The 72,089-nt window shown below is 37.2% G+C and overlaps 1 long non-coding RNA gene across 1 annotated transcript; it reads left to right on the forward strand.

Annotated features, from left to right (window-relative positions):
- The first annotated feature begins 38,136 nt into the window (after positions 1 to 38,136).
- On the forward strand, positions 38,137 to 39,951 carry LOC137017106 (uncharacterized). The gene is made up of 4 exons (XR_010894557.1): positions 38,137 to 38,239; positions 38,398 to 38,503; positions 38,816 to 38,928; positions 39,517 to 39,951. It is a non-coding gene; the product is annotated as an uncharacterized lncRNA (long non-coding RNA).
- Positions 39,952 to 72,089: the final 32,138 nt, after the last annotated feature.

A 72,089-nucleotide genomic window follows, 5' to 3' on the forward strand; every position in this document is an offset into this window, starting at 1 on the left:
TAAAACAAGGTGTCACACTAAAACCAAACCCTGTTGAGAGAAGAGGATCGAGAAAAGCTAGTAACTAATTGCTATAATCACACTCTTCCTCAATCCTGTATAATTTCGTTTAAGCCTTACACACACACACACACACTTTACTGAGCCTGTGAAACACCTCTGCAACACTATGTAGACACGGTAAACAAGTTAACTTATAATTAAAACTTAAAAATAGATCAAAACTCTAAATTAAGCCTTTGCCTAAATAAATGAGAGCACTGTCTACTGCATCTCCTCTATATATGTTTAAGGGATAGCAAACCTGTGTGATTTTCTTTATTCTGTAAAACACAAAAGAAAACTTTTTTCTTTTCTTTTTTTTCCCCAGTCGGATCCAATGCTGTTTTGGATCTCACGATTTTAATTGTATGGGCAAAAACAGTTGAAACTTGACTTGGGTGTGAGTAAATAATGACAGATTTTATTATGGCTGAACTATCCATTTAAGGTTAAACTATTTTGTCCTAAGGGAGCCCTGATCTATAAAACATACCTATTGTTGAATTATGGGAAAAGAATTTTTCAGTCAATCAGACATTGATCTGAATTGATCTGTCTCTTTCCTTCGGTACCCATCCCTCCTTTTGTCATTAAGAGACAGATGTCTGTCTTTAGTGGGCCAGCTGTGTGTTTGCGCTCACTCTCTCCACTCATTGTGGAACCTTAAACCTCCTTAATCGCTCACCCGAGACCTCGTTTCCTGGGGGAGAAAAGTAGAGAAAAGAAGTTATTGATTTTTCTTTTTTTACTCTTTACTGAGGAAGCAGCAATAGGGAGGGGAGGGGTCTAGTTGCTAAGAAGTTGTCATGTCATGTTATTTGAACAACCATAAAGAAAAATGGAGTAAAAAACTTGCACACACATATGTAGTCCTTTTTTATGTCTAAAATGGAAATAACACAATACTCTCATGAGAACTTAGTTACAACCCTTGGTTATTGTGATCTCAAATTTGTTACAGAAATTATTAAAATGCAGCTGTGATTAAAATTCAACTGGGGACCTCTTTCTTCATTTCTTTATTTATTTATTGTAATTTCGCAAACCAGTGCACCGAAAAACAACTAAATGATGTTTCTTTTTTTCTTTTTCAATCAAATTAAAATACTCATTCCAACATAAGAGGAAAGAGATGATTCGCTGGCTTGTCTCCCTGGTGACTGGAGTATAATTTGTCATGATAAATTCAGCCAACATCAGTAAAGGCACAAATTACCAGCAAACATCATCAAGCTGATTTTCCAGTCCTCTCATTCTGTCTTATCTCTCCTCTGCCGAGTTATGGAATTAGAAGCAGAAAGTTGTGTTTGCAGAGTTCAGTGAGCGAGTTGTGGGATTTTACCTAGAGCAGAGGTGGCAGGTCACCTATAAACCCACCCAGATTTCAGCGTCTCCTTTTTGCTCATGTTCTCTCCTCTTCTCTTTTCTCTTTTGTCCGCCCTCTTTTCCCTAATAATTTCAGAGGTGAGATATGCTATTAGCACTGAAATCATGAACAATATCCCTCCAAAAAGACATCATAATTATAACGGCTGGATTCATTTTGATTGTGGCAATTGAGTTGATTATGCGATTGTGGAGATTACAGGAAATTACTGTATGTCTCTGCACCTCCTTGTGATGTGTAATTAGGAGATTTTTACCTTTTAATTTTTACAGCACTGATTTCTTTGTGTTAACAGTGACCACTCTAATTATCCTTTAGATGACTTTCAAATGCTGGACCTGTGATAGGGACAGCTGGTGAAGATGCAATAGGACTTTTAAACACTCTACAACTCACTTTCCACAACTCACTTTATATATATATATATATATATATATATATATATATATATATATATATATATATATATATATATATATATATATATATATATATATATATATAATATATATATAACTTTAAATGGAGTTAAGACTTCCTGTAGGTCATTAAAAAAAGTTCATTAAAGTACTCAGTCTGTGATTGCAGCATTCCCCCCTTGCTATGCCAAGCCTTTCCTCAATGCAGAGTTTATAATTAGAGTATAGCATTTCCAACTTGGGGTTATTTCCGAGCCAGCCGCTGGTCTCTAGACATTGTGTCTGTTTGGAGAATGTCAGTGTGGATAAAGATATGTGCACATCAAAACACTGTGTTGTAGCCTATGGAAAGTAGAGCGGGATTATCACCAACTGCTCTGCTGCCTCTGGACTTTCAGAAAGACACACTTCTTCTCTAGCTAATTCTGCCCTGGTACCAGCTGCCACTGCTAAAGCACCTCCTTAGGAAGGCCTTTCCCTCAGTGTGCAAGTGTGTGTGTGTGTGTGTGTTGATGGCAGTTGCTTTATGTAAATAATACTAATAATAAAGTTTTGATTTCATGTTGACTTCTGTTTGCATCCTGCTCACCTATGCACTCAGAACTTTTTACAGCACAGCACTCAGTCCAGTCTAGTTTGGTGATCCTGAAGAGAGATCACAGATTGTCTCTCGTCCCTACTGGAGACACAGTGCTCATCTGAGCCCCTGCTGGCACAGATAGCTGTGGTTATAGTCTCTAATTACTCTCCGGAGAGAGCCATTGTTATAAAGGGAGATGAGAGCTGATATCCCCAGGCTCCCTGCTAGATCTCTCCAAGAGTACATTTAAATAAAGATCACGCTCCAAATTCAAATATATCACATGCGCATTTTGTATTGCTGAACGCTGAGCATGGCACATTACAGAATGTTCTTCTTATGTACACCCACAGCTCCATTATAGTTTCAAGTTCACCATCAACACAAAGAAGAAATATGTTTCTATTAAACTGGATATCATTTAGCATTTTTTTATTATTAATCAAGTCATTAATATTAATAAAGTTACAAATTTTATTAATGATACTGTGGGTGGAAAAATCACTGAAAGAGTAGAGCACATTCTCCTACAAGCGAGGTCCACACAAATTTGTAATAGTGCTGTCAAATTGATTAATCGCGATTAATCACATCTAACATAAGTCTGTGTTTACATATATATATATATATATATATATATAAATTATTTATATATATTGTATACACTCAGACATATAAAATATACATAAATGTAATAATATATGTACACACATATATGTAAACACAAAAGTTTGTTAGATGCAATTAATCGCAATTAATCAATTTGACAGCACTAATTTGTAACCAAAAAAGTGAAGCTGCCTTAAAATTGCATTGTTAAGCTAGAAGTTATTTTAGCATAACTTAAAGCTACAGTCCAAATGTTTTGCCTCTTTGTCGCCATCTCTGTTTGAAACCTGCAATTGACCTTTCGCCGGGAGTTTGATTGACAAGCAATCTAACCAATCAGAACGCCGCATCCGCCATTTTGTCCGACAAAGCAGCCAGTAGTTAAAAGATTAACCTCGGTGGAGTTAAACTTGAAAAATGGTGAGTATTGACGTCTTTCCGCGTTTGAAACAACATTCATTCTCATGTTCATTGACTAATAGGAAGAGATGATCGGTTTTTACGAGCGGTTGAGCTGAGGATCTACAGCAATCTGTCACGACCATGGTCACGACACATTAAAGAGCAACAAAACGTTTTTTATTGTTTGAATTACTTTAATAACTACACGGTTTGAAAGCTTGGACTTTGTTTAATATCATAAGTAACCTGCTATGTCTTGTCTGTCGATGTGTGGTCAGTATCCTCTTTGTTCCGCGATGTATTTTTCACTGCGTGTGAAGTGACAGCGCCACGGCTTGTCGGACAAAGCAACAGTAACTAAGGGGGGCGGGGCTCGGCGAAAGGCTAATTGCAGTTATTTGTGGAATTATCAACTTTATGTGGGTTGTGCATCGGCACGGCTCCTCAGCGTGGATTAATCTAATGTTTTGAGGTGTATGTATGGGCTGTGAGTCACCGCACCAGTGTGGATATTCACTGTACTTCAGAATTACAGATACTACGTCATGGAAGAATGTCCAAAATAATAAGTTTCACCGGAAAATGTCATCTGAACAAATAACATGTCTGCCACTTTTGTTCTGACTAAATTTTTTTTTTTTTTTTTTTACAAAAAAATCTGACAGTGGTGATTAAATCTTTTGCTTTGTACTACTGGTGATTCACCAATGATAATGGTCTTTTTTTTTTTTTTACCTTTCTTGATTACAATCCGCCATCAAAATGACGTTTAATTATTCCAGCTACTGTAAAAAGAGGCTATGCATGATCCGCCACCTGCCACTCCTTTATGTATATAGATGTGATGTAATGACACAAAGGCAAACTCGTATTTCCCAAGGCAACTTACCAGTACCATTCAAAACAACAACAACAACAACAACAACAACAACAACAAAACATTATTAGAAGCTTGCGTAGTGAATCTGGTTAAGGTAAGCAGAACATGTATTTGTCAGGGTTCTGTCACTTCGGTCTAGTTTATTTCTTGGTTTTGTGACAGAGCTCTGACACTCCCGTTCTTGTCGTGTTTTTGTGTGAGCGTACAGTCTCGAGTGTTCTCGGGGCTGTGCGCTCTCTTGTCTGCGTGCCTTGTTTCATGTTGGGAGCGTGGCGTTCGGATCCCGGCACTCGTGTCTAGTTTGGTTTCGGGTCGGGATTCGGACACTCGCGCTCCCAGTCCTGTCTTTATTGTGAGCGCACGGTTTGTATGTACTTTCACTTGCCGTGCGCTCTTGTCTCATGTTTTGTGTAGCACGCGGTGATTTCCACCTGCCGCGTGCTTTCATGTTGTGTTTTTGTCTTGTGTTGTGTTAGCACGCAGTCTGTTTCACGGGCTGCGTGCTTCCATTGTGTCTTGTTTTGTGTGAACACGTGGCTTATGAGTTTTCATAGTCACGTGTTCATGTCTCGTCTTGTGTAAGCACATGGCTTGTGATTTGTCTTCATTGGCCATGTGCTTGTGTCTTTGTTTTGTTTGTGAGCACATGGCTTGTCATGTGTTTCTTTGTGCCATGTGCTCTCATGTCTATTGTCTTGACCCCGCCCACCTTGTTACCTCATTATTGGTTGATTTGCCCCACCTGTCCTCCCTCATTACCTGCCTTGTTTGCTCTCCTATTTATTCTCCTTGTGTTTGCAGTCCTGTGCTGGTTTGTTGTCATTTAATGTCATATTATTCCGTGTGTGTCAAGTTCTAGTTCAAGTCAGTCGAGTCAAGTTTTAGTTATAGTCTGTTTTCCCCCTCGGGGTTGTTTTTGTTGTGTTTTTGTTTTTGTTTTTATTTTTATTATTAATAAAGCCCTTCCTTGCCCTGCATCATTGAGTCCTCGCTCCTTCTACCACCCACCCAACCTGACAGTATTTGCACAATAATTGATTTTGGATCATTTTTAACCAAAACATGTTACAGACTGCAGCTTTTAAACAGTACTTTAGAAAATGTAGTTAGCTACACTATAAGTGAGTAGCTAATGACATTAAGACAACATATTTTTTAATTCACAAGTTCGCCTGCCTATTTAGTCTGAATGGTAAATGGTAAAACAAACTTGGCTTGCTGTCCTCAAAGGAGGCTTGAACCTGTGGCTCAGCTCGAGCTCCGAGTTAAACCCCCCATAACAGTACTGCATAGAGGGAGAATAAGAGAAATAGAGGAGGAGATGGGGAGGAGGAGGGATGCTAGAAGAATTGTTGCTGGGATGACGCAGTGACTGCTGCTTATATATGATGATTGACAGGACTGAATGTTTAGGCTCCTCCCGAACCTACGTTTGGAACTACATTAAATATATTGATCTGTCACAGTCAGCCACACCCTCAGCACCAGATAACTACACACACCGCCAATCACCTGACTATACGGATCAGCACAACCCGCATTTAATCATCATCATCAAAGCCACTATTTCAACCTACTCACAACAGTCAACAGCGTCTGGTCTTGTCATTCTACACTTAACACTTACCTGACTACCTACCTGTGGCTACTTACCAGATAATTCTGTCTCAGACTGTCAAAGTCTTCAGACCTTCTTCAGCCTGCAGCCTCAGAGCATGCTCCAGCCATTCTGTTGACCAGTCTTCACTTCACTCAGCCTGCAACAGATAAGCACTGTCACCACACTGCCAGTATCACCGTATTGATCTGCTATTCAGTTACTTACCTTGTATTCAGTAAACTCTGTTTGGATAGTGTTTGCATTCTTCTGTTCCATGACACTATCCAATGATGTAATATATAATTTAATCAGAGCTGTAAGTTCAAAAAATAGTCCCAATTAGGATTCCAACTTCAGTCTTGAACTGATAAATTTACCTTAATTAATTAAAAAAAAAGACTCTCTAATTTATAGAGCCAAGTTGAATCTAAATATTCCACTATAAAAAAAATGTGTTTTGACTCAAATCTGCGAATCTCCTTACAAGAAGTGTCCACATGAAATGATTCACTGGAAAGAACTGGACTTTGTATGAGAGAGAGAGATTTTCTAGTGGTACATATGAGAAAAAGAACTGCTATGAACTGATTTGCTAGAAAAACATCTGACTTTCCAGCCATACATATGAGAAAAAGAATCATTTAGGATGAACTGATTTGCTAGAATGAATCAGACTAGTGATCAGACTTTCCAGCACTACATGAGAAAGACAAAGCAACATTTAGGATGAACGGATTCACTAGAATGTCTCTCTCTCATATGAAGCTACAGTACATACTGGGGAAAATATCGTATTAGAGGAAAAATCTATATCTTTTCAAGTACCCTCTGGGATACACATACAGGTGTAGCTCAAATGTAAATTCATTCCAGTATCTGACCAGTATAAGAACTACATCTCAAAGTTCAGCAGTCAATAAAACAGATGAATATTATCTAGACCCAACACATGTCTAACAGAGTTGATGCAGGTAAATCTGGTTAGATGCGTGTCTGTATTGAGAGGCTAGTTTTGCAAAGTGATGATCTTCCACCTTGAATGTGCCGCAGGCTTGATGCTGATTATATGAGACTGGCATCAGTACCCGTCTTCAACTGTTTTTGAAGTCTGGTTCTCTTTAAATCAATAAGATCAGCTTGGGGCAAGGACTCACTCACCCTGTCTTAGATCATCCTAAACACAGCTGACCAACTGCAAATGCCGCCATCACTGGGTCTGCTAGGAGGGGATTGTTGGGTATATGAGGGAAAAGTGATAGGAATGATTTCACACCTTGCACATCACCGATGGGTGTTGCTCCATGAAGTGTTAGTTCTTTGATCTTTCTGAAGGACAAATGAAAATAGAAGAGGCAATAATGGTAATAATAATGACAGATCTTTACTGAACATGGCACTATATTTGCAGTGAAAAATGGGTGAAAAGCAAATCTAAATATTGTTTTAGAAGTCCCTGTAAAGAAGTTCAGAAAACACAGATAAATCACAATAACATGCCCTAATGAGAATGCTTGGGCTGGTTTCACAGCTAAAACATCAGGGAGTTTTGTTCCAGAATGGGAGTAAAGAACACACTAATTTTCAAATGCAGTAAGTCCAGAGAGACATCATAAGCTCACTCAGTGCATAAAAAAAGAAAGTGCTCAATTGCAGGGTCAAATTAAGATGCAGAAGATTTCAAACAAACATAATTTTTTTATTGTCCATTTCATACAAGTCCATTTATTTATCTGTTTTAACCTTAACAGCAACTCATGGCCAGCAGCTAAAGAGGCCCAAGAATAGACACAAAGGATCACCATTCTGCTTAATGAGGTAAAAAAGTGCCATTTATTATCACAAAGTGTGGTGTGAACAAATGGAGCAAGATGTTTGTGTCCCAAATGTGATTATGCACCCCATGGTCTAATGGTTTATTTTTCTTCCCGTACGTGCCTCTGGAGCTCTCTCAGTATTAGACTCTGCCCTGCTTTCAAGCCCCAGCACAGATGTTACAGTCTAATTAAACAGAAGCTCACTGTTACTGCATTCACTGTGAGCAACCAGGCAGAGGGTGAGCTAGAGAGAGAGAGAAAGATTTGGATGGTTTTTGACCCTGGGTGGGGGTTATGAAATATTCATCTGACCAGAGCCTTTTAAGATTCTTTAAAGTATGAAGTGCTACGTTTTAAGTATCAATTTAAGGTCTGTCAGATTTGCTTTCCTCAGCCATTTGATGAATGTCTGTCAAGATAGAGAGAAAGGGAACAGAAAGAAAAGAAGAGAGATAACAAAATACAGTGGAAGCAGACATTGCCCTTGTTAGAGATAAAGAACAATAAATAACAAAACAAAACTAAACAAAACCAACCACAAAAAAAAAAAAAAAAAAAAAAAAAAAAAAAAAACACATAACATATCAAGACTTAACAACTAAGCAAAACGAAAAAAAAAACAAAAAACAAAAAACAATAAAAGCAAAATACAATACAATATAACAAATAAGCAAAACAAAAATAAACCATAATATATAACAAAACATAACTAAGCAAAATAAAACAAAAACAACACTCATGGGCAGTCTGTCACCGGCTGTCTTGCCTTCACTGGACTCCATTTCCCATCATCCCTCCTGTCACTCACCTGCTCACACTTGGCAATCACCCACACCTGGTCCTCATCTCCTCATCACCACAGCAGCATAAATCCACCCACTTCACCCTAGCACTCTGTCTGGTCTTGTTTTTTGAATGAATGAATGAATGAATGAATGAATGAATGAATGAATGAATGAATGAATGAATGAATGAATGAATGAATGAATGAATGAATGAATGAATGAATGAATGAATGAATGAATGAATGAATGAATGAACGAACAAACGAACTGTCAGTTACTTACCTTTTTCCAGCGTCTTCTCATCCTGGACTCCATCATACTCAAACATACTCACTGAAGTGTGTGCTCGACTGCTCAGCTCCACAATTTCCTCCATCAATCTACAAAACAAAGAACTGTCAGTATTCTCCTTCCATTTTACCATCCTGCTCATTCTTTATTACTTACCATCCTTGCTACAATCAATAAAGCCTCATATTAATTTCCACGTTGTTGTGAGTCTGTGTTCCGTGACAGAAGACCAGAACTACTAAAAAAATTAGATGAGCAGCCAAGAAAAAGATGTGTGGGACTTTGTGGGACAGATCACGGCAATGCGATCTAGCCTCGATCTGTTTTCCTACACCGCAAAATTCTGCCTCCTCTTCCAGACCAGCATCTTGGAAGATGAGATCATAAAGGCGTTGTATAAGACTGGGGCCAACTCTGTCTATCCCTGAGAATTCCCCAATCTTGCTGGGTTGAACTGGAGAGAGGACCTGTCCACGTTTGAGCCCTCGGTCAAGATGGCCGCCGCCACGCCTGAGCCCTATGGACCTATGGCTGGTAGACTTTTGGTCTGAACCGGCTCCCTTCCTCGTCCATAGTCCAGAGGCGGCTCCCTTCCTCGTCCATAGTCCAGAGGCGGCTCCCTTCCTCGTCCATAGTCCAGAGGCGGCTCCCTTCCTCGTCCATAGTCCAGAGGCGGCTCCCTTCCTCGTCCATAGTCCAGAGGCGGCTCCCTTCCTCGTCCATAGTCCAGAGGCGGCTCCCTTCCTCGTCCATAGTCCAGAAGTGGCTCCCTTCCTCGTTGAGAGCCTAGGATGCCTAGGATGGCTCCACTCTATATACCCATGGCATATACCTCCTGATCCACCATGGTGCCCTTATCCGCCTGTCACAGTCACCGTCTGTCTTGCCTTCACTGGACTCCATTTCCCATCATCCCTCCTGTCACTCACCTGCTCACACTTGGCAATCACCCACACCTGGTCCTCATCATCTCATCACCACAGCAGCATAAATGCACACACTTCACCCTAGCACTTTGTCTGGTCTCATTTTTACATGGACTCACTTACCTGTCAGCACTTGCCTTTCTCCAGCGTCTCCCTTATCCTTTGTGTCTCCAGTGTCTTCTCATCCCGGAATCCATCCTACTCCAACATACTCAACGAAGTGTGTGCTTGACTGCTCAGCTCCACAATCTCCTCCATCAATCTTCAAAACAAAGAACTGTCAGTATTCTCCTTTCATTTTACCATGCTGCTCATTCTTTATTACTTACCTGCTTGTTCACCATCCTTACTACAAATAAAGCCTCATATTAATTTCCACGTTGTTGTGAGTCTGTGTTTTGTGACAGTCAGTATTGTGTACGTTACTCTAAAAAAAGTAATTACTAGCTATTAATTACATCTTCAACAGTTTACTAATTAATGTCTCTGAAAAATTGCATTACTTATTTCTAATTACTTTCTAAATCCCATATAAACCATGACCAGTTGAACAATACAAGAATAGACATGTAACTGCTCTTTTAATGTTCAAATAAATAATATAAAAAGTTATTCTTGAACTGAACAAAGTATTTAAAGTGAGGTTACATTAAAAACACATTTTAACATTAAATGTTGATGTTAAACCCAATGAGAGCTGGTTGAACAATCACAATGTCACGAAAGTGGATTATTGAGAAAGAAGATTTTTTATTTTTTTTTTTCCCGGCTGCAAAACCAAACACACACCAGGAGAACCAGCTGACGATGTTGATCGTCCTCCATATTTGTTTTTCTTCTGAAGTCACATTTGATCACGCGAGTTCTGTAAGATCTCGTGTCTGAAATAGTGGTGCAGGAATGAAGTCAGAACCTGGAAGTCTAAAGCAGGTTCCTTTGAGATTTTCCTGGGTTTTTTCAATTTGAGTAAAATAAAGCCTGTGGTAAACGTAACTTGATGGTACTTTGACGTTTTGTTCTGCAACATACACTGCACACACTCACACCCCAAGCTCTTATCTAGTAAAATATTAAAAAATGAACATAACTGTTTCAAAACTCACATTTTCGCTATAGTCAAAGTATCGTCAAGTTTTGTTTATCACAGTGCTAGTTTTCTCAAACGCTTTGCCAACACGTTCTAATAATGCGTTAAGTTAATTAAGCAGAAGTTCCAAGCTAAAACATACTACAAATAACCTGCCCCCCCCATCCCCCAACTATTTGCATGTATATATCCTTATATGTGAGTTTGTGTGTGCGTGTGTGACTGTGGCCTTTACGGAGGGCTATTTTTTTCCCAACTTTCCTTTGAGAAGCATGACAGCAGACCTTTAAAGACAGAGGGAGAGAGAGAAAGGGATATGGAGAACTTGAAATTGGAGTGGAGAGAAATAGGCAGAGGTTTAAAAAAGAAGAATGAAATGAGGTGAGAGAAGGAAAGGTGGAGGATATCATAAAGGCAGAATTAATGGAGAGGTGAGGGATAGAGAACAAGGGATGATAAAGGACAGAGGGGAGGCGAGCGCTTTTGTTCACGGCACAGGACTCAGGCTTGCCAGCTGCTGCGTATGGCTCCGTAAGAAACCTGATATCCCTTTCTCCTCCTCTCTCCTCTTGCTATTAAAATAAGGGATAAATTAACCACACACCAACCCAGGAGGGAAGAGGAATGTGAGGGGGAGGACCGAACTTCAGGAAAGAACTTGAAAGTGTTTACATGAGTCTGTGCAAAAGCCATGTGTATATGTACTAATAGGTTCTAGGTTCAGTACAATAGGCTCAGTAGACAGCATGATTACAGCGAGGCAATTATAATAGAAGTAAATTAATGAGAATTTAAAAGCAGAAATGTGAAGCTTTTACTTTCATAAAAGCACTTACACTAAGTTTGGGGTCAGTTGAAAGAAGCTTCTTATGCTCACCAAGGCTGCATTTATTTGTTCAAAAATGCATTAAAAACAGTAAAATAGTAAAATATTGGTAAAATTAAACTCTTTTAATATATTTTTAAAGTTACTGTAATGACAAAGCTGAATTTTCAGCATCATTACTCCAGTGTCACATGATCCTTCAGAAATCATTCTAATATGCTGATTTTCTACTGAAGTAACATTTCTTATTATTATCAATGTTCAGTTTTGGTGCTTAATTTTTTGGAAACTTTTTTTTTTTTTTTTTTTTTTTTTAAGATTTCTTGATTAATAGAAAGTTCAAAAGAACAGCATCTGTTTAAAAAAATAACTTTTGTAACATTATAAATGCCTTTACTTTTACTTTTGGTTAATTTAATGCATCCTTGCTAAATATTATTAATAGTAATAATAATAATAATAATAATAACAAAATCTTGCTTCCTCAAACATTTGAACGGTAATGTACATTAAATCTTCTGTTAAAACTGTGTATTATGTTACACTGTCATGAAAAGAAAGTTGTAAAATTGGATATAACAGAAAAGGTAAGTGATTTTTTTTTTTCACGTTAACATGCATTGTTTACATCTTGTGGCTTTACTATTGAAAGTGTCATTTAATGGTAATTTAATGGGCGGGCCCCATTCACTTTCATTTTAAGTGTAACCCAGATTTTTGGGACAAGTGGATATTATTTTTTGTGGTAATCAACATGCTGTTGATCAAGCTGAACTTGTATCGAATCTACCACAACTCACATAAAGTGCTCAACATACAAGGAGAAATGAATGTAAAAACAAAAAAAGCACCAATGTAGTGCAAGAAAGTAGGCCAGGTCAAGAGTGTGCGTTAGAGTGGACAAAAACTGTGTATGTGTGAGTGCGCTTTGTAGATATGAGTTGGGTTTTGTGGTCAGAGTGGGTGGTGAGAAGCCATATGGTAGCGTGCTCAGCCTGAGAAGAGAGCCCCAAAGGTGGGGGAGAGAATTGGTCCATCGCTCTGGTCATCTGGAGCTTTATCCCTCGGAGAGCACAAGCCCTAAAATGGCCTTTCCTCTTGTCTGTTCTTCTCCTTTCATCTCTCTTCTTCAATATTCTCCTTTCCTTCGGATCTTCCTGATCCTTATTACTTTCATATTCCTGGTAGGGGTGTGAGCCTAAAAGAAAGAAAGCAAGTTCTTTATCTGTCATGCCACACTCTTGGGTGAAAAGGTTACTGGGCGGGAGGTTAAGTGTGCTGTGGGGACCGCAAGTGTATGTGAGATGGGGGTCCTTTATGGCACGCAGGATGGGTCATTTTTCCAGTCTGGAAAACAAACACTTGAGACGAGAGGATGAAATCTCTGGTAGGGGGGAAGGACAACAGCTGTGACCCAAATATTATTCTCTTGATTGCTACAAGCATTCATTCAAACTCCATAATATCTAGCATTTAAAGGGATAGTTCAGACAAAAATATAAATTCTGTTATAATTTACTCATGCTCATGCTGTTCTTAATGTAAGAAAAAAAGAAGAAAAAAAAAAAAAGTTTTATGTACATACAATGATAAGTCAATGATCTTCCATAGAAGAAAGATATCATTTTAGTATTACTATTCAATAATAGTATTTATTAATATTTTATATATAAAAAAATAATATATATATATATATATATATATATATATATATATATATATATATATATATATTTCTATATATATATTAAAAGCCAGCACGCTACTGTTGTAATATACACCATTATTTGCCAAATATGCCATAAGGAGCCATACTGGATTATGACTGATCCAACATTGATCCAGTTGATCCAATAAGTCTCCTTGATTTTGCATTGTAATGATGGTCATTGTGACGAAAACATTTGGCATTTTCAGTAAAAACATATGCATATCTTGCAAATAGTGGTGAATAGAAAGAAAAATTCAGAAAAAGAAAATATTCCAATTTTTTTTTGAAACCCTAGTCCAAACTAAAACCCTCAGCTGTTGCACATTAATATCTTGTTTTAGCAGTCACATTCAGCCAGAGCCTCTCCATTTATGGCTTAATTTAAACATTCAGAGACAGCGTATTTACATTTCTCCCATTCTTTCGCGTCTAGAGCTATGGTTGTGTCCTAACAGTCTCTGAGTTGAGTGACCAGCGGGCGAGCACTTTACAGTGCTGCAGCAGTCATGGCTGAGTGCGACAGAATGAATAATAAATTATAAACTTTCCTCCACAGTAATAACAGTCCTACCATCCAATGGATTGACACAGAAACTCTGGAGAAATCTATTCGAGGAAATCCTGGAGAACTTCACCTCAGCACAATGCATTACCCGCTCAGATCTTTCCATCAGTTATGAATTAATCTCTGTACTGTCTACTTCTCTTTCATTTCATTTCTCCCTGTTGTGTGTCAGTCCCTGTGACTGGCTGGTTAAACTTGAAATCCTTCCTCTCACTCACTGTCGGTCTTCCTCTTTCTCTCAGCTTCAAGAGTTCAGGGTCAGATCCACTGTTTGCAGTGACTTTCACACAAGCAGAACTGGGGCTGGCTCTCAGAGGGGCCGGGCTGAAAGGCAGCCTTTGTCTGGGAGAGGAGAAGTGTTCACATCTGGCAGCGCGCTGGCCTGGCTTAGTTGATGGAGGGTGGCAGGGGGGCTGCTCGGATCGCTGTCTGGCTTTGCAGAAGCCCACAACTCTGGCTTTAATAGAAGGAGTGAATGAACCCCCCCCACCCCCTCCCTCCCTTTAAAACCCTGGAGGTTGTGCGGATTTGGCAATACTTCTGAGCAGCGATGGGTTAATTGTTCACTCCGCTGTCTTGTGGCGGCTTTTTTCTTGACGTGCCCCTGGATTCCTGTGATCAGAGAGAGTGGAAATGCTTTTCATCGCTGTTCAATGGCTTTTTTTCTATTTTGGAATAGTCGACTTGTGCCAGATCAGAGGGTTAGAGCAAGTTCATAATCATTAAAGACCACATGCATGCCCAAGAATATCCGCACACAGAGCATGGTTATTAAGGCCCTTTTCTACAACAGCGTTGAAAAATTTTCTTCCCTTTATCTCCCCAAACACTTCATACCCTCATGGGACGCAACAGCACAGTTGCCTGTCTCACACATTCTCTGACCTTTAAAATGTCCTTCAGGCTCTGTAAATACTCTTTTCTTTTGTATCCTTCATTCATAACACACTGAAAACTTACTTTCCCTACAGACCCATTTTTTAGTTTTAGAACCCAGACTTTGATTTAGATCTAAGAGCTAGACCTAATTCCAAATGCTAGCTTGTCATTCTATATTGCTGTTTCTCAAAATTTTTCTTCTCACGTGCCCCCAAAGCCCCATCAGTATGCTCAAGTACCACTTTATCTGCACCAAAGCATAAATGTTTTCATTCAACTTGTTGTTGCAGAAATCTAAATCTACCCAGCATCTTTATAGTCTCTATATGCACATATATTACACTATGAGAGTCATCCACACAAACACAACAACCCACATTGTTTTGTTTTCTTTCCAGAACTGAAAGAATAAGAAATGAAGGTTATTTTTGATTATTTTAATTTATTGAATATTTTATATAATATTGATAAATACATATGAATATCAATAACTATTACTATTATTTATACATTATGTTAATATTACTAAATAATAACATTACCATTTATATTGACATTATTATAGAAATGTAGAATATTTACATATGTTAAAATTTAAAGGTGCCCTAGAACCTAGATGTAATATAAGTCTAAGGTGTCCCTTGAATGTGTCTGTGAAGTTTCAACTCAAAATACCCCATAGATTTTTTTAAATTCTTTTTTTTTAACTGCTTATTTTGGGGCATAATTAGAAATGAACCGATTCAGGGTGTGTGGCCCTTTAAATCCCCTGCTCCACAAGAGCTTGCGCTTGCCTTAAACAACATAAAAAAAGTTCAAACAGCTAATATAACCCTCAAAATGGATCTTTACAAAGTGTCCGTCATGCAGCATGTATAATCGCATAAGTATAATGTTTATTTTGATGATTACATTTGATTCCAAATGAGTTTGAGGCTGTGCTCCGTAGCTAACGGCTAATGCTACACTGTTGGAGAGATTTATAAAGAATGAAGTTGTGTTTATGCATTATACAGACTGCAAGTGTTTAATAATGAAAATAGCAACGGATCTTGTCTCCGTGAATACAGTAAGAAACGATGGTAACTTTAACCACATTTAACAGTACATTAGCAACATGCTAACGAAACATTTAGAAAGACAATTTACAAATATCACAAAAAATATCATGATATCATGGATCATGTCAGTTATTATTGCTCCAACTGCCATTTTTCGCTGTTGTTCTTGCTTGCTTACCTAATCTGATGATTCAGCTCTGTACAGATCCAGACGTCCTGCCCTTGTCTAATGCCTTTCATAATGTTGGGAACATGGGCTGGCATATGCAAATATTGGGGGCGTACACCCCGACTGTTACGTAACAGTCGGTGTTATGTTGAGATTCGCCTGTTCTTTGGAGGTCTTTTAAACAAACGAGATTTATATAAGAAGGAGGAAACAATGGAGTTTGAGACTCACTGTATGTCATTTCCATGTACTGAACTCTTGTTATTTAACTATGCCAAGATAAATTCAATTTTTGAATCTAGGGCACCTTTAAGTATACATTTCATGGTGATAACAACCTGTATCTAGGTCAAATTCTTTTAAAATCAATCATTAGCAGATCGGCAATTCAAATGGCTCTTTTTTTTGCAAGGGAATTTCAGAGAAGGTTCTTGTAGAGTTCAAACTGACAAGCTTCAAGTAAATGTGACAGCAGGAAAATATTCCACTGGCAGCACTTTGTGGTTATAGCATCCCCCACTAATGTCTCAAATGTGCAATTATATCTTTCAGGAAAATCATTGAAGTATGCAAGACTTAGACCCCCTTACATTAGAGGTTAATGGCCCATGCAAGAAGGCGAGGGTAGGTGTGCATGGGAGTATGTATTTTAATTGGAATATAAAGTGACAGTTGCAGCAGAAACGTAAAGCCACCTTACACTGCTCTGGAGTGACTGAAGGTGCATCTCTCCTTTTAAAAGCAAAATAGAGTAAATAAAGAGTGACAGAGAGCCTGAAGCCTGAGACCCTCTCATTAATTGGTGCATGAAATCAGAAACCTCTCTCATGAAAGGGAAAGTGTCAGTTCATAACATAACAAGAGACAGGTGGACAGGTCTGTCAGTGAAGCATTGTATATGCTTTTTCCTTTCCATTTGATTTATTTTTTAACTTTCCATTTAGTATTTCATGTTCCTTTCCTTGTCTGTTTTTAATTTTCCTCACCTCTCCCTTTTCCCATTTCCTCTTCCATTTTCACTTTCCTTTCCTTTTGCAGTTTAATTTGCTTTTCCAATTTCCTCTCAGTTTTCACATTTTCACTTCTGTTTCCTTATTCTGTTCTCTTAATTTTTACATTATCACTTCCTTTCCCCCTTTCCTTTCTATTTTCATACTTCCTCTTCCTTTTCCCAATTCGACTGGTGTGTACAAGTCCACAGGGAAGTTCATATTTACGAGTTGGGAAGTTGTGTTAATGTAATGTTTTGTTGGAGCAAGATGGCGGTGTACAATATAGCAAGGCTTATTTGTTGCCTTAAAATTTTAAATTAAATTAATTAAAAATTTGAATTAATACAACAAAGCCGATTGGTTTAATAAACAGAAACTCAAAATATTATGTTATCTGAACCACATTAATGTTTGAAGTTGATTTGACAAAGGAAAAAAAAAAAGTTAAATAAATATTTTTTTTACAATTTTTTTTACAGTGTACTTCTAGAAAATGAGGAACAAAGAATGTGCATCAGGTGTGTTTTATTTTATGAAGCCTCTGTAAACTTTATCATTTATTATTATATTGTTATATTACAATGCTATTATATTCTGAGCAGGAAAGTAAAAAAAAAGACTGCTAAATACCTAAAAGTGGCATTACTGACACACCCCAAAATCATTTTGTTTCTTTTTTTTAAAGGTACATTTACACAACAACGATAACAACGGAAAAGTTTTTCCTTTGCTTTTTTTTTTTTTTTTTGGTGTACAGACGGCAATATTGTAAAAACAATCCTCGTTCACACGGATGTGCAAAAACAATTAAAAACGCTGTATTATGCATACCAATCCAGTAGTTGGCAATGTCGCTTTATAAAGAAACACTACGCACCTTTAAGATTGAACGCGCAATGCGCGTGCACCGTTTTCACGTTTTTGTAGTTTACACAGACAATAATGGTATAGTTTTCAAAAACTTGCACTTGGAATCCCATTTTCAAAAGTTTGCAATTTAGGTCTCAAAAACACCGTTATCATGCAAATAAACGGCAAAACATATAACACTGTTTTCCGTTATTAGCTGAAAATAGTGTATTATAAACAGCCCCCAAGTTCACGTTCTATGGGTAAGTTTACATGACAACAATGTGCTAAAAACGGAAGAGTTTGTTCTTTGTACAGATGACAGCATTATAAAAACTATCCCTGTTCACACGGATCTGCAAAAATGACTTAAAATGTTGTATTACGCATGTCAGACAAGTAGTTGGCGATGTCACTTGATAAAGAAAGACTACGCACCTGCACATACGAATTCTTTCAAAGAGCACTCGCGCCAAACGTGCACTGCACTTTGATATTCTTCTTGTTATTTCCCTATAGCGATTAATAAATCTCACACATTCACAGAAAACATGTTGAAATTTAATGTGGACAGACTAAACATGTAATATGCATGTGCATGACATCACCGCTTTGAGATGACAACGGTATCGTTTTCAAAAACTTGCACTTTGAAACACGTTTTCAAAAGTTTGTGTTTTCAGGCCACCAAAACGCTGTTGCCGTGTAAATTAATGGCCAAAATGCATACGTTTTTAGATGAAAACGGTCTCGTGTAAACAGCCCCTTATTTTGTTTCTAATTGAGTTACACACCTGTTCCTGTTCTGTTGATGATCATCCCCTGTGTATTTAAGCCATTAGTTTTACCCAGTTGGTGGATAACTAAAAAACAAAACAAAAAACAATACCTTTGCTGGTCTGTATGCATGTAGCTTTCTGGGTCAGATTCATACAGAGCAAAATCTATTCAGAGCTGCACAACATTTGCTTAATCCTGGAAACTCACATTGTAGCTTGTTGTAGTTCACCCGTAATCTTCCTCTGTTCCCTACTTCCTTCTTCTTTGCCCTCACAATAGGGAATACAACATGTTTGTAATGCTAATTTGTTGAAAATAAATATGCAAGAAAAATTCACAAAAGTGAAAAGATCTGCTAAAGCAGAGGGGAACAAATGAGCTTTAGAGATATTTGTGGAACAGTCCAACTTTAGTCACAGCGTGAGTGTAGAATAGGAAAAACACCAGCGGCACCACACACAAAGCTAAGCTGCCCGTGTGGTCAACTTCATAGCAACAAGACCACAGCCAAGGTCAGAAACAAGCCATTATGGAATATTCATTGACTAGACAGTTATTATGTTGCCATATACAATGCCAGGGCTAAATCTGAAGGGACTGTGAATACATTAATTACATATATGATGAATTATTGAATCTTTGTACGTTTGCCTGACGCATCCCTGTAGGGCTGGATGCATGAGCTTGAGCGAAATCCAATAAAAACTGAAAAGCATCCCACAGGCTCTGGTCTTCTCCCTCAGCTAATGGCTTCAAGGCAGAGCTGTTCGTCTCTGACCCTCTGAAGGAACCACAGAGCAGATGACAAATGTGCTTCAACTCGAAAAGGCGGCAAAACCAACGAGTCTGAAATCTAATAAGTAAGCCAGATCTGAGGAGTGATGGAGTAGGTAGAGGCATGCTGCTATCATTCAGGGAAAGAAAGTGTGGGAAGAGGAAGGGGAGAGCTATAGAGAGAGAGAGAGAAGGAAAGAGAGGGCAGGTTAAAGGAGCTTCCAAAAACTTGGCCCCATTAATGTTTAACAAAACGCAGTAATGAGGATAGAGCAGACCTCAAAGGCACACAGAGACATGAAGATGAAATATTTACTGAAGCCAGTGCAGTGTTTTCACTGCACTTTGAGTGATTGTCGGCCATGTTTTATTCATGTGCCATTGTTTATGTGGCTGTGACTGAGACTTCAGCAGAGAGGAAGATCACCACTCACAAACCGACAGCTAATTATCCTCACATCTCTCTCCCTCTCTCTCGAACACTCTCTCTCACTGGTGCACGCTGAGAGTGAGAGCAGTGTGCACATAAGTGGCAAGTGAGCTGCTTGTTGTGATTTGGAGATTTTTTTATTATTATTTTGATCTATTTATTTATTTGCATTAATTCATTGTAGTTTCTCTTCCTGCACTAAAGCATTACTCAGACATTATCTGCTTTATAAAATAAAATAAAATAAAATAAAAGTACTGATTTGGAAGGGATTAGGATGTTAGTATTACTGTTGTTAGCATTACTGAAGATCATAGGCTCTGGAGCTATGTGAGTCCAAATCTGCTAAGGGGTAATTAAATGTAACAAATCATGTAAAAAACATTTGATTAAACTTTGATTATTTGCTTTAATCTTTTAAACAACTGAGAAGATAGTAAATCACCTGTCAAGTTTATAATATATATTACATCGGCATACGAGAGTCAAATTGGACGACTAGGGACTCATATCAAGATCACTCATTTAACAGTTCATGTACTACCAAAATTATGAAAAACTGATCAGTCAAGAATATAATAAATTATTGAAAATATTCAAATCAGGAATATTCAGAATCAGAATGCATAGCTCATGCATAAAACATGTCTGTCAAACCAATTCATTGAACGATGTTCACTAACCCAGCAAAGTTTTTCAAATGGATCGGCATTTATTCTCTTTAGCATGCAATGTGTTTCCCTCAGTTCCTTGATTATCCTGGTTTAATTTAGGTGAGTGAAGAACAAATTTATATTATGTATGTTATCATCTCTGACAGACAGCATGTTGAAGCCCCTCAGACTGCTATTTTCTCCCTCTTCTCGGAAAGCGATGACGCATTCAAAACAAGCGCTAGTGTGAATTTTCAAAGAAATATGTGTACTCTCTGGACCTCTGTTTGTCGTAATTACTATACTGTGCATTGTGCACATTATTTTCTGACAGACATAGATGTGGATTTGATAAAGATGGATCATAAAATAATTATTTATTTCTTAGCTGGCAAGTATTCAGTGAATTAATTGATCATTGTGGATCATTGATTATTTTGTGGTATGAAATTTATTTCGTGGCTTAAATAAATTACATGTTGTGTAACCATGTTATGACCCATGGTAACAAAGGAGTGGCAAAGGAACACATGAGAATAAATGAAAACAAACTAAAAGTCCATAAAAACTATGACAAACCATGACTGTGACAGACATAAACAAGACTTACAGTATAAATATATTTAAAGTATAGGTCAGCATGATTTTTTTTTAATGATTTTGAAAGACGTATCTTATGCTCACCAAAACCAAGACTGCATTTTGTGCAATATTATTAAATGACAAAAAGTGTCCTATTTTAATATATCTTAAAATGTAATTTAGTCATTTAAAGCTGTATTTTCAGCATCATTTCTCCAGTCTTCAGTGTCAATAATCCATCAGAAATCATTCTAACATATTGATTGGCAGCTCAAGAAACATTTCTTATTATCATCAATGTAGAAAACGGTGTGCTGTTTAATATTTTTGTGGAAACCGTTATACATTTTCCCAGGATTCTTTAAATGACTTGAAAGAACATCCTTTATTTAGGTCTTTACTGTCACTTTTGCCCTAATGTGTCCTTGCTAAGTATAAGTATTAAAGGGATAGTTCACCCAAAAATGAAAATCCTGTCATCATTTACTCACCCTCAAGTAGTTCCAAACCTGTACAAATTAATTTGTTCTGCTGAAAACAAAGGAAGATATTTGGAAGAATGTCAGTAACCAGTAACAGATATTGCCCCCCATTAGGATTTATTTTTCCTACTATGGTAGTAAATGGGGGGCGAGATCTGTTTGGTTACTGATTTTATTCCACATACCTTTCTTTGTGTTCAGCAGAACAAATTAATTTATACAGGTTTGGAACTACTTGAGGGTGAGTAAATGATGACAAAATTTTCATTTTTGGGTGAACTATCCCTTTAATTGCTTTATATAATAATAATAATAAAAAATCTTACTGACCCCAAACTTACACATACAATTAAATGTATCATTTACTCATCCTATTGTTGTTTCAAAACTGTATGACTTTATTTCTGTGGAGTACAAAAGATAATATTTTAGGAAATGTGTTTTGTCCATCCATCCATTCTGGTTTGAAGACTGTGTATGCTTCTGTGAACATTTTATCATCCAAAGTTTATAAGTTCCGAACAGAACTCCAAGCCAAGTAAGTGCATTAAAGTAATGCATTTGTGTTCCATCTCTTGGCAACATCTGCTGCCATATTTTAGGCTACAGAGAAACATCATTACTAGAAGATGCTTGGGTGCTCAGCATTCATGCAGCCTCCAGAAAGACAAGCAAAACGAGGAGAGGAAATGAAAATGTTGCAAATTTGAATCCAAGTCTCCTTGATCCTCGCTAACCAGATCGACCTCACTGAAAATCGATTGGAGTACCACTAATAGGCTCTCAGAGATGCCCTGATATATCCTAATACGTTAACATTTACACACGCTGGCGCTCTTGTGCGCACATACACCTGTCGGTACTCTTTTTGCCTCTCCGAGCTGTCTAATGTGCCTTTAATTGATTGAATAAATCTGACTGGATAATAAATCATAAACTTAAAGAAAGCCCTGCGTCTCTGACATCCGTTAGTGCACTAGAATATTGCTCCAACACTGTTAGCATTGATTTGACCTGTTTTAAATTGGCGGTAAAGCTCATCATGACATAGCTTTAATAACCCTGCACTCATATTCGCATCAGGCGACTGCTCCTCTCTAAAATGATTGCCTCTCAAATCAAATCAAGACAGAGATTTGTTCATACCTTTCCGGAATGTTTCGAGACAGGGGAGTCTCTCCCCTTACGCTCAGCTTTCATCATTAATCATTTGAAGATGCCTGTGCATATAATTATGTGTTTGATGATGCCGGTTGGTGTAGACAGAGCTTCGTAACCAGTGCTGTTCCACATGAGGGTCACGCAGTATCAGATCAGTGGTTTTTTAGCATGTTTAATCAAAAGGCCAGACAAGCTGCTTTTCCTAATGCAGTGTGAAGACTTCAGCACACATATATACACAGAAGGTAAGTGTGTAGGATGGGTGAGATGAGCTGAAGATAATGAGAGCAGATTCCATAGATGTGGAACATTAGAGGCAGAACATCAGAAATCTGCTGCTCACATGAACATCAAAGAAGAGTAATTGAAAATTACATGACTCCCTCTCTCCCTTTGCATTCTTCTTGAGCGTGAAGAAAGAAGATACTATACATGTATCTGTGTCTGTCGGGCCCCTGGGCCAGAAACTAAGCACGTCCACAGAGAGCTTTTAAAAAGCAGTGTGACTAAGTGTATGCGTGTGAGCCCTGCAGTGCTGTGTATGTTCCCAGTAGCAATACAGAGTGGGATGGGCATTTGAATGCAGGTGTGTGTAACAGCAGTCCCCTAGGTGTTCTCCCTGTGTTCTTAAAGTAAGGAGGGCTGGGTACTTAATAATTGCACCATAAAATATCACAATTTGAAAGGCTGTGCTCTTCTGTCGTCCTTTTCTCTCTCTCGCTCGCTTTTATCTCTAGTATACAGAAAATAATATTGGGGAAACTGCTTTGAAACTTTACCTCATCAAGCTATAAGCAACTAGTAACTAAAGTAGTTATACTACAGTCAGGCAACTCCATTATATTTGCATTTCTCATACTTATACAACACCATTTTTTTTTTTTTAATTAAAGTTAAATTAAATTAATTAAAACAAAAACAAAGATAAATGAAATACATTTTCTAAGTAATGTTAAAAATACGTTTTTTAATTATTTTGAAGAGTAGCTCACTAACGTACATGCAACTACATTAAAAAGCTACTTAAGGGGCGGAATCTTTTCTAATATACTGTTTAACTATTGTATGATTTACAATTTAAAGGGTTAGTTCACCCAAAAATTACTCACCCTCATGACATTCCACACTCGTTTATCTCTGGAACACAAATTAAGATATTTTTGATGAAATCAGAGAGGTATATGACTTGTCCATAGACAGCAATTTAACCAACAATTTCAAGGTCCAGAAAGGTACTAAAGACAGCGTTTAAATAGTTGACTTGACTGCACTGGTTCAACCTTAATTTTATAAAGTGATGAGAATACTTTTTGTGAACAAAAATAACTTTGTTCAACAATCTCTTCTCTTCCGTCATTATCCTTATGTAGTTGCCGCAGTAAGCACAGTGAAGGCTTCAGGGTTTACGTCAGAATGCCGGCTCAGTATTGGCCAAAGCTGATCACGTGAGCAGCACGACACATGTGTGTGATGCTGACGCAAAAGCCGGCCAATAATGAGTCGGCGTTCTGATGTAGAACCTGGACTCGCTGGACATCAACAATACACGTATGAGAATGACACAGAAGAGAAGATATTGTTTAATAAAGACATTATTTTTGTTTTGTTTTTGCTTCATACAATTAAGGTTGAACCACTGCAATCATGTCAACTGTTTTAACAATGTCTTTAGTACCTTTCTGGACCTTGAAAGTGTCGGCTAAATAGCTGTCTATGGACGAGTCATATACCTCTTGAATTTCATCAAAAATATCTTAAAGCGTAACTCAGTAAGATTTGCGAAGCTCCCCCTACAGGTTCCTTCAGTGAATCACACTGTCGTAAATACTCCAAGCGCAGCTCTGGACTACAACTGTCAGGGTTCTGTCACTTCGGTCTAGTTTATTTCTTGGTTTTGTGACAGAGCTCTGACACTCCCGTTCTTGTCGTGTTTTTGTGTGAGCGTACGGTCTCGAGTGTTCTCGGGGCTGTGCGCTCTCTTGTCTGCGTGCCTTGTTTCATGTTGGGAGCGTGGCGTTCGGATCCCGGCACTCGTGTCTAGTTTGGTTTCGGTTTCGTGTCGGCATTCGGACACTCGCGCTCCCAGTCCTGTCTTTATTGTGAGTGCACGGTTTGTATGTACTTTCACTTGCCGTACGCTCTTGTCTCATGTTTTGTGTAGCACGCGGTGATTTCCACCTGCCGCGTGCTTTCATGTTGTCTTGTTTTGTGTGAACACGTGGCTTATGAGTTTTCATAGTCACGTGTTCATGTCCCGTCTTGTGTAAGCACATGGCTTGTGATTTGTCTTCATTGGTCATGTGCTTGTGTCTTTGTTTTGTTTGGTGTGAGCACATGGCTTGTCATGTGTTTCTTTGTACCATGTGCTCTCATGTCTATTGTCTTGACCCCGCCAACCTTGTTACCTCATTATTGGTTGATTTGCCCCACCTGTCCTCCCTCATTACCTGCCTTGTTTGCTCTCCTATTTATTCTCCTTGTGTTTGCAGTCCTGTGCTGGTTCGTTGTCGTAATTTCCTGTCGTATGTTCCCGTGTGTGTTTCCTTTGGTCAAGTCAAGTCGAGTCAAGTCGGTTTTCCCCCACGGGGTAGTTTTTGTTGTCTTGTTTTGTTTTTTTTTATTGTTAATAAAAAGCCCTTCTACCTGCAATTGAGTCCTCGCTCCTTCCCTTCCACCACCCACCCAACCTGACAGAACGAACCAGCCACAAGAGGACTCAGCAGAGAATGGGCATCTTCCTTTTTTCCTCTCCCACCACAAGACTTTCCACCCGGCAGTTGTTGATCCAGCATGTCAACTCTCGCTACTTTCGTCAGCAGGGGGCTGACGTGAGGGACTTTCCCTGTGATCTACTCATTGAAGTTGACCATTTGGATTATAGTGAGGCTGATATCAAGTAAGTTTTCAACATCTGCCTCGATCAGCCCCTCAGCCAGTGGGAGATGGAGAAGCTGGGGAATATTGGTTTCTGGGACTTTGTGTACCACATCTTTGAGCGTGGGGAGCCTGAACCCCCACCTCAAGCAGAGTCCCACTCCACTGACTGTTTTCCACTTCCACCTGCAGTCAGTGGAGGCCCCAGCCCTCCGATGACCCGTTCGCGGAGACGGAGGAGGAAGAACGGCCCCGCCTCAATTTTATTTGCAGCATTCGAGACAGCCGAAGTTGTTGCAGTGCCAGTAGAGGCGGCCGAAGACGTTGCAGCACCCCAAGAGGCTACTGAAGATGCTGCAATGCACACAGAGGCGGAAAGCTTAGTGCCACCGCCTCACCCTAGCAAACGGAGGAAGAGGAAGAAGCCTTCCTCCATCCCTCGAGGCCAGGAGGCCACTCCAGAGCCCGCTCCAGCCCGTGAGCCCGCTCCAGCCCGTGAGCCCGCTCCAGCCCGTGAGTCCGCTCCAGCCCGTGAGTCCGCTCCAGCCCGTGAGTCCGCTCCAGCCCGTGAGTCCGCTCCAGCCCGTGAGTCCGCTCCAGCCCGTGAGCCCGCTCCAGCCCGTGAGCCCGCTCCAGCCCGTGAGCCCGCTCCAGCCCGTGAGCCCGCTCCAGCCCGTGAGTCCGCTCCAGCCCGTGAGTCCGCTCCAGCCCGTGAGTCCGCTCCAGCCCGTGAGTCCGCTCCAGCCCGTGAGCCCGCTCCAGCCCGTGAGCCCGCTCCAGCCCGTGAGTCCGCTCCAGCCCGTGAGTCCGCTCCAGCCAGTGAGTCCGCTCCAGCCCCGCATGCTCTCCCTGTTAGTCCTGTGATGGCCAAGAGGGCTGTTTTCACGGGCTGCGTGTTTCCATGTTGTCTTGTTTTGTGTGAACACGTGGCTTATGAGTTTTCATAGTCACGTGTTCATGTCCCGTCTTGTGTAAGCACATGGCTTGTGATTTGTCTTCATTGGCCATGTGCTTGTGTCTTTGTTTTGTTTGGTGTGAGCACATGGCTTGTCATGTGTTTCTTTGTGCCATGTGCTCATGTCTATTGTCTTGACCCCGCCCACCTTGTTACCTCATTATTGGTTGATTTGCCCCACCTGTCCTCCCTCGTTACCTGCCTTGTTTGCTCTATTTATTCTCCTTGTGTTTGCAGTCCTGTGCTAGTTCGTTGTCATAATTTCCTGTCGTATGTTCCAGTGTGTGTTTCCTTTGGTCAAGTCGGTTTTCCCCCACGGGGTGGTTTTTGTTGTCTTGTTTTGTTTTATTTTTTTATTGTTAATAAAAAGCCCTTCTACCTGCAATTGAGTCCTCGCTCCTTCCCTTCCACCACCCACCCAACCTGACAACGACTACAACGCTCACCAGCGCAGTAGTTTTGCAAATACGGTACAAGAAATCTCGATGGAGGTGGGTAATTTTCGAAATTGTCTTGTAAAGTCATAATATATACAATGTTTTTGAATTACCGTAAAGCATTTTGTCACTCTCGCGTGAACATGAGGCGAGATTGTGTCGGGTCGGTGAAGCTCAACTTGCAAGTGCTGTTTTCTGGTGTAGACGTGCCAGAGAGGGTTAGTGCTTGCCTCAAACACACAACTACAAGTCAATTAACCATCGTAAAGACTTAAACTATTTATAAAGGTAAAAAAAAGTTACTTAGTTCTGCTTTAATGTGTTCTGAAGATGAACAGGTGTGGAATGACATGAGGGTGAATAATTAATGATAGAATTTTCATTTTTGGGTGAACTAACCCTTTAATTAAAGACTTTTTTTTTTTTTTTTTTTTTTTTTTATTATTTGTAAACTTCCTTCAGAAAATTAATGTATTAATTGAAAGCTTAAAACAAACAATAATAGAGCCTTTTTATACATCTGAGTCAAATAACTTAATACAGAAATAGAAGAGCAGAATTTAACTCCTCTTCATTTATCAGTGAAGACCTAAAAAGCCATGCAGACTTTCTGCATATGAGAAAGAGCGAGGGCGTTCAGAAGAGTGTTAGATGATTGCCTCAGCTCACTCAGACTGAGTGTGCAATACATTGTGGCATTAAAACAGCAATGTTTTGGTCACACAACAAAGGCACTTGTTGGAAACAGTAGCTTGGTACTGAACAAGCTACATTATTTTAAAAACATCTTAACTACAGTCACACTACTTTGTATACTTGAGTCTCACTGTAGGAATTTCACTGTATTACATAAAATATCAAACCAAGTGCAAATAAATGATGCAAGAACTTTTTCAACTGTGCTTCTTTGAGGCATTTTCGTTAGCAAATTGTATTTTGTCTTTTTTTTTTTTTTTTTTTAACAATATATTTATTGCTAAACCTACCAAACTATTTGTTGTGAAATACTTCATTTGAAAAGTGTACCTCTAATAAATGTCACTTCTTATGTAACACAATACCATTCACACATTTGTATGTGTGGCTTAGAGTCCACATACTTTTTGGAGCCAGTATAATTCCATGGTGCACTTCTTTCCTTCACTTTCCTTTCACTCAGCGTCTTCATTTCTCTACCAGTGACCCCAATTATTCGAGGTGCAAAAACTGAACGTTTGGAGTTCTTTGAAGCAGCCCCTCTGCTCATTGAAGGCAAACAGCACAATGTACGAGCAAATGATGAGGTGGTATCACTGTAGTTTAAAAGCAGCCAGAAGCGGCCCGCTCAGAGTATACCAGCATAAGATGAGCATTACAATAGCCTGGAGACGGCGGGCTTTGCATTATTCAACAGTACAGGAAATACGCTTCAGGTTTACAGCAACAGCAAGAGACACTGATAATACAAAAACACACACACACAAACAGATTCACACAAGGATCTCTAAAACAATGAAGTCTGATGGCTGTAAGTCTAGTTGCTTGGAGTATAATGGATGGTAAAACACAGTCCTTGAACAGAAACCTTGAAAATGGACAAGGCCTCAGGCTCCGAGCGTTTGCGCAGAACTCCCCCCTTCCTTTAGCATAATGTTGTTTCGATGGGACGGCATATATTTTGAAATCTGACCTCTCTCAGTGACTTTCACTCACCCAGAGAGAAAATGAACAATGATAGACCTGTGGGCGCCCATGTGATCTCTTTATAAAGCCTTCAATTCATCCTTTAACCCTGTATGTGAGCACTCAAGGTGAAAGAGAGAGGTCCTAGCACTAAGAACGGCCCTTTCATGTAACCCTTGTGATCATTTCGGTAATGATAAAAGAGTTCTTCCTCCAAGCAATCTTTCAACTTATCATTGTATACACATACGCATCCCCCTGAGAACAGCGAGAATGAGTGAGAAATAGACACAGAGCGGTAAAGATCAAACAGAAAAATAGCACTGCTTTAATGTCTAGCCTTTAATGGATGAACCAAGATGTGCATTCTAGACACTACTAAAATCACCAGCAAGATTCTATATGAACATTGTGGAGGGAATTCACTAAGAATGGGTGGAACCATTTACTACTTGCATGCTCTTTCTTACTGCCAGGTACACTATAAAGGAATTATGCAAATCAAATCTCCCTCAAATGTGCCGACAAAATATGGGCTGGATGCAATCCTTATTTTACGAGTATACAGCATGAATCAGCTCTTTAAAATGCAGAAAGTCTAAACTGGATATACTGTATGCTCTTCAGTTATAACGCTCTTCTTTACAAACATTTAATGAATAACTGATCTCATGATTGATTTAAAAAAGTACACAGCCCCTCCTGGAACGCAATTTCAACAATTTCAAGGAGGGCCCACAGCAACAACCTGCACCGAGGCCGCGGATACCGGCTCTGTCTTCACATAAGACATTTTAGAGGGCATGCACAATCTGTTCAAGTCTGTGAGTTTAGTACTACATACAGTATGTAGCCAGCTCAGACTCAACTCAACACTATTTATATAGCACCATTAAAAACAACAATTGTTGACCAAGGTGCAGTACATTATATCAAGTATTATCAACATTTAGCACCATGTACAATGTAAATTTCAACACAGAACAGACCAGACACAGCACATATCAGCTACAATTAAAAGCCAAATAAAAAAGATAGGTTTTGAGTTTTGTTTTAAAATCGTGTACTGTAGAGGCAGTTATAATGGAAACAGGTAGGCTGTTCCAAATTTTTGGTGCAGCAACGGCAAAAGCAGACTACAATCCTCTGGAGATGGGCCAGAGAGCTGAGCTCAAAACTACCCCTAAACCTACCCATCACAGAAAACTTTCGGCATTTTTACAAAACATTTTTAATCCGTTTTCCTCATGGGGACCAAAAATTGTCCCGACAAGGGCAAGAACTTTGGATATTGCCATCTTTGAACAGTTTGTCCCCATAATGTAGGGCATAGACCAGGCCCACACAAACACACCCAGACGCTCATACACAGGTGTGTTTTGTTATCAAACTGAGGACATTCCATAGGTGTAATGGTTTTTATACTGTACAAAACTGTATATTCTATCCCCCTACACTACCTCTACCCCTAAACCTACCCATCACAGAAAACATTCTGCATTTGTACATTTTTAATAAAACATTGTTTAGTATGTTTTTAAAGCTTGTTTAAATATGAGGACTCATGAAATGTCCTATTTCATGTTTACTTCGTAATACCAGTGTAATACCCATGTCATTATATAAGTTTGTGTCCTCATAAATCATGAAAATAAGCACACACACACACACACACACACACACACACACACACACACACACACACACACACACACACACACACACACACACACACACACACCTACACACACACACACACCTACACACACACACACACCTACACACACACACACACACACACACACACACACACACACACACCTACACACACACACACACCTACACACCTACACACACACCTACACACCTACACACACACCTACACACCTACACACACACACACACACCTACACACACACCTACACACACACACACACCTACACACACACACACACACACACACACACACACACACACACACACACACACACACACACACACACACACACACACACACACACACACACACACACACACACCTACACACACACACACTGATTTACGACTGCTTTTTTTTGTGATGGTTGTTCACGAGTCCCTTGTTTCTCCTGATCAGTTAAACTGAGCTCTGTTCTTCAGAAAAATCCTCCGGGTTCACCAGATTCTTCAGTTTTCCAGCATCTTTTGCATATTTCAACCCTTTCCAGCAGTGACTGTATGGTTTTGAGATCCATCTTTTCACACTTAAGACAACTGAGGGACTCAAACTCAACTATTATAAAAGGTTCAAACATTCACTGATGCTCCAGAAAGAAACACGATGCATTAAGAGCAGGGGAGGGTGAAAACTTTTGAACAAGATAAAGATGTCCAATTTTTTCTTTTTTTTTAAAAAAAAAAAAAAATATATATATATATATATATATATATATATATATATATATATAAAATGTCACAGACACACCAGGCTCTTCACTCAACCAATCACATCGCACTCCCTCTCCTGAGTATTAACCAGCAACACCTGACACTCATCAGCACTCATCACCACCGCAGCAATAAAGACACTTCAGAGCACTCAGTCACTGTCCGGTCTCGTTAAGACATACTTCCTGTTATGATTACCGTAAGGACTACTTACCTGTCTCCATTGTCTTCCAAGATCCCTCGTGTTCTCTGTGTCTTCAGTGAGTTGTCTCCGTGTTTCATTTGTTCCACGCCCGCCCACATCTACAAATCCTGGAGAGAAGATCAAGACAAGTATCACTGCCTTGATAGCCATCTGCTAAGAACTTTATCTGCATTCACTTAACTGCACTCTGCTATAACTCTCTGGTTGTTCAGTAAACATCATATACGATTTACCTGTGTCTCTGTCCCCTTCTGTGTGTAACAATATTATATATATATATATATATATATATATATATATATATATATATATATATATATATATATATATATATATATATATATATATATATATATATATACATACACTGAAGGTGAAGGTTTGTCACTGTAGTATTGAGGCATTAGGGCTGCTGTAACTATGGAAACGCATTAGTAGATCATTTAATGTGAGCGAGACAAGCCAAACAGGCCAAGGAAATGGAAAACAGATGAACTGTTGTCATGAGCAAAATTCCTCCATGCAAACATCACACAAACGTGCACTCTGACACACTTAGCACATAGCCTCACATGTGCATTTTCCTCTAATGCGACTCATAAGTTCATACAGAACTTACACAAGGAGTATTCCAGCATACTGCACATGCTCTGCTTTCCTTTCTCACATGCTCTGCTTTCCTATTGTCTGTCTGGACTACAGTGACCATTTTGAATTATGGATGGTATCTCACTTTTAGTGACAGTGACAAAAACAACCATTCCACTCTGCTTTTACATCTCCCTCAAGCGTATAATACGTCTTTCCCTTGGCTTATTGTTGTCCCACTTTCCCTCCTGCTCTCTCTCTCTTTTTCCTTCACTTACCTTGTCTACCTGATTCAGTGTAAGAGCACCATAATATATAAAAAGAAACACTTAACATGACCTTAAAGAAGAGTTCACTTCTGAAATGAAAATTCTTTCATCAGTTTTGAATTCTGTGAAACACCAAAGGCATGGATACTGTAATGGACACTATTTTTCACATATAATGAATGGGGATTTGGGATGTCAAGCTACAAAACAACACCATAAAATATAACTGGTTAATATGAAAAGTATGAATAATTAATATGATTAATATGAAAATAATCATAATAATTAATAATTAATTTTAAATAAATCTTTTTGGGTAAACCACTCCTTTAATAAACTAACCTCTAAATATATTATGACATTTGCTCCCATTTTTGTGTAATGTCACTCAGACTTTAACTGTTCATTTTTAATATTTTATCATTTGTATTTGTAAACAAAACAGCACTAATCTTGAATTACCTCAAAATTTCCTTCTAGTTAAAAACAAGCTGCCGTCATTGTGTGACTGTTTTTGTTGCAGATATTACCCGAACAAAGCTGCTTTACAAGCTCATTGTTTAGCCTGTAACTTCAGTATGCTAACAGACATTTTATGCACTGCAACCTGTTTTGTTTTTGTTTGCCTTTCCTCCAGTTTTTCCTTTTTTGGAGAGCTCAAAATTAGGAACTTCCACACACACACAAACATAATGTGGGCACATTTGTGTGCAATTAAGCCTTGCTTTGTCTTGTGAAAGTTTTGACACAAGAGCAGATCAGGCTTTTGTCTTCAGCACTGTCCAGGCGAACTGCAACAGGGACAAACTGCCTTTTGTTGCGCTTTGACATTCAGCTGGAGAGAGACAGAGAGACAAAAGAAGCTTGGAGTGGGCTGTACCCCTCCTTCACGCAAACACACACACTTATACACATGGATGACTTAAAGAAGAATTCACATTTATTTGTATAGCGCTTCTCACAATACATATTGTTTCAAAGCGGCTTTACAGAAAATGCTTATTTCTATATTATGTCTATCTGTCTATGTAAATGATGACAGATTTTTCATTTTGGGGTGAACTATGCCTTCAAATGCAAATATAATAAATTTAAACCACATTTCACAGCTGTCAGTTTGTAATGGGCATGCAAGCAAATATATGGCATATACTGTAATGGCACGTCTGGCTAGTAAAGCTACCTAAATGGGTGGAATGTAACGCTGGACAACATAACAGCCATATCATGAGTTCTAAAGAAACTCTTCACAGTGCTATTGTAAAATAAGAACAGTTTCAGTAAAGTGCCGGCCCATTGCATTAAATTCATGTCATGAAATCAGGGTCGGCATTGCCTGGTCATTTATAGTACTTACTCTTTGTGCTTGTCTTGGTGTGAATTCATGAGCGCAGGCACTCAAGCAAGCGTACTCGCTTGTGTTTGTGTGTGAGTGTCAGGCCTGCGAGGCTGAGTGTGACAGAGTTGTCAAGTAACAGAAGAGAGGGTGGCAAAGCTGCTCTCAGCAACGCTAGAAGAGCAAAGAACAGCATGTCATTTCATCTTTTCATTTTTTCTCTCCTTCTTTCATTTCAACCCTTGTTTTTCTCCACTTGTGTGGCTGTTAGGCAGCAGTTCTTAGAAAAATGCGCCCGCTGAAGGCTTTAGGAAGTGATTGTGTGTGCCAGTGTGGAGTGTGGGTTGGTGCAGATGTATATACTTATGAGAAGAAATGAAATATTTGCCTGGAGTTTCTCGCTAATCACCTTTCTTATAACCCTGACACCCCCACCATCATTATCATCTTCAGCGGCGCCACAACCATTAGCGACCGAACTTAGGATATCAACTTTAATTTATCAAGAACAAACAAATATCAGGCCTCTGGTATTGTTTGTGGTTTTCTACCCCTTTTCACCCTTCAGACATGTTAATACATCCAACATGTGATAACCCCTCCCTCATCGAGTCTTGTTGCGAGATAAGCATCATGTGGCCAGGAGGGAAACATTGCATCTCTGTTCAACTCATTGTCCTTTTTTTTTTTGTTGTTTGTATTTTAATGAGCGACTGTATCTTAAAGCAGATATGGGCCGACGAAGACGCCGAGTGCAAACCGAAGCTTGCGCTACAAGGGACAAAACAAAAGCGGGAACGGAAATGTAGGGCAGCCCTCAGTCGAACCACACCACGCCGTGTCTGACCCTGGACTCTGAGGCTCCTTACTGCAAGCAAATTTTACACAGTCCAATCAACCCTTTAGCCCTATGCATACATTAGCATTTCAACGAGGCTCGTCTGTCCTTCCCTCCTTTAAGGAAATGACTAACCTCTACATGCTTTCATTAAGATGAAACTCTGTGCTTGACTTTTTTTCTATTCATAATGCAGTTTGGAAATTCCTTATTTAGGAGACAATACAACAAATCCTTTGCAATGCAAATATCTGTAAAATTACAGTCTTTTTTCATGTAACATTAACTCAATATTATATGTATACTTCTGTATGTGTGTGTGTGTGTCCTCATAAACCAAATGGCTTAAAAAACATACTAAATAGTGTTTTATATACACTTTTAAAGTATAAAACATATGAAATTGTATTACTTATAATATAATAAGTCATGGCTGCATTTATTTGATCAAAAATACAGTAAAAAAATAGTGAATGAAAGTGAATTTAAACATTTTAAATTTTACAATGTAATTTATTACTGTGATGGCAAAGCTGAATTTTCAGCAGCCAGTCTTCAGAGTCACATGATCCTTCAGAAATCATTTTAATATGCTGATTTGATGCTCAAGAAACATTTCTTATTATCATCATTATCATCAATGTTGAATAAAATTGTGCTGGCTAATATTTATTTTTTAATTTTTTTATGATTCTTTGATGAATAGGAAAGTCAAAACAACAGCATTTATTTGAAATATAATTTTTCACATCTTACTGACCCCAACTTTTGAACGGTAGTAAATATATATATATATATATATATATATATATATATATATATATATATATATATATATATATATATATATATATATATATATATATATATACATCAAAAGAACAGCGTTTATCTGAAATCTAATCTTTTGTAACATTATAAATGTCTTTACTGTCACTTTTGATTGATTTAATGCATCCTTGCTGAATAAAAGTATTCATTTCTTTAATGTCTTTTAAAAAAAATAAAAATAAAAATTCTTACTGACCCCAAACTTTTGAACAGTAGTGTATAATGCTACAGAAGCTTTGTATTTCAGATAAATGCTGTTCTTTTGAACTTTCTATTCATCAAGGAATCCTGAAAAAAAAGTACACAACTGTTTTCAACATTGAAAATAATCATAAATGTTTACTGAGCAGCAGATCATCATATTAGAATGATTTCTGAAGGATCATGTGACACTGAAGACTGGAGTAACGATGCTGAAAATTCAGCTTTGCATCACAGGAATAAATTACTTTGTCAAATATATTTAAATAGTACGCAGTTATTTTAAATTGTAATAATATTTCACAATATTACTGTTTTTTACAGTATTTTTAATTAAATAAATGTAGCTTTGGTGAGCAGATGAAATTTCTTTTAAAAACATTAAAAATCTTAGTGGTTCCAAACTTTTGGACTGTATATATCAACCCAGTCTCATATGAAAATGTATCCTGACTACGTTGGTCCAAAGTGCAAAACGTAGAGGGGTTACAATAATGGCCCTTAAATTGTATGACTGTTACATTTTTTTTTGCCTATTGTTTTGCGTCCAAGTCACGTGACTTTAGAGAGCCCGGCCGTGAGAACAAAAAACATGGCGGACGTTTCTCTACTTTTTAGTGAAAAAACAATATTTGGAGTTAGTTTCTGCATAAAAATAAGTTTTGATTACATTTTTAGCGAGAAATATATATTCTATTTTCATAATATTCACTCAGTGAATGTACATAATCACTCGCTTGCGCGTTGTTGCAAAGATTTTTCTGATCTCGCCAGAATAATGTGAAACTGCTACGTTTTGGTTGCTATGAACAATATTTTATTTTCTGCATCAAAATAAGGTTTGATTACATTTTAAGCAAAATATATATATTTTATTTTCATAATATTCACTCAGTGAATGTACATAATCACTCGCTTGCGCGTTGTTGCAAAGATTTATCTGATCTCGCCAGAATAATGTGAAACTGCTACGTTTTGTTTGCTATGAACAATATTTTGAGTTAGTTTCTGCATCAAAATAAGGTTTGATTACATTTTAAGCAAAAAATATATATTATTTATTTTCATAATATTCACTCAGTGAATGTACATAATCACTCGCTTGCGCGTTGTTGCAAAGATTTATCTGATCTCGCCAGAATAATGTGAAACTGCTACGTTTTGGTTGCTATGAACAATATTTTATTTTCTGCATCAAAATAAGGTTTGATTACATTTTAAGCAAAATATATATATTTTATTTTCATAATATTCACTCAGTGAATGTACATAATCACTCGCTTGCGCGTTGTTGCAAAGATTTATCTGATCTCGCCAGAATAATGTGAAACTGCTACGTTTTGGTTGCTATGAACAATATTTTGAGTTAGTTTCTGCATAAAAATAAGGTTTGATTACATTTTTAGCGAGAAATATATATTCTATTTTCATAATATTCACTCAGTGAATGTCAACCCGTTCTCACTCCTGACCGTTCTCACGCTGAAGAAGTCTCCTTCAGAACACATCGCGATATTTGGCATCAGTTCGCGTGTGCTGGATGTTGGTAAGTAGTCGTAAATACGCTGTTCTAATGTTTGATATAATGTCTTTTCTGTTTGCAGATATTAATCAGATTAACGTTAGCTCCCTCATGTTCAGTCACTGCATTATATCTGTCACCTCCGCTGAGGTTTTGCTTTTCATTGCTTTCTATATTAAATACTAAACTAGGGTGATTAAACACTGTCACGTGACGTGCAATATATTGCACAATATATATAACATATTCATATCAGTTTCAAAGTAGTACAAGTGTAGTTTCAAAATGGTATTTGTTGTAGAAGCACGGTAAAAAACAACACTTACCATGCTTTTTACCACAGTATTGGTCGTTTTAATGTGATTTTTGTTGTAAATACAGAGTGACCACAACACTTATCATGCTTTTAATGCCTAATAATGTTAAATCCAAAAACTGTAAGGTCAATAAGAACTTCTTTCCTATATATATTTATATATAAACCTATATATTATAAATAATGATATTTTCTTTTCTCTTGTTTTAGCTGAAAAGACAAAAAGGGCCTTTCGGAAATGGATGAAGGAGACAGAAAGCTGCAAAGGCAAATAATTGCAATGGTATGTGTGTGTTGCTTTTAACCCTTTATCAAACATTTTATCAAGCATTTGTTAAATAGTCTCACAGTAAATTAAAATTAAAGTCAAATCCTGTACATATTTATCACCTTATTTGTAAATCAGTTGTGCCCCTTCTTGGACAGTTGGACGTCCCACACATAAAAGTTTATATTAATTCCATTGAATTCTTTAAAATGATTACAGATTGGGCCCAAAATGTTCCAATGATACATGATGTCTCTCTGCACCTCATAACTACCTCTGTTTGCAAGAGTGGAAATTATCATTTGACTTGTCACATGACATCAGATATTCGATTATTTTGTCATAATCAAAATAATTGAATATCTGATGTCTATTCAATATCTAATCAGTTACACTGCTGATAATGTCCTGCTTGCATGTGAAACATGTTATTTATTTATTTATTCTTTTAAATATAAATATAGCTTGCTATTAAAGACATATGTTTAATCATGGAAATGCCCACATATCAGTGAACTTATTACATAAATGCATTTAACATTTAATTATGCAACACTCTTTACAGAAGGAAATCCTACAGTTATGTGTAAATTGACAACTTGAATGTGATGTAATAAATTTACCTTCCTTTCTGTCTTGCAGGATTACTTGCAGATTACTTAGTCCTTTTTTTAGGATCTCTACAACATCAAACTCAACAGCTCTTTTAAGAGCCGACCCTCACAAGAGCTACTAGTGAGTCGCTGCAAACCTGCCGTGATCAGCCCTTTCCAGGTAAAGTTTCTAGATATTTAAATCAGTATTTACTCATCAAATGCTCTCCTGGATGGTATGGTAAATTAACTTATTTATAACTGTCTCAATTTGTATGTTTTAAGAACAAGAGTAATTGCACACAGAGTAAGTAGAGACTTTCTTGTTTTTCTGTGCAGAGAAGGAAGACCAGTCCTTATATCAAAGCAAGCTCATCGAAGTCCTTTGTTTAGGGTGAGGAAGGAACATGACCATCTCATGCCCAAAGAAGACAGAAGTCCATTGGTATGTCTTGTGTTGAGGCAATGCTGTAATATGTAGTACAGAATTTAATGTTGTTCTCTCAAAGGACTATTAAGTTCTTAAAAAGTTCTTAAAAACTGTTCCTTCTGTTTTTTTTTGTCTGTTTGTTTGTTTGTTTTTTTAGATAAAAGCAGACAGGGAAGCTTTGGAAGATAATGAGTTAATATAATATAATATAGTATAATAGGAATTAAATAGTAAATGTTCTTTAAATTATGTGTAATACTTTTTTTGGCTTGAAATAAGGCCTTATACTGCACAGACCTAAAACATTGTATTTGTGTTTTAAAACAGATAGCAAGTGAAGTCACTAACAGAAGATCCTAGAGGAAAAACGACTGATGTGCAGCTACGGAGGAACACAAGAGGCAGAAACTATGCATGGCCATGGCTTCTTCATGAGTACGGTAAGTCCTGTGCCTATTCTTAATTCTTGCCTTAAAGTTTTTATTGCAGTATTTTAACAATTTTACATTGTACAGGTTATCACTTGGTTTTTGACCAAATTATGCTCTTGAAACAAGAAACAGAAGAGTATGTTGTCCTGAAAGAAATCAAGGCTCAAAAGAGAGCATGCCTTTCTAAAAGATCTTTTAAAACAGGTTGCTGTTAATATGGGTAAAACAGTTTTTGTTCAGTACTTAGCTTACAGTCTGTGCTGCATTTTTATTATAATATATATATTATGTACTGCTGTTTTGTAAAGTTAAATCAGGAACAGGCAACTCTAGCCCTTTTGCTGTCTCCTTTTTGAGGTGGAGAGTTTACCTCCAACCATAATTGAGCACACCTGAAAATTTTAACCAAAGTCTTCAGGTGTACTTATAGACAGTTATAGGCAGTTGGGTTTGAGGTTGAGGCTAAATCTGCAGGACCGTGGACGCTGAGGGCCAGAGTAGCCCACCACTGTTTAAATCATGCAGAACATAAGCTGACCTGGCTGTCCATTAAACTACTTAACTTGAATTGTCTGTGTTTTTTTGTTTTACTTTTAGACCAGGACTGAAGAACGCCTGACAATGGGATGTTAAGACTTCTTCCTCTGGTTGAGAAAAAGCTACAGCACATCAGTGATCACATCTTCTGGTCATTAGTTGTACTGTAGAGTACAACTGAACAAACTGTTTAGAAGAAGAAGAACATGAACATGATAGAGACATGTACAGGGAAGAGCAAGAACCCAGTTCAGCTGTGATAATGAATCTTTATTTTAAACTCAATATCAAATCTGTTTTCTGGATCATAGTTGACTGGATGGGATTCTGTGGCGCTCATTTGTGCAATAGGAGTAAAGTCTGTGAATGGATTATTATGACGTTAACGTATTTTTGAAGACACGTTTTTATTTATCTTGAATCTCATTTGTCTTTATGCAAATTTCAACCTTATGCTGTATCCTCCAATAAAGTGTTGTGTAATAAATTATGATGAACGTGGTGTTTGGTAGAGTAAATACAATTTAACTAAGCTGAGTTTATTTCATAATTTAAAAAAATGACATATAATTTCCATGATTGTTTTACTTATTAATACATAAATATATATTACATAAATATTTTCGATCTAATTCATGATATTTGGGACAACAATGCACCAAAAGTTGCATATACTTTCATGTTGTGACAAGGATGGCAGTTTCCAGATAAATAAAGGGAAGGAATGTGAATAAAGAGAGGCTGCAGTGGGTTATACTGATACAAACACTTCAAGCAGAGTTGAAGAAGATCGATGTTGATCATTCTGGTACATCTACTACTGCATTCAAAATGACAGCTGGACATTACTGATGTCAGGCATGTGAGGAGCAAGAAGAGGGGGTGATAATGACATTTTGGCACAGTTTCTTATTTTACTGAATAGTGCATTATCCTTGTGTAACAGTAATAGTGAAGTGTAAATATAAATAGTTTTTAGTTTACTGCCAACACTGGCAGCTGGATAATGGCAAGTTGTGGGTTCATCCATTATATTTATTGGTGTTCATACAAAAAAAAAAGCAAAGAAATAATCAACTACTATTCAATTAATCAATTATTATTATTATTATTATTATTATTATTATTGTATTACAACATTTTGTTATAATATTTCCATATTTCATCAGATGGTCTCACAATACCCATCAAAAACCTATACAAGCATGATGTTAGAATGGAAAATGAGGAAATGATAAAATACTCCAATATTTAAATGTGATTCAACAAAGTTTGTTATCCATGATGAGGAGTACACACCTGTGTAGATTTTAATGCCCTTCCACCCCCAAGGGGCCAGTACCGGCCCCTGGAAGAGCAAAAAAATGCACATTTCAAATGGCTGTAACTCAAAGTCCGGTTAGCGTATCAAAGAGAAAATCAACAGGACAACTGCTTATGCTATGATTACTAAATAATGTTGGGCACAGTTTTCAGACATACATGGAAAGCTGGCATAAAGGTTTTTTAATAGTGATTACAGTAAAATATTACATTTCAGCCTGTCCCTCATATATGTAATAAATGTTTGCACAATAAACATATTTAAATATCGAGTTGTCCATTAAAGATCTTATTATTTTAACATTTATCATTTCTTTACTAAACGTTTTAAACTACATTACCCATATGTCTCTGTCATTCTATCAATGAACGGGAAACATGGCGCTGTAGTTCATTGAGAAGCTAGGGTTAGGGTTGGGATCTCGGTAAAGGAGTAATTTCTCACAACATGGAAACACTTTATAGTTAACTTAATGTATGAGTAACGTAATATTCACACTAAAACAAACTTTGTAAGATAAAGCGCCGTTTTATATGGGTTGAAAGGTAGTCCAATCACAGCGAGTTCTGCGATAGAGTCACAGCCAATCACAACACAGCTGAACAGATGCGTCACGCTTACTTGTCCATTTATGGTAAATGACGACAGATCTCCTTCGGTTCCGGCTGACGAGAAAGATTCCTTAAATATATAATTAATCTAATTAAATATGATAAAAATCACATTTTACAACGAAAGACTCCTTTGTGTTTTAAACTGATGCATAAATATATTTGAAAGAGATATAATTGCATCTACTAAAGTGCTTCTAACATTTACAGTAGATATGTAGTATATTAAAGGTATACATTTAATCACTTATTTATACCATTCTTCACCATTTGAACTCTTGGAATTAAAATAAATATAAATAAAAGCATAATGAATGTACTCGATTTTGTAATCATATTCCAATATGTAGTGTCAAAGACAAATGTAGGCCCCAAACTACTGCACAACAGTATAAAAATCAGTTAATTGTGAGAAAAAAATATATCCAGTTACAGACGCAATCTATTATAGTGAAATATAACTACACAAATCGATATGATGAAGTATTATTTTTACAAACCAAGAGATGAGATAAAATTCCATGTGAAAATATGTTTCTTTAAAGAATAGGGGGGAAAAAATAACATTTTACATTCTCAACTTTAATACAATATAATATTGTGTTTATTGTTCACTTTTACTGTAACTAAATGAAAGGCAAATTCAAATAGTTAATGCATTTTATAAATGTTAAATATTTTCAGCAATAAAATGCTTCTATAAAATACATTCATGGGTATGTTACATTTACATTATCCAGGTACTGATATAATGATACCATAGATGTAGTTAAGGTGGACATTTACTATAGTGACACTGTAAAAAAAGGTTTAATGAAACAAAATGCAAGACATTTTCAAGTCCATCTAAATGAAGAGGTAACAAACTCACAGAATAATGTCCAGAATGTCAATGTGTCATTTCTGTAATACTCTATATCAGCACCAAACAGAATTAAATAAATATTGATTGTTCTCAGAGGGTTTTCCTGAACACTCTCACTAACTTCAATTGTTCGGACAAACAGCTGCTATACACACATGCAGAAATACATATTTGACTATAGTCGCAGCATTACTAGAACTTTTACCAAAACTCCGGATGAGCACTGGTGCTTCTTTGGTAAAGGCAAGAATATGGAAAAAGATAAATTACTATTTTCAATATTGGTTCTGCACGTTTCAAGGAGATCATAAGGAGGAGTCCACGTGAAGACTTTTAAAAACTGTGACAGAGTGAAGGGTGCACCTCCCTGGACACACCCTAAGCATGACCAAACAACAACACCCAAAGACAGATATGAAGTGGACACCACCAGGAGAATGCAGGGGAAGACATGGAAACGAAGGCCTGAAGAATGTTGGTGTCCCATGGGAAGATGTGGAGAATGTGGTCACAGATTGGATACGTTGGAGGACACTTGTTACCCAATGTGCCTAGCACAGCACTTGATGATGATCTTGCACTTGTGAGTTCATACATAACCGTAGGATTTCCTTCTGTAAAGAGTGTTGCACAATTAAATGTTAAATGCATTTATGTAATAAGTTCACTGATGTGTGGGCATTTCCATGATTAAAAGTATAGCAAGCTATATTCATATTTTAAAAAATAAAAAATAAAAATAAAAAAATAACATGTTTCACATGCAAGCAGGACATTATCAGCAGTGTAACTGATTAGATATTGAATAGACATCAGATATTCAATTATTTTGATTATGACAAAATAATCGAATATCTGATGTCATGTGACAAGTCAAATGATAATTTTCACTCTTGCAAACAGAGGTAGTTATGAGGTGCAGAGAGACATCATGTATCATTGGAACATTTTGGGCCCAATCTGTAATCATTTTAAAGAATTCAATGGAATTAATATAAACTTTTATGTGTGGGACGTCCAACTGTCCAAGAAGGGGCACAACTGATTTACAAATAAGGTGATAAATATGTACAGGATTTGACTTTAATTTTAATTTACTGTGAGACTATTTAACAAATGCTTGATAAAATGTTTGATAAAGGGTTAAAAGCAACACACACATACCATTGCAATTATTTGCCTTTGCAGCTTTCTGTCTCCTTCATCCATTTCCGAAAGGCCCTTTTTGTCTTTTCAGCTAAAACAAGAGAAAAGAAAATATCATTATTTATAATATATAGGTTTATATATAAATATATATAGGAAAGAAGTTCTTATTGACCTTACAGTTTTTGGATTTAACATTATTAGGCATTAAAAGCATGATAAGTGTTGTGGTCACTCTGTATTTACAACAAAAATCACATTAAAACGACCAATACTGTGGTAAAAAGCATGGTAAGTGTTGTTTTTTACCGTGCTTCTACAACAAATACCATTTTGAAACTACACTTGTACTACTTTGAAACTGATATGAATATGTTATATTGTGCAATATATTGCACGTCACGTGACAGTGTTTAATCACCCTAGTTTAGTATTTAATATAGAAAGCAATGAAAAGCAAAACCTCAGCGGAGGTGACAGATATAATGCAGTGACTGAACATGAGGGAGCTAACGTTAATCTGATTAATATCTGCAAACAGAAAAGACATTATATCAAACATTAGAACAGCGTATTTACGACTACTTACCAACATCCAGCACACGCGAACTGATGCCAAATATCGCGATGTGTTCTGAAGGAGACTTCTTCAGCGTGAGAACGGTCAGGAGTGAGAACGGGTTGACATTCACTGAGTGAATATTATGAAAATAGAATATATATTTCTCGCTAAAAATGTAATCAAACCTTATTTTTATGCAGAAACTAACTCAAAATATTGTTCATAGCAACCAAAACGTAGCAGTTTCACATTATTCTGGCGAGATCAGATAAATCTTTGCAACAACGCGCAAGCGAGTGATTATGTACATTCACTGAGTGAATATTATGAAAATAAATAATATATATTTTTTGCTTAAAATGTAATCAAACCTTATTTTGATGCAGAAAATAAAATATTGTTCATAGCAACCAAAACGTAGCAGTTTCACATTATTCTGGCGAGATCAGAAAAATCTTTGCAACAACGCGCAAGCGAGTGATTATGTACATTCACTGAGTGAATATTATGAAAATAGAATATATATTTCTCGCTAAAAATGTAATCAAAACTTATTTTTATGCAGAAACTAACTCCAAATATTGTTTTTTCACTAAAAAGTAGAGAAATGTCCGCCATGTTTTTTGTTCTCACGGCCGGGCTCTCTAAAGTCACGTGACTTGGACGCAAAACAATAGGCAAAAAAAAAAATGTAACAGTCATACAATTTAAGGGCCATTATTGTAACCCCTCTACATTTTGCACTTTGGACCAACGTAGTCAGGATACGTTTTCATATGAGACTGGGTTGTATATATATATATATATATATATATATATATATATATATATATATATATATACGCACACACACACATAAACACACACATATACACACAAGACTGCTATATATGTTCTGATGATAGTATGTCTAAATGCTTCATATGTTGCATATGGCAGATTTATAAGGCATCCAAAACTTCATAAACCCTTCAGGAAAAGTCTTTAACAGTTGCTTGTAATTTTACCTGACATTCCACAAGGACATTGGCCAGACATTGTCAATTCTTAATATATTCACCATGTCCGAGAAGGCTGTAAATCAGTGAGTCTCTTCCCTAAAGCATAATAACACTCACCAGAGTGATTTACACATTTGCCTGATTATATGCATTATCAACACATACTAAAACAGCCATGCCAATGGCATCAAAACTCCGAGCTCTACGGTGAGTGACATATAGTATAAATAAATCTAAAAATAGTGTAGTAGAAAATAAAAGGAAAGTAAATACAAACTTCTTGAGGTCCATAACTCAGGGAGATTGATTAGTGTGTCACGCTAGGCAGTTTTCCAACTTCACTGATCCGGCCAAAGTCAACAGAGACCAGGACTGACCCACACACACACTGATCGCTTCACACCGTGCTTACCTTACATGCACTGTACACTGGGTCACAAACATCCATACCTAAGCTGGATTTGAAACTCAGCTGGCCAAGTACAACAAATTCAGCTCCAGACTGACCCCAAAACCTAAAACCCACACGTGCACTATGAGCTCACCTCAGAAAACACATCTACATGCTCTGAAATCCAAACATAACACAATTTAATCACACACACACACACACACACACACACACACACACACACACACACACACACACACACACACACACACACACACACACACACACACACACACACACACACACACACACACACACACACACACACACACACATGTTTGTTTTTGTGAATTGTGGGGACTTTCCATAGACTTCAATGCATTTTACACTGAACAAACTGTACATTCTATCCCCCTACCCTGCCCCTACCCCTAAACCTAACCCTCACAGGAAACTGTGCAAACTTTTACTTTTTCACAAAAACTCATTCTATATGATTTATAAACCCATTTACATTGTGGGGACCGCTGGCTGGTCCCCACGATGTAGGTGAACTCAGGTTTATATTACATCATGGGGACATTTGGTCCCCACAATGTAATATAAACAAAAGCACACACACACACACACACACACACACACACACACACACACACACACACACACACACACACACACACACACACACACACACACACACTGTATAACACAAGTTTACCTAACTAAATAAAAACAATTTGTACGATATATGAACTACATATGAACAAACATTTACTGTAGATATGAAATGTATTTGATATGATTAAAATTATATTCTGGAAACTCTTGGAAAATCAATAATGTATTAAAGCACTTTTTGGATAAGTCTGGATAAGGGTGTCTGCTAAAAGCCTTAAATGCAAAAGTAATAAATTTAAGCCACATTTCACAGTTGTCAGTTTGTAATGAATAACTCTAGAGAGTTAAATGTGAGCTGGGTATCTGAGCAAATATTATATTTGCCATTTAAATGGAACGTCTGGCTAGGAAAGGTACCTGAATGGGTAAAGTGCAGGTCAACAGCCATATCATAAAGTCTAAAGTAGCTCTTCATAGTTATGCAGTAAAATAAGAACAACATTGCATTACATACTGTACATGGTATGCCATTGCCTCGTCATTTATAGTCCTTCACAAGTTTACCCTCTCATTGTGATATTTTTTGAGATACAAAGCAGAGACAAAAAAGACAAAGCTCAAAATGTACTATATTATCATTTCAAAAACACAATGTTTTCAACTTAATGTATATTAGCATACTTAAAACAAGATAAATTTACCATAGAAGAACTTGTTTTCAGGACTGTAAACCCAAATAAGTTGGGCTTACTCAAAAAAAAAATGGAGGTAATCAGTTACATCAAATTTTTGGAGTTATGATGCTTTCAATTCCCTTGATGGCAGAACCATCAAGTTTGTAGTACTCATTATATAGCACTTAATTTTAGCATTTACTCTCACTTTCGAGTGCCAGGGGCAAAGATTGCTGGGAAATAGAAATCCCAGCCCAGTTTCAGTTAAACTTAAGTTAGTCTAAATGAAAATAAATGAGTTCATACAACTCAAAACAATGAAACAGTTCCGTTTATTAAAATATGTCTGTGCTGTGAACTCAAAAGAAAAAGAAAGTTCTAAATACTCATAGCAGTTAATTTAACTGAACTAATTTGTTCAATTTAAGTTTGTCCTACTCAAACCAATTAAGTATTTTCATATATCAACATATTTACTAAAAACATCTGCATACATCTTATAGTTTTGCCTCTCTGATTCATTTACCTCCTTTTAAGAACCTTACAAGTTCATGTCCATATGGAGCAACAACACTCAACTTTAAAAGACAAAAATACAGATTATGAATAATATATTTTCAGTTATGTAGAGCATGTGTTTCAATGCCATAGACAGACATCAGAAAATTATAAACAAAACTCAGCTACACCCACAGCAAAGAAAAATCTCAAATAAGATCTCTTCAATGTCTCAAATGTTTTTAGACAGCAGTGCTTCCCAAGGAAACTCACATGTGTCTTGTACAGTTTTGAAAGAAATGTCACAAACTGTGCTTAGGGGACACCAATGTCATCAAAGATTTCAGTAAGGACTCAAGATATTTCTGTTCGGTTAAATTCACATTTATTTCACTATTCTCTTACTGCATGCCAAAAATGGTCTCAAATGTATTTCTCCTGTAGAAGAAATATATGAGAAAAAAAGTTGATACTTGAATAAATCCTAACTGAGAACTCCATTAAGTCTCCAGAGCGATGACAGGGCATCCTCTGAGCTAAAAAAAAAAAAAAGGTCCTTAGCACAACCTTGTTTGCTTGACCAGTGTCTCTTGCCATTTTTTGTTAAGAAACAAGGCCAAAAACTCCTGAAGTTTATCTTCCGTGAGCTGGTGATTCCAGAATTCTCTGCTTGCCTGAAGCTTTTGTTCGATTTCTTAATTTCCTTAATGTAAGGAACGCTGATGCAATTACAAGAAAGCATCTTCTTTTTTTCTTATCCCTTGTGTGCAATGTCTGACCAATCAGCAAGCACGACATGGGTGAGAAGGATGATGGGACATTAGCCTGTGGTCGTTAGGCAGAATTCCCTTTGAAACAGTTTAAAACAGACCTCTATTATTCATAGACCAAAAGATTTCAAAGACTTATAGTTTATTGTTCTTACAGCCCTAAATAATGCATTTAAATAAGTGACATTCATATTCTCACTTGCTTCATTTTGCTTCTCTCTCCTCCCTTTTTTCGGAACGCATGATAAAATTCTGTTTGTTTATTTTGCTCTGTTGAGGAATTGCCTATGCTCAAAGACTGTAGGCATGTTTAATCAGCCCACACACTTCTTGGATTAAGATATACATAATTATTCAGATCATACATATGTATGAGGCAGTGCTGTTGCATTCAAACTGGAAGTCTGAATGCATGGTGTCTATAATGTCATTGTGGTTCATTAACAATGGGGAAAGCGAGAGCGAGAAAGTGAGCAATATAAAAAGGCAATAAAGAATTGGATGGAGGAATGGAGATATATATAAAGAGAATTGTGACCCCTGCCCGAGGCATTGCTTCCTTTACAGTAATCCAACAGGCAGATAATTAGAGAGAAAAACTTGTTAAAAGGGCTGAGAGAACACACACATACGGACACACACTTTTTCAGCCCTAACCAGCCCAACCAGCTGTCTGTTTCTATGTCTTCCAACACTGGAGGGCAAGCCATATGGGACCAGACTAAAAAAAAAAAAAAAAAAATCTGTGTTTATTAAAGCAATATCACACCAGAAAAAACTGCTGTGTGAAAACTGCAATACAACAACAGTATTGGACAAGTATGTACATAATTAAGGAAAATGTTCCAAAGATCCTCTGTGTGAAAATACTTTTTAAGGCTGGAATACACTGCACAAATGTTGCCCAGATTTTATTATAATCGACGATAACTGGCAAAAGTTAGCCTTTGGGAAGTCACAGTGACAAATTTTCCAGAAAAATCGCATAATGTATGGTAGTAAGAGACTTTTCCTTTCATTTCTTTTTTTTTTTTTTTTTTTTTTTAGCTCCAGACCATGATTCCATCCAGTCGGACATATAAAAATGTTAGACATTGAGCCGATTTTCAAACATTTTTGAGCTGATTTTTGAGTTTTCATTTGTTGCATGTCTAGCAATGAGGCACATGTTTCTGCATGAGTGTGTTGTGTTCAAAATGATTTGTAATTTAGTATATGATGTCCAATTTTTCTCTATTACCATTAACAAAGTTTGCAATTGTATGATGTCTAGTGTTTCAGATTTTACAAGTCGTGTATTGTATTCCAGCCTTAAACACCACAGATCCATGATCTGTTGCTAGATTTTATACATGTGTCCAAACATTAATTTGAAAAGGTTAAGTTAGAACTAGCAACAAAGGTAGCATTATTGAATGATGTAGCTTTTATGCAACTGTTTAATAAACAAAAAGTTAATACTGAGTAACTCACATTTCTGACACGAAATTGCCAGTTATCCTCGGATTCGTCATGACACATGGAATCCTTAGAAATATTATAATTTTCTGACAAACTGTTCAAAAGTTATTTTGCATTTTTTAGATCTCATGACTGATTGCTCAAAGTTTGGCCGAGATACAGCCTCTGAACCAATATTGGGTCCACTTCGTTAAGTTTGCGACATCACAACTTTTTTGTTCACCAATATGTCATAAAATTCTGTTCAGTCATTTCTGTTTAGTCATTTCTATTCGTCTCAGTCCTAAGATTATCTTTGCCAATTTTCGTAAGAATTGGCCAGTTACGTTGTCATACTCCGCTAACACAAATAGTTCCAACTTCCCAATGACGTCAAAGCAGAACCGTCGCTTATCTGAGAAACACACAATAATGTTTTTTTGTTCATGAATGATTCAGGTGTTTTTGAAAAAAAAAAATCAGTTAAGTAAATTATTCAATGATTCATTCATAAAGATTCAACTTGATTTGTTCCTGAATGAATCAGTTGAGTGAATGAACAAATTATTTAATGGTTCACTTGTCGCCACCTACTGGCATAATCATGTAAACTGTAGAAAGACTCCAAACCCTCACCACTAATCACACAAACACAGACAAGATGTGATACAAGACTGATACAAACAGGGATTTGTTTTGCTTTATTAAAAAAAAAACAAAGCAAAAAAAAAATTAAATAATAATTCAGACAAAATTAGAAACTTTCTACAGTGTCATAAAACTTCATGATAACCTTCACAGTATTTTCCGAGGCGCATATGTTCAGCTGAATTGCACATATATCTGAGTTTAACAAGACTCTAACACACAGCACAAGCAATGACAGGAAATGACACATCATTAACCGAGTGCCTGAGCTGAAAGTTGTAAGAAATAGAGTAGGAGAGAGAGAAAGAGAGGGAGGCCAAGATGGTTAGAATGGCCCGGCTGGAGCTCCAATAAAAACATGGCAGCCATAGCTAATGTGATTCCTCTAGCATGAGTCAGTGGTGTATAAATATCTGGTAGGAAGGACCCCACTCTCTCTCTCTCTCACACACACACACACACACACACACACACTTTTTCTGTTTTCCCTCTCAGTCTTTTGGGTATCGCAGATTCACCAGATTCACAAATCACCAAACGGGCTTGTGTTCGAATTTTATGGATATTTATTTGCCGCTTTCATTTCCTCAGCTTTGCCGGCAAAGAGATGGAAGCGAGTATGTGATGTACACTGGGAAAATTCCTCACCGGCTTTATTGAGTCCAAATAAATTGTGTGAGTGCATTTCCCAAAGCACTACATTTTCAAAGGGACTCCCCAGAGGCTATGCAGAGTTGTTGATAGCCTGCAGATCGCTTTTCTGTTAACAGCCCTTTCTCTCACACTCACAAGTATACACACCATGCAGCCTACACAAGCTACTAGTAAGGGCATTTGAATAGGAATAGTTCACCTAGAATAGAATAGTTCTCCTCAAGAGTTTCTTTCTTTTTCTTTTTCTCTTTCTTTCTTTCTTTCTTTCTTTCTTTCTTTCTTTCTTTCTTTCTTTCTTTCTTTCTTTCTTTCTTTCTTTCTTTCTTTCTTTCTTTCTTTCTTTCTTTCTTTCTTTCGTTCGCAAAACACAAAAGAAGAAATTATTGATAATGTGCTTGATGGTCTTTTCCATGCAGGTACATTGCATAGCGGATCTCTTAAATATGATTTATTGTGTATACGTTAAAGGTACTTTCATGGTGCTTTTATGTATTTTTTGAAGTTTAAAGGCCTCAGTGCTAATTCATTGTAACTGCATGGAAAAATAGCAACTAGTACAGTTCTTCAAAAATATCTCCTTTTATGTTCCATGGAAGAAAGTCTTACTGGTTTGGAACAACATGAGGGGAGTAAATGATGTCAGAATTCTCATTTTTGGATGATTTATTCCTTTAACAGCCTTCTCTTTCTGTATTTCTCTCTCTCTCTCTCTTTATTTAATGCATTCAAGCACACAAACTACTGGGGAGGGTGTTTGTTAAAGATGCAGCAACATGATCGTGCTTTGTTTTCAAATGGTCCTCTCTCTTCTGCTGTTGCAGCAAGTCGTTCTACAGTTTCCTCATGCCAAGCCATTATTTCTTCTCTCCCCTGTGTTTTACTGACCTTCAGACCGACTCACCAAAGTTTCCCCCCTCCTCTCTGATCAGACAGCTGCCAGCACTCACAGCTCTGAGTCTAAGCTTATACTACACTCATGCATAGCCTGTGTTTGTTAAGAACTCATACTTTTAGCCCTGTTTTATTGAAGTTTCTTTATATCCTTTTTGCAGAAATTTACGAATGACTGTACTGCCTCAAACTTTCTTGGACACACGTTTCTTTGGCTCTGTTCTGTCTCTCGGTTCCTTGGCTGGCCGGATTGAATTTAGTCCAGAGGCCAGTTGAAGGATCTTCAAGTCTTTCTTATTCAACACAGAGCTCTCCGCACCCTCAAACAGACACACACACACACACACACACACACACACACGCTCCTTCATCTCCATCCTTACTTCAAACAAAGAGCTGCCTCATCACATTCTGTTGCTTTCAAACCACACACACTCGCCTAACCGCACATACACACAGAAACGCACAGCCTTGGTGTGCCTCCAAAGAAAGATGGAAACATGGAAAGCAAGAGGTGGGGCAATGGAGGAAAGCCAGAGGTTAAAAGAGAATGTGTTTTTCTTTTAAGTCATGCTTTTCAGAAAACTTGGATAGGCATTCTTTATATATTTTTCCTCCTGTTTTTCTTTTTCCTTTTACCAATCCACCCGCTCTGGCTTAGGCTCTAGATGTGCTGCCCATGGTTTGATCTGTGTGTGTGTGTGTGTGTGTGTGTGTGTGTGAGAGAGAGAGAGAGAGAGAGAGAGAGAGAGAGAGAGAGAGAGAGAGAGAGAGAGTGCAAAATTTAGCAATTGCATTTTTTTTTTTTCCTTTTGCAAACCATTCTATGGGGGATTCACTAAGAATGTATTTGCTTTTATAAACAGTACAATAAAGAAAGAAGTTAATTGTTTTGAGTAGGCCTAACTTACCTTTTAAGCCTAACTTACTTTTTTTAATTTTGCTAATGAAACGCAAGTAGTTCTGTTGAATCTATGATACAGTCAATCACTCATTTCATTTTTCATTTCATTTATTTATTTATTTAAACAGGGACAGTGTAAAATATGCATTAACCTTAAGAAGTAGAGATGCATTTTACCAGGTTGTAGCACTTGTGCTAATTTTCACCTGTAGTCCCTGGACAGGCTGATGTCAACAAATCAAGTTAATAATACATTTCTCCCAAAACAGCATTAAAACATTCATTCATTCCTCAGCATGCATTTACAAATACGCTCTCACACACACATCAATTAATAAACATTATGTGAACATGTTTGTTTTAGAAGAAGCCATTTTTTGACCCCATGTGAAAAAATGTTAACATTTACACGTGATAAACTCTGTTGGCAACTTATTCCACTGTCTGATGGCCACACTTGAGAAAGCTGAGCTATCAAATGCTGTTTTACACAAAGGAATCCTACACTCGCCCCAAGCAGTCGACTGAGTGGCTTGAGATGTACTTTCTGAGCTCAGTAAGATAAACTTTTTTAAGGGAGGAGCTGCAGTACCATTTATTATCTTGAACAAAAGACAGAGATCTAAATATATGATTATGTTTTCAAAGCTTAATATATGCTATGTTTTTTGAGAATATGACAGTGGTGAAATAGCTGAGATTTCTTGTCATGAACCTTAAGAGAACTTTTGTACAACGACTCCAGGGGTCTTAATGTTGTTTTACAGGCCTGTGAAAGATGGTCACTTGATTCATTCCTGATTGAATCTGTTTTTGAATTAATTGTTTAAATAAATGATTCATTGACTCACTCATAAAGAGAGTGGCTCTTTTCGAAATTGCATATTTCCATACTACATGGTAGCCAAAAAACACTATGGGAAAAGAGTAGTATGTCTGAATGTACAGTTGGCGAAAAGTACGGCATGGATGACTTACGACTTCTTGCACAATACTGAAGTGAAGCATTTGATAGACATCCCATGAAGCCACAAGAGAGGATTTGTGAATGGCAGTGAATTGGCAAAAATTATTCTGGTAGGTCACATGATAATGACAACATGTACTACACATTATGTACAGTACTATGTATGTTATATAGTACACACATTTATACTATATAGAACACAGGCACAAGGTTACTATCAAAATAAGAACCTACTCAGAGAGCATATAATTTCGGACACAGCCGGTCACTTGATTTGGTCCTGAATGAATTAGTGTTTTTAAAACAATTAGTTGAATAAATGTTTCCCTGACTCACTCATAAACAGACACTTGATTTGTTTGTGAATGAATCAGCATTTTTGAGAGAATTGGTTGATTCAGTGAGTCATGACTCATTAAGTCTACTGGCATAACAATGTAACCTGCAGAGAGAAAAAAATCCCAAACTCTAATGCACAAACTTAATTAAAAAAACATCAATTGCACCAATTAAATAGTACAGAATTTTGTGAAAAAAGGAGCAATTAGTGTTTTTTCACTGAAAAGAATTACAATGACAAAATTAAAATACATTTAGCACCTGGATAGTGGCAAATAAGATGCTGATTTTTGTGTTTAAATACAACACTCAAAAGTGCCACAACTGTTTGATGAATCCACCCCAGTGTGATTAATTTGCTTTTCTGTGTGTGTGCACAGCTGACAGACTGAAGCTTTTACAGACAGAGGATTCTCAGAAGCTTGTCAGTCCCTGACATTGCTTCTAGGGATAAACATGACAAGAGCAGATGTACATTCATGAACTGGCTTCTGCGCTTTATCTCTTCCATGTTCTCTGTTTTTCTCTTTCGTCTTCATGTCCCTTTCCTGCATTCCTTCTACAATTCTATATTTCTATCCAAATGAAGTCTCTGTACAGCCCATGTCAGAGTCTGTTAACACACTTGGCCCTGGATCTGTATGACTGACTGTCTTGTTTATCTCTATACCTGTCTCTTTGTCTGTTTCTCTTTCTCTCTTGGGTGGCAGGCCATGCTGACTCTGTCCAGTCCAGGCATTAAAAACACAGTCTAACAGCTGCTTTCAATTAATTTTCTTTCCCTGATCCAGCAGACCTGACCAGCTCTCCTCTCTCCCATGTTCAGCTCTCACTCTAACACTCACAGCTAATCTAATCACTGCTGGACAGTACCGCTCATCTTCTGTATCCTCCACGTCAACTACTACATATTCTCTCTCTATCTGATCTGACTCAAAACTAAAGGCAATTGTAAAGAATTTAACAGTTCCTATTCCTCTTAACTATTTTGGTTCTTTAATGGATCTAATAAATAATTGCAAAAAAACAATTTAATCTCTAAATGACAATTATGAGATCATTTCAAACAATAACAAAGATTTTTAATATCAACATAAAAATATATTCTTTTGAGACTCCCCTGCTTCAGAGCAATCATAGTTAATGATATGCTAAAGCACGTTGATGTGATTGGTTACAAGGTAGTTTGTGATGTCATAAACACCAGCGATTTCAAAACACGTTTTTGAAACTGTCTTTAGATCACTGCAGTTTTAAACAGAAAATACTCAACAATGGTGTTGACTTATGAATTTACACATGGTTTGTCTTAAAGCATATTAAAAACACCATATAGTCATATAACCAACATTAAAAACTTGATTTTCACCACAGGGGGTCTTTAAAACATTAATTAATATTAACAAATTAACCTTATTGTAAAGTGTTACTCAATTATTTTGTGTTTACGCAGACATTTCAATTACGTTTTCATAATATTTTCTGAGACAATAATTGGTCTATCTACAGTGGGTACGGAAAGTATTCAGACCCCCTTAAATTTTTAATTCTTTCTTATATTGCAGCCGTTTGCTAAAGTCATTTCATTTTTTTTTTAAAGTTCATTTTTTTCCTCATTAATGTACACACAGCACCCCATATTGACAGAAAAACACAGAAATGTTGACATTTTTGCAGATTTAGTAAAAAAGAAAAACTGAAATGTCACATGGTCCTAAGTATTCAGACCCTTTGCTGTGACACTCATATATTTAACTCAGGTGCTGTCCATTTCTTCTGATCATCCTTGAGATGGTTCTACACCTTCATTTGAGTTCAGGTGTGTTTGATTATACTGATTGGACTTGATTAGGAAAGCCACACATCTGTGTATATAAGACCTTACAGCTCACAGTGCATGTCAGAGCAAATGAGAATCATGAGGTCAAAGGAACTGCCTTAAGAGCCTGGCCAAGGTTACAAAAAAAAAAAAAAAAAAAAAATTCTGCTGCACTTAAGGTTCCTAAAAGCACAGTGGCCTCCATAATCCTTATATTGAAGATGTTTGGGATGACCAGAACCCTTCCTAGAGCTGGCCGTCCGGCCAAACTGAGCTATCGGGGGAGAAAGCCTTGGTGAGAGAGGTAAAGAAGAACCCAAAGATCACTGTGGCTGAGCTCCAGAGATGCAGTTGGGAGATGGGAGAACATTGTAGAAAGTCAACCATCACTGCAGCCCTCCACCAGTCGGGGCTTTATGGCAGAGTGGCCCGACGGAAGCCTCTCCTCAGTGCAAGACACATGAAATCCCGCATGGAGTTTGCCAAGATGGTGAGAAATAAGATTCTCTGGTCTGATGAGACCAAGATAGAACTTTTTGGCCTTAATTCTAAGTGGTATGTGTGGAGAAAACCAGGCATTGCTCATCACCTGTCCAATACAGTCCCAACAGTGAAGCATGGTGGTGGCAGCATCATGCTGTGGGGGTGTTTTTCAGCTGCAGGGACAGGACGACTGGTTGCATTCGAGGGAAAGATGAATGCGGCCAAGTACAGGGATATCCTGGACGAAAACCTTCTCCAGAGTGCTCAGGACCTCAGACTGGGCTGAAGGTCAAGACAATACAATGAAAATGACCCTAAGCACACAGCTAAAATAACAAAGGAGTGGCTTCACAACAACTCTGTGACTGTTCATGAATGGCCCAGCCAGAGCCCTGCCTTAAACCCAATTGAGCATCTCTGGAGAGACCTAAAAATGGCTGTCCACCAACGTTTACCATCCAACCTGACAGAACTGGAGAGGATCTGCAAGGAGGAACGGCAGAGGATCCCCAAATCCAGGTGTGGAAAACTTGTTGCATCTTTCCCAGAAAGACTCATGGCTGTATTAGATCAAAAGGGTGCTTCTACTAAATACTGAGCAAAGGGTCTGAATACTTAGGACCATGTGATATTTCAGTTTTTCTTTTTTAATAAATCTGCAAAAATGTCAACAATTCTGTGTTTTTCTGTCAATATGTGTGTACATTAATGAGGAAAAAAATGAACTTAAATGATTTTAGCAAATGGCTACAATATAACAAAGAGTGAAAAATTTAAGGGGTCTGAATACTTTCTGTACCCACTGTATATTAAAAAAAAGAGGCTACTACACTGATTATTAGACAACCGGATCATAAGAGTCATTCATTCAAGAGTCAGAATAGCTTGGTTGCACTGTATGCATATTGAATTGATAGTACTGGGAAACTTTGAGTATTTTATTACAGGATTCTGTACTAAAATACGCGCATCAAATAAGAATGCACATGCGAGAACCATTAATGAAACTGACCATCATTAGAATCTTATTTAATGGAACTAGTTCTGAATAACAGTTCAGTGCAATCCCATAGAAATACAAACCAAATGACTGACAAAGGTTATGTTCACACTGTCAGTTTTTGGGATTGACAACCGCATTTATTTACAGGTGTGAGTCACCAAATTTCTTGTTCACACAGCAACTTACAGCAGCATCTCGAATACTCTCTGTATGAACGTGCAACGAGAGTCAAACCCGTATTCTCTTACCAGTAACCATAGCGACAGTGACCAAAGTAATATCAAAGATGGCGACATCCATAAAACTGAAAAGTCTTATCACTTTTGACACGACAGAGTCCAGTTGAGCTGCGAGTTCATCCATCAAATCTTCACTAACCGTCAGCAGCTTCAATGTAAACATGCGCTAGCCGGATAGCTTTAAAGCGGAACTCAGTAAGATTTGTGAAGCTCCCCCTACAGGTTCCTTCAGTGAATCACACTGTCATAAATACTCCAAGCGCAGCTCTGGACTACAATGACTACAACGCTCACCAGCGCAGTAGTTTTGCAAATACGGTACAAAAAATCTCGATGGAGGTGGGTAATTTTCGAAATTGTCTTATAAAGTCATAATATATACATTGTTTTTGAATTACCGTAAAGCATTTTGTCACTCTCGTGAACGTGAACATGAGGCGAGATTGTGTCGGGTCGGCGCAGCTCAACTTGCAAGTGCTGTTTTTTGCCGTAGACGTGCCAGAAGGGGTTAGTGCTCACCTCAAACACACAACTACAAGTCAATTAACCATCGTAAGGACTTAGAATACTATTTATAAAGTTAAAAATTTACTTAGTTCTGCTTAAACTGTTGCACTTATCAAAAAAAAAAATACAGGTTTGAGTTTGGTTAAAAATTTGGTTATATTATTTGGTTGTCACTCCTGTAAATAACCGCACTGTGTGTGGACGTAACCATATTCTGCTGCTCTGTGAACGTGGCCAAAATGTCCTGTTGTTCTTCCTCTCTTCCTTTCTTTCCTTACTTTCCTAATTTAGACCATTAAAGCACCAAAACATGTCTTTCCTATTTTATCTCATGGTGTTGGCATGTCTTTCCTGTTAATATTAATATAATGTTAATATAAATAATTCTAATGTTCTGTCAGTGAATACAAGTTAAACTGGTTATTATCAGCCCCCAGAAGAAATTATTGTGAAAGCTCTGCAAATTTGAAACAGCCATCCATCATTTATACATACATGTTTGTTTATTGGATATTTTGGCTTATAACACTGAACGCGTACCATATCATTCCACAGATTTCCATTCAAGATCAGCAGAGGTTCCCTCTGGGTCTGGTCACCCATGCAGTGTCAGTTTTAAGATTTCATATTCAACCAAATACATCAAGCAGCTATGTGTAGTGTTAAATGATTAACCTACAGAATAATAAAGTTTGGTTGCTCCAATTGCATGATTTACACAATGGAATACTTTCTCAATGGTCTGGAAACCTGGTAAACCACAGAGGTTTGGCAGATGAAGAGATACAAGACAGTCTCTCAATAATTCAACATTGTGAAGGTCATCAGTGATTGTGCAGTAGAGGTGAAAATGCGTAGCAGTCCAACGACAAAAATCAAGACCTATTCTATACGTGTATCTCCAAACTCATACTGGTAGTTTACGACAAACAAGCACAGCTACTCATGGTTGTTGTAAGTGTTTCAGAACTATGTGGAGCCTTTTGGCTGAGACCTGTATTTTTTGTAGTGGAAATACTCAATCTCTGGCACCAGCAGTCTGTCGGTGGAAAACCGGCATGAGTTTAAGGACATTCATCCCAAGGACAATAACTATGATGATAATGATGAAAATATAGTTCTAAAAATAGTTCTAAATATTAGAGTATAGCAGAGTTCACACCACAACTATAACGATAATGGAGAATTTATATTGTTGGAATCACGTTCAGAACCTTTTTTTTTTCTTTTTTTTTCAGCTGATGTAAGATAAAAACATTGACAGCCAATCAGAATCTAGTCTGCTTTTAAGAGCTCGAACATGTAAAGTGAAAGATAACAGACCTGCAGCGCTAACTTAGAACAAACAGAATATTTTCGTTCATTAGTGTGGATGCTAATTATTTTTATGGTTATCTTTATAGTTATCGTTCTTGGAGTGAACAGGCCTTTAATTTGGTTTTCTGATTTTGGCTTGTACTTATACAAAGGGTATACACCACGTCTAATGAATATGTGACAAATGCACATCATTCAAATTCATACAAATTTACTTTGATAGGTCACTATATATAAATATTACCAATGCTAGTTCATCAGGGAATCTTTTACTTGCATTTTGTTGATTTTCTTTAAGCCAAAATATCACCCAACCCTCATAAAAAAAGGCTCACATGGCTTCTCAACTTTTGAGTTTTGTGTTGTTCCTTTTTCATCAAACATATCTTACAATGTTTTTTGTAGCACTTTGGTACAGTGCTCTACATGAAAGCATAACTTTCTGCAATCCACACACTTCTACTTTTGGTTTTAATCAAGTTCTGAGAGGATACATGGTGCTCTGGGGGTCGTCTTCCATCTACAAAGAGATTTTGATACACAGGCCTAAATCCCCCTCCCACAATCCCCCTCAGTTTCTCTGACCACCTTTCCTCTCCACATTCCTCTACCGCCTACATTCTGCCTCTTTTCGCTCCAGTTGCACATTATCTTCAGGTCATTAAAAAGCAGCTATCAATTATTCAGATCTTGCCTCTTAAACATGAAAAAAATATCAAACATATTAGCAGGATGTTCTTTTGGCTAGCTAAAGGCATTTGAATATTTCAGTGCCAAGGAGTTTTTAATATCTATATTTTAGCTCGAGCTCAAAAAGGTATCTCTGTGAGGAAACTTTGCGGGAGCTCATGCAAGCTTTTCTCTTCTAACGCCACATAACTTCTAAGATTTCTGCAGGCAAAATATGGGTTTAAACTCTCCAAGTGCAAATCTGTTTTTCTCTCACAAATATACCTCATTATTTCTCTCATTTTTGTGAAGATGGTGTATAGTGAGTCAACATGATGACAGTGAATGTAGAATTGATTCTTGAAGAGGAATAATCCACATGCTCACCCTTTCAAGACAAAGTGTGGAGGGAAAAAAAGGAAGAAAAAAAAATCAACTACCAGGTGAAACTAAATCTAGTTTCCATTTTGAAAAAGAGAACATTTTGGTCCAAAACTTGGGGAGAATTTAAGCTGACCCTGCACAAGTCATTTTTCAACTGTAAAAAATGTGCAGACCGACGGTTCTCAATCGCACTGGTGTGGAAATGTGCTGTAACTGTGTACAGATGTGCTTGGAAGCATCACATGCCCTTAGTTAGATGTGATCGGCCCCCGGGTAGTGCTTTCCGAGCATGGACGTGCACAATCGTGTGTGTGTAGTCTCTGAATTTAGTGCCGTTTCTAATATAATACTTGGCTGCAGTCTCTGCCACGGTAATTAGCCACATTATCTATGCTAGTGGTATTAATATTCCATCTTTCCATCTATCTCTCTCTGTCGCTCTTATTCATGCTGGAAGCAGTTTTTCTCATCTTTCCAAGACCATTTTGAGCAAAAGCTGCATCTCATATGGTTGAATTCATTAATCAAAAGAGAGAAACACAGCACAAAGCAATGCTTTGTTTAACTGTGCTTTTAATTTAACAATTGGTTTTGTCCGACACAACTCTGAGTTAGATTAAAAGACGAGAACTAATTCTTGTCATTTCAGTAAGTTTTTCGCTATTTTACATTGATTGGTTACAAATACTTTGCCATTATTTGCATGTTAAGCTACTCATGTGTTGATCTCTTGAGAAAAGAGAGGAGACAAAGGTATGGAGAGGCGATCAATGTGCACGTGTTGTTGTAAGAGAGACACGGGAAAGCAATAACACATGTTCCTCAGCTTGGCTTCCTGTGGTGGTTGAATGAGAAACAGACATGTAAATAGGCCCAGCTGAATTGCTCTCTGTATAAGTGAATGATTTGATACAGCACATTTACACTGAACTTTTCCTTTAGGATCTCTAATGTATGTAAATAAATCAGTCAATCAGCAATTATTCATCCCTTCCTTCATTCTTTATATGTCCATTCTATATTTTATTCACACACACATAATAAATATATAATAAATAAACTGATATGCTACAGCTTATCATGATTGTTTTGAAGAATCTAATGATTCAGAATCATCACTGAGGAAGAAACTAACATGAAAATGAATAACAATAATGAGAATTGGGAGGGGAATGCACTTTTCTATTTAAAACATCTCAAGTATTCCTTAAAAAACTTCATTATGCATTATATTTGTGTGAGGTACCAAACATAACCTGCACAATGACACAACCACCATCATGAGTCTGATAAATTCCTAACAATAGTCATGAAAAAAATATCTATGCTTACTTAAACTTGTTGGCTGGAGAATTGTTACTGTATGCCCACCAAGTATAGTTATATTGAATTAAGCCTAAAGGGTTAGTTCACTCAAAAATGAAAATTCTGTCATTAATTACTCACTTTCATGTCGTTCCACACCCGTAAGACCTTTGTTCATCTTTGGAACACAAATTAAGATATTTTTGATGAAATCCGAGAGCTCTCTGACAGCAATTTAACCACCACAGTCAAGGTCCAGAAAGGTACTAAAGACATTGTTAAAATAGTCCACGTGACTACAATGGCTCAACCTTAATTTTATGGAGCGAGTTCAAGTGATGAGAAAACTTTTTGTGCGCAAAAATAAAACAAAATAATGATTTTGTTGAATAATCTCTTATCTTCCATGTCAGTCTCCTACGCAGTTGATGCAGTAAGCACAGTGCAGTGCTCCCATATTTATGTCCAAACGCCGGCTCAGTAATGGGCGACGCTGTACACGTGAGCAGCACGATGCATGCGTGTGATGCTGACGCAGGAGCCGGAAAATAATGAGTCGGTGTTCTGACGTAGTACACGGAAGCCTGCGCTGTGCTTACTGCAACTGTGTAGGAGACTGACACAGAAGAGAAGAGATTGTTGAATAAAGTCATTATTTTTGTTTTGTTTTCTCATCGCTTCATAAAATTAAGGTTGAACCACTGTAGTCACATGGATTTTAACGATGGCTTTAGTAGACCTTGACTGTGGTGGTTGAATTGCTGTCTTTTGAGGAGTCAGAGAGCTCTTGGATTTCATCAAAAATATCTTAATTTGTGTTCTTACGGGTATATGGGTGCGGAACGAAATGACAGTTGAGGGTGAGAAATCAATGACAGAATTTTCATTTTTGGGTGAACTAACCTTTTAAAGTAACTTATCTTAAAGCCCCAAAGAATGTAGATTATCAAAAGTTGAGCCTGTTAGACTGCACTGGTAGATTAGCATGAGCTACGAGTTATGGCTGTTCCTCTGAGAAATTTGTGTTTGTTGGAACGCATGTCCTAATTAAACAATTGAATCAGATGGCTAATGCTGAGTTGTGTTTTGCTTGTTTGTTTGCTACCCTCAAGCCAATTACGCTTGGGCTGTGTTACTTGAACATGATGTTAGCCAGGCGGACTAATTAAATTGGTGAGCTGGTGTCCCTGCGAGCACAGTGGTGTTAAGAGTAATGCAAGTATGCAACCATTTCTTTACTCACTGCATCTGGGCAGTGTATGAACTTAAATAACAAAACAGACAGAGTGTTTGATCTGCTTTTAGTTCATACTTTGCTTGCAAAAAAAAAAAGTCACTTTATCAGATTCAAGCTATTCTGATTTTTGGACCCAGATGGTTACTTACAGCATCTACCAGCAGGGTTTTGAAGAAAGGGGGAGTTGTTGAAGTTAGCAAAATAGCTTACTTAATTTCAAAGAGGCAAAATTAGAAAAGTGTTATTCACATCTATTCCAAGATCAGTATATTATTTTTCTAGATGTTCTAGCTCATTGTACTTGAGACCTCTAAAGTGTGAACAAACAAGCTATGTGCAAAAATTCTTAATTATTAATTAGCGAGTCTTGTTGCTGTGGAACAATCTTGTACAAAAGTTTAATTGCCATCTGTGACATCTGAGCTCTGTATATCATTGCACACAAACAAAAAGATAGGTCATGCAGAAATACAAGAACAGATGACAGCAGTGTGCCTGAAATAGTTTATCGCGGAATTTAATGTGATCTTAATTGAATTAATTGATTTTTCCTTTCATCTCTATTTTTGTAGAGTCTGTTCAATAAACATGTTATCTTTTGAAAAAAACTACTTGAAAACAAAGGATATTTTGTGATTTGAAGCTAAAAAACATAGGCCTTCATCTTTGAAATGTGACCTTTTTGATTATCAAATGTGAAATGTTTATCACTGCATAATGCATACTTTCACATTTTTTTTTTTTTTTTATAAAAAAATAAGCAGATAAGGATAGTTCACACACACAAAAAAAGAAAATTCTATCATGCTCACTCTTGTTGTTCCAAATGCAGATTTTAGTTAAAGGGATAGTTCACCCAAAAATGAAAATTTGATGTTTATCTGCTTACCCCCAGTGCATCCAAGATGTAGGTGACTTTTTTTCTTCAGTCGAACGCAAATTATGATTTTTAACTGCAACCGCTGCCGTCAGTCAGTCAAATAATAGCAGTGATTGGGAACTTCAACTATAACAGTAAATAAAACTTGCATAGACAAATCAAAATTAAAACCTGCGGCTCGTGACGACACATTAATGTCCTAAGACACGAAACGATCGGTTTGTGCGAGAAACCGAACAGCATTTATATAATTTTTTACCTGTAATACACCACTATGTCCAACTTCGTTCAGCTTCCTGTTAGTGAGGTCAAAAAACGCGTTCTGAAGACGGAAGTGATGTCTCGCCCATATACTTCAATGAGCGCGAGACATCACTTCCATTGTCAGAGCGCGATCAGACCTCACTAGCCGGAAGCTGAACGGAGTTGGACATAGTGGTGTATTAGAGGTAAAAAATGATATAAATACTGTTCGGTTTCTCGCACAAACCGATCGTTTCATGTCTTAGGACATCAATGAGCCGTCACGAGCCGCAGGGTTTAATTTGGATTTGTCTATGGAAGTTTTTTCGACTCGTATTGTTCAAGTTCCCAATCACTGCTATTATTTGACTGACAGACGGCAACGGTTGCAGTTAAAAATCATAATTTGCGTTCGACTGAAGAAAAAAAGTCCTCTACATCTTGGATGCACTGGGGGTAAGCAGATAAACATCAAATTTTCATTTTTGGGTGAACTATCCCTTTAATCTTTGAAACACACGTTAAGGTATTTTTAATGAAATCTGAGAGATTTCTGTCCCTCCATTGAAAGTCTGTTCATCCAAATCTCTGAGATCCAAAATGTTCAGAGATTGTAAAATAAATGTACTGTATATGAATGTAGTGGTGTATTCAGATTCTTCTTTAGAGACACAATTGCTTTATATAACCTTGTACTCCAGTTATATCAAATCAAATGCACATGATTATCTTTTGCTTGAAATGTTATGAACAGCTGCTACACTAATTATTCTCCATTTGCTTTTCTAACTCAGGAAGCTCAACAGTGTTGGCGTGATGTGAGAATGAACCTCACTGGTTCTTGTGCGTCAAGCAATTCTTGAGTGTATTTTTACCAAATTTGACGGCTCTATACTTGCTGACAGTGTTGGGTAAGTTACTTCAAAAAGGTAATTAATTACTAATTACATACTTTTCTAATTTCTCTGTCTGAAAAGTAATTTAATTACTCAATAAGTAATTTAACTCATTACTAATTAATTCTTAAAATCCCTATAAACCTTAACCAGAGAGACAATAGAAAGGAAACTCTTTTAATAATTTAAATATGAGTCCAACATGGAATAGTTTAGCCTTTTATAGCCTTTTTATGCTAAACATTTTAGCTTTAGACATACTATAATACTTTATTTTTTAGTAACAAATAAGGATGTCACGTTACCAAAAATCTAGTAGTCGGCACCAATACCACCAAAAGTGCACAATACTCGATACCATAGTCAATACCACGGTAAAAATATTTAAAGATACAAATAAAACAATGCTATAGACCTAGATTTTTTCAGATAGGTCTAATAGTAGTAAGTAAAAATACCACAGAAATTGAATAATCAAATATAAAATAAATCTGCATATTCATTACTGTATGAATTAAACATAGATTAATCCTTATTAAAGCTTTTCTTTTGTTGTTTGATTATCATTTATAATATAGACAGCCAATAGTTGACAGCAGCATGTTTTAAAGGACTGCTGTCACTAGGACCTAATGGACAGAGATAATATGCTGTTACACATGCTGTTCACATTCACATAACCAACTTGAATATACGCCAAGACTGGCATTTTGACATAACTGTGTGAGTATTTGAACGTTTAAGTGTTATAAACCGCAAAAATCTGACACTCGCGAGAGGCGGCTATGTGTGTGCGACGCACCACACGTCTCTCACAGCGTGTGGTGCAGTTTTTTCTTGCCTACCTGTGTCAAAAAAGTGAATTCATTGGAATATTTCCATTCTGAAAAACAGCCACTTGCTTCTGCCGACCTCTTCAGACAGTGACTACGTAGCCAAATGGTGTGAAGTTGAGAAGTCACTTTTAAAGAGGCAGCGTTCACTTTTACTTTTAGACGAAAAATTTAGATGAATTTAGATTTATACAGAACTGTTTAACTAATTTACAGTATGTAATACAAGTACATTATAAGTAACTGTAATTAAATTACCTAAAAATGAACAGTAATCCCTTAATTTACTTTTTCAGTGGATAAGTAATTTAATTACAGTAACGCACTACTTACACAGTAAAATCCCCAGAGTTAAATTAACTCTGCTCAGAGTACATATGGTCCCTTTCTAAATAGTGTTAAAGCAACACTGAAGCAGAGTTACAGTTAATGAGATAATTAAGCAATTAATAAGGCTCTGACTGAAGTCAGTTGTAGTTCTTGTGTTTCTCTTCAGTGATTCTGCTTGTTAACAGCAGGTGTTCATCACTAATGCTCAATCGTCACTTAATCACTTAATTATCTCATTAACTTTAACTCTGCTTTAGAGTTATTTTAACACTATTTAGAGATGGACCATATGTACTCTGAGCAGAGTTGATTTAACTCTGGAGATTTTGCTGTGTAGTAACGCTTTACACCCAACACTGCTTGCTGATCAATGATTTTATGTGAATAAAAGCCTAAATCAAATCTGTTCATCATATACAGTGATCATGTCTCCTCAGAAGACTTGGATTAAGTGTAAACTTCACAGTATAAAGTAAGCAGCAATATCCATAGTTCACTCTATAGGCATATGGCTTTCTGTATCAGTTGGTCGTTTATTTCTGTTTCTTTCATTTGTTGTCTTGTACCTCGTTCTTTCTCCTTTTTTGTTCCTCCCTTTCATGTGTCTTGCAGATGTCCTGTAGTGTGACACTCTTTGAACAAAGCTTCATAAACCCAGGTGAGATGTTGCTGGGAAAAGTGACACACTGCAAGACTCCACTCAGTGGAGAGCACAGGTACATTTGACAGCAGCAGGTTTTCCCAGTCTTTTTCTCTCATTTCATTCTGCACAGCAAAAGCGAGACAGGCTGAGAGGCAGAAAGAGACAGAAATGACTCATTGACAGAACTGGAACTTTTAACCACAGACTCTACAATGTGTGTGCACGCACGCACGCACGCACGCACGCACACAAACACTCACTCACTCACTCACTCACTCACTCACTCACTCACTCACTCACTCACTCACTCACTCACTCACTCACTCACTCACTCACTCACTCACGCACTCACTCACTCACTCACTCACTCACTCACTCACTCACGCACGCACGCACGCACGCACGCACGCACGCACGCACGCACGCACGCACGCACACAAACACTCACTCACTCACTCACTCACTCACTCACTCACTCACTCACTCACTCACTCACTCACTCACGCACTCACTCACTCACTCACTCACTCACTCACTCACTCACTCACTCACTCACGCACGCACGCACGCACGCACGCACGCACGCACGCACGCACGCACGCACGCACGCACACACACACACACACACACACACACACACACACACACTCTCACGCACGCACGCACGCACGCACGTGCACACACACAGGTTTGTTTTGCTATCAGGACATTCCATAGGCGTAATGGTTTTTATACTGTACAAATTGTACATTCTATCCCCCTACACTACACTACTCCTAAACCTAACCATCACAGAAAACATTCTGAATTTTTACATTTTTAAAGGGTTAGTTCACCCAAAAATGAAAATGATGTCATTAATGACTCACCCTCATGTCGTTCCACACCCGTAAGATCTCTGTTCATCTTCTGAACAGAGTTTAAGATATTTTAGATTTAGTCCAAGAGCTTTCTGTCCCTCCATTTAAAATGTATGTACAGTAGACTGTCCATGTCCAGAAAGGTAATAAAAACATCATCAAAGTAGTCCATGTGACATCAGTGGGTCAGTTAGAAGTTTTTGAAGCATTGAAAATACATTTTGGTCCAAAAATAACAAAAACTACAACTTTATTCAGCATTGTCTTCTCTTCCGGGTCTGTTGTCAATCCGGGCTCATGACTCCGCAGTGACCCTGCTGACGTGTTATCCGGTGCCCCGAGCTTCGTTTACAGTCTGAGGGAGACACACGCTGTATTCAAGCTATTCTACATTGTTTGTATTTTGGTATTGCTATATTTTTTTTAAATGGTGCATAAGTGTGCATGTCACGGATGTCCTAATAGCCAAAAACAACAACGTAAAAATGCATTACCAACGCCGACAGATGAAAGGATTCAATGGAATCAATTCAATGGAAAGGATTCCAGAAGAGAAGACAATGCTGAATAAAGTCGTAGTTTTTGTTATTTTTGGACCAAAATTTATTATCGATGCTTCAAAAACTTCTAACTGACCCACTGATGTCACATGGACTACTTTGATGATGTTTTTATTACCTTTCTGGACATGGACAGTCTACTGTACATACATTTTAATTGGAGGGACAGAAAGCTCTTGGACTAAATCTAAAATATCTTAAACTGTGCTCCGAAGATGAACGGAGGTCTTACGGGTTTGGAAGAACATGAGGGTGAGTCATTAATGACAAAATTTTCGTTTTTGGGTGAACTAACCCTTTAATAAAACATTGTTTAGTATGTTTTTGAAGCCATTTTAAATATAAGGACTCATGAAATGTCCTCATATTTCATGTTTACGTTGTAATGCCAGTGTAATGTGTCCTCATAAATCACAAAAAACGCACACCACACACACGCACACACACAGAGAGAGAGAGAGAGAGAGAGAGAGATGTTTTTCAGCTTTGGGCACTTTTGGCTTTGTGGACCTTTAGAATATAAACTAATTTAAAACACTTTTAGTGTTTCAGCACTTTAAATAATTTATTTAATTTATACACTAACAGTGTCCAACAAGAATGTTTATGCATCACTGGAAATTGTGATATCGACTGTCGTTTTTTAAAATATTTTATTTTATTTTATTTGTTTTGAAATTCATGAACATTTCCAGCAGTGTCATATTCACCTCATTAAAAATCACAATTTATTCTGTGGTGGAAATGACAATGACATTTTTAGAATAGAAACTCTTGTTAAAGCTAACAGTTTTAGTAGGCTCATAGTTAGTATTTTATATATCCTATATACACACAGGTAGATAATATTTCCACACTTTCTGCATTGACAAAATATATATATTGATTGGAAATGACACAAAATAAAAATAAAAATAAAATCTGTTTACAAGTGATGTTTACCTTGATTTTACTTTGCTTTCTTTACACATCATATTTAATTTGAAGCATGCTCTACAATGGCACTGTTGTCTCTGTGGCAACCACTTTTGATAAAACTTTATAAGAGGAAAATTGTGGTCATTGTGTAAATGACACAAAACTACTAAAGGAACACTGGCAATTTGAGTAAAAAATAAAATAAAATAAATAAATAAATATTTATATTTATATATATATATATATATATATATATATATATATATATATATATATATATATATATATATTCACACAATAAATGTTGAAATGATGATTAATGCAATTCTGTTCAGATTATCAGTTTTTGCTAACCTTTTTATTTGTATATTTGTATATTTATATTTGTAATAGTTTAGATTAAAAGATTGTTTGGGTCTAAAACAAGGTTAAATAATAAAGGACATTTGAAAAGTAATAATAATGGATGAAGGCACAGTTAAAAAGTTTAGTTGGTTAAAAAGTAAGGATGGTTCACCTAATAATGAAAATTCTATCATCATTACTCGCTCTCATGTTGATCCAATTAAATAAGATTTTAGTTCATCTTTGAAACTCAAATGAAGATATTTTTAATGAAATCTGAGAGATATCTGTCCCTCCATTGAAAATCTGTTCACCCGAAAACTCTGACAGTTCAAAATGTTCAGAGATCGTAAAATAAATTTATATGAATAAAGCCGTTTAATCCAAAGTCTTCTGAAGAGACATGATTGCTTTATATAACCTATAACCTTGTGCTTCTTCATGATGGATTTTCAATAGTTCAGATTAAAAGATTACAAGGGTAAATAATAATGGGCATTTGAAAAGTAATAATAAAGGATGAAGGCATGGTTAAAAAGTTTCGTGCAGTTTTATTGTGACCTTCACATAGATAACTCAGTTTGGTTTCATTAAAAATCAACATCTGACACATAAAACGTTAAAGAAACACCCACAAAAGTAGCTGATTTCAGACAGGAACTTACTCTGCTGTATGTTTAGATTTGTGGTTGGAAGGTTAGCGCTGTGGTTAAGAGTCAAGTTATGTTAATAAGAGACTAATGCTCCAGCGGACAACATCTGAACAACATATAAACAGAGAGAGCTCTTTTTAGTCAAAACAATTCCACTGTAACAGACCTAAGAACATGATATTCCAGTCACCAGGTCTTTCGCATGCAATTTAATATCTGTGTGATGAAGAAACATACAGTCTCACAGATTCATGATTAATGTTATTGCATCCACAGTAGAGCAGCAGATGTGTATTTCTGCTCAGACAGGCAAAGGCAATGGCAGAGAGGTATTTTTAGATGGCATGTTATAATAGCCACTACTGGTAAAAAATGACATTTCCTGACCACTCCACTGCCATGGTACAGAGTGTTCCACACACACACACATACACATACACATACACACACTGGGTTTCCATGTTTTATGGGGACATAATGATTTTTATATTGTACAAACTGTATATTCTATCCCCTCATCACAGGAAACTTTCTGCATTTTTATATTTTCAAAAAATATAATTCTGTATGATTTATAAGCATTTTTTCCGATGGGGACCAAAAATTTGCCACACACACTTGTATATGTGGTTTACAGGGAAGTGTCCTCATAAACCATGTTTACGTTTTAATACCATGTCATTATACACATGTGTGTCCTCATAAACCATGTATACAAGAACACACACACAGGTTTGTTTTGCTACCAAAGTGAGGACATTCCATAGACGTAATGGTTTTCATACTGTACAAACTGTACATTCTATCCCCCTACACTACTTCTACCCATCACAGAAAACATTTACCATTTTTACATTTTTAATAAAACGTTGTTTAGTATGCTTTTAAAGCTATTTTAAATACGAGGACTCATGAAATGTCCTAATATTTCACGTTTAAGTCGTAATACCAGTGTAATACCCATGCCATAACACAAATTTGTGTCCTCATAAATTACAAAAACGGCACACACACAGCCTTGTAAGGAGTATCTAACTAAAAATGTATGTATGTATGTAAGTAAGTAAAAAATAAAATAAGGGATTAATCCGGAACACTTTACATAGGCAGAAATTGCACTCCTGCAATATGCAATCTCAAATCTCCTGTCAGCAATAAAAATAAAAACCTATTATGAATCTAATATTTGAAAACTGCCCCATAATAGCAAAATTACAGAAATAACAATCTTTTGTGAGGAAACTCCAAAGACAATTTTGTTTTTGAAATGAAACTAATTTAACCCAATTTAATAAATGAAGGCTAGCAGCAAAATATCTTTGGTAATTATATAAGATTAACTCCATTGAGTGCTAAGGAAAGTTGCTATATTATTTAATTAAAGCAGGTTTGTATTGAGTTCATTTCCCATGTGAATGATGAGAAATAATTTTGTTTTTTTGAGCATAATCAATTAACAATTACCCTCGCACACCGGCAAGTAATGGATAGATGAGTAGGAAAAACCAGAACAAAGTAAGTCCAAAAACAGAAAAACTCAAAAATCCTGCACACTCTCAGACTTGCAAAAGAATCAAAATCTTTATTAACAACGTTTCGGTCCTGAGACCTTACAAACCTTACAAACCCTACAGACCTTACACATTTTATGAAGGTCTCAGGACCGGAATGTTGTTAATAGTTTTTGATTCTTTTGCAAGTCTAATATTGTGTGCGATTTTTGAGGTTTTATCCGTTTTTTGTTTTTTAGCATGAAAGCATTTGCAACAAATGCACGCTAGACATGAATGGTCCTTAATTCTTCGCTATCGCTCTCACATACGTACACATGCCCTTTAATATCCCCGCTTTTTATTTTAGTCATGAGACAACCACATAAAATGCAGCCCACAGCCTTCAGTGGACTCGAAACACAAATCAGTAAGATTCAGATTGATGATAAATGCTTCCTGAACTCCCCTCCACTACTAGATCAGTGATTTGCGATCCCTCAGTCGCCCCACAGATCCTGTGATCTCCCGAAGCGGAATAACTTCCCTCTTGGCGTCCATTTGGACAGTCCCCCCTCCCACTCCAGCCATCATGTGCTCGGGATGCCTGACCCATCTTGCCCCTGACAGAGAGGAGGCAGGGAAAAAATCCCTAATTAAAAGATTAAGGGAGTACATCCCTTCTACCATGCGGCCAATGGTCCACCTCTCACATG

This window comes from Chanodichthys erythropterus, chromosome 1, assembly GCF_024489055.1.
Source record: "Chanodichthys erythropterus isolate Z2021 chromosome 1, ASM2448905v1, whole genome shotgun sequence".
Taxonomy (NCBI): domain Eukaryota; kingdom Metazoa; phylum Chordata; class Actinopteri; order Cypriniformes; family Xenocyprididae; genus Chanodichthys; species Chanodichthys erythropterus.